This window comes from Aulonocara stuartgranti (assembly GCF_965226115.1).
Source record: "Aulonocara stuartgranti genome assembly, chromosome: 18".
Taxonomy (NCBI): Eukaryota; Metazoa; Chordata; class Actinopteri; order Cichliformes; family Cichlidae; genus Aulonocara; species Aulonocara stuartgranti.
Window position 1 is genome coordinate 27,506,081 of NC_138954.1, and position 62,414 is coordinate 27,568,494.

At 42.1% G+C, this 62,414-nt stretch overlaps 2 protein-coding genes across 8 annotated transcripts; both read left to right on the forward strand.

Annotated features, from left to right (window-relative positions):
* The first annotated feature begins 4,154 nt into the window (after nt 1–4,154).
* LOC309693182 (kidney mitochondrial carrier protein 1) lies at nt 4,155–9,807 on the forward strand. Its single transcript, XM_082512196.1, has 9 exons — nt 4,155–4,425; nt 4,522–4,669; nt 4,960–5,054; nt 5,340–5,425; nt 6,199–6,294; nt 6,384–6,508; nt 7,042–7,165; nt 8,051–8,131; nt 8,590–9,807. Exons 1-9 carry the CDS (start codon nt 4,362–4,364, stop codon nt 8,629–8,631), a joined length of 861 nt encoding a protein of 286 aa, XP_082368322.1. The 5' UTR covers nt 4,155–4,361; the 3' UTR covers nt 8,632–9,807.
* Nucleotides 9,808–43,101: 33,294 nt separating this feature from the next.
* Nucleotides 43,102–52,648, forward strand: LOC309694154 (endothelin receptor type B-like). 7 transcript variants are annotated; one of them, XM_082513969.1, is made up of 10 exons: nt 43,102–43,223; nt 43,323–43,412; nt 43,592–43,734; nt 44,196–44,672; nt 45,453–45,565; nt 46,389–46,593; nt 47,202–47,351; nt 47,661–47,794; nt 47,893–48,001; nt 50,307–52,648. In XM_082513969.1, exons 4-10 carry the CDS (start codon nt 44,259–44,261, stop codon nt 50,439–50,441), a joined length of 1,260 nt encoding a protein of 419 aa, XP_082370095.1. In that variant the 5' UTR covers nt 43,102–43,223; nt 43,323–43,412; nt 43,592–43,734; nt 44,196–44,258; the 3' UTR covers nt 50,442–52,648. The 7 variants fall into 7 exon arrangements, 6 of the variants coding, with proteins under 6 accessions (XP_082370095.1, XP_082370098.1, XP_082370099.1 ...); XM_082513972.1 differs by having other exon boundaries at nt 43,639–43,734; XM_082513973.1 differs by having other exon boundaries at nt 43,701–43,734.
* The last annotated feature ends 9,766 nt before the right edge of the window (nt 52,649–62,414 follow it).

Consider the following 62,414-nt stretch of genomic DNA (forward strand, 5'->3'; position numbering starts at 1 on the left):
GAGCCTTGACCTGACTTTTAAAAAATAATTGGAAAAAAGCACTATGCTGCTAAAAGATGAAAAACAGATATTTGCAAAATTCTGCCTAAATATGTATTTTACCAGGTTAATGTGTGTGGCGGGGCATCGTCTGCAGCACCGCTGCAGGGGAGGCGACGCACCTGAGCGGCACCCGCAATCACGCCTCGCCGCGTTTACGCCTGTGCTACCTATGCTGTTGTTGGTATGTGTCGGGCTGTGAGCTGAAAAGCTACAGCCGGCTGTATGCGTACAGCAACCATGTGTGAAAAGTGGTCAATAAAGAGATGCTGAAAAGCGTGTTCATGGAAACATCGTCGGGTCTGCCTTAATATGTTTACAATGGGACTTCTGGTCCCGAACCTCTGCGCACAGCGTCTGCAAATCGGGGTTTTTATCTTTACGCAGGACTGTAAGCTGTCATCTGTGAGGCGTGAGCGGTGTTTGTTTTTAACATAGTTCACGGTGGAGAATAGCTGCTGACAATGTGGATCCGAAGTCTCGATAAATGCACGGCGTTTCGGCAGATATACAGGCTTCCGTGAGTGTGACTCTTATTTTGAGCGATGAAAAAATAATAGAATATAATTTTATTTTTATATTTCTAAAACTACAAGTTAAAAAAGAACTAACATAAATAAAATACACTTCAGCTAAATACTTCTAATTTATTTTCCCAAACCACCCGGAGCCACACTTTAAGGACTAAAGAGCCTCATGCGGCTCTGGAGCCACAGGTTGCCAACCCCTGGTTTAACCAAAAGGCATTTCCAGGGGAAAGTGGCCGACATATCCTCAGCATAACCATGTATAATATCAACAAAACTTAAAAAGAGGTTATACACACACAATACCGTAATACTATATTGAAGCACAGTACGTATCACTCCATGAGGCGCCTGCCTACGATAGCCGTAATGCTCCGACAATCCATCAAGCAGGTTCGTAGCTTAGCAAAGTCGTACTAAAACATTTGACAGATTTTCGAGCGCTGTGTACCACATAAAATCGTTTCGAGGTCAGTAAACACAACCAGAATTCAAACATAAAGCACACGGGATTATAAGAGGCACTGTCGATTTTCAAATCAAAGGATTGATTTTAAGTGTGCCGTATCTTCCAAAAAACACAGTAATAACAACGGCCCGCTAGCATGCTCTACCAAAAATAGTGCTTTGTTGAGTAAAAGCCAAACCAGTTCCACACCACTGAAGTTGCAGCATTTTTACAAACCAATTCTGGTTCATCCGTTTCATTCAACGATCCGCTTTCGCCCTTCTCATTCTCCGTCGCCGCCATGCTTTTTCCGCCATGTGTGTATGAAAACAAAGGCACTGCACATGCGCGTTTTACCCATATTCTATCGCGATATTTCATTTTCTTATCGTTGCCCAACATTATACCGGTATTACCGTGAACGGTATGATATGGCCCAGCCCTACTTACCACCACATATTTTAAATACAACAAGGGTTTCTACAGACAAAACATGGATGTGGAAAGATCACTCTATCGAGGATGCCAATGTTCACATTTTGGACAGAATGGGACAGGATGGTTTGAAAGAGGAGTGAAAGAAGTCATCTACGCCCACTGTGAATGACCATCCTTGAACAGAGCGGGTGGCTATGATCCAGTTTTGAGACACGTTAACACCCACTCATATCTTGGGCCTTCTGACCTCAGTAAGTCACATGATAGGGTGGGGCTATGTTTCACAATGGGTTCACCCAAAACCTTGGCTGATAGTGACCAACACCTGTTTTCACACCTTGGCTTGTGTGAATAGGCAGAGGATCAATAGGGGGTCCATGACCCTCTTGGGGACACTCCCAAAAGGTCTTAAAAATCTGTGACTCTCCACCATTTTCTCTTAGAACTGAAGAAGCCTATTGGATTAGAGGTGAAACGTCTTCAAGAAACACAACAGAGTCCCGATGCTTTTCTTTCCAAGCTGCTTAGATTGGTAACTGAAGAAAAAAGCATTCTCACTGTCTTCACTGAGGTTTTGGATGAATTAATAAATGAATGAAAATCTGGAATATTTTTGTGTATACTGTGACACTATGAGGGGAGTGTTGAAGATGTTTTTGAACATTTGAAAAATAATATTATTCTTATTTCTGAAGCATCAAGAAAAAATGTCTTGATGCATGCTTAATCATCAACCAAAAGATTGATTTTGTTCATTTGGATGTAACGTTTTCAGTGGGAGAAACATTTGCTGCAATCACTGCGTTGTAAGATAGTGAAAGATGTACCAAACACTGGTTTGAGCGGGGTGGTGGTGGTCTTTGATCAGTGGTTGTTGATGACAGTTTGATCAAGGAACTGACTTCAGAACAATGTCAGTAATTTCTGTAATTCAGCTTAATTTGGGTTTATGACCATTAATATCTTTTAAATGTATTTATTTTTTTATTCCATCCTCTTTGTTTAATCCAATATCTTCTGTAACAACTAATAATTTTAACTTATTTTTGCCTTTAGACACAGAATAAAACATTAGCTCCAGATGTTCTGAATGGGTAAAATAAATGTAATATTCTCTCAGTGAGATCAGATGTCACATTAACCTGTAGCAGCATAGAGTGCATGGAAGAGTTAGTTAGTTCACCTGTAGACACATATGTTTGAGTATGAATATGTTTGTCCTTTCATCAAGAATATGTCAAAGCGTTTAGTCATCTTAAGCTCACGCAATATGTCAGGAAGTAGTCTTTGTTTCTGCATTGATACTAAAAATTAAGTGTTGCAGATAAAGAACAACACAAATTTAGTGAACTTTGAGTTTGACAGTGAACATTTGTTGATATGTGGTGTGTATAGCAGCGTATATAACAGCCACTTGAAGCTTTTGCCAAAAGTGAATCAGTTCCTGTAGAGTCACATGTTAATATAACGAACTTCAGATATGAAATTAACATGTTTCATGCCTGGTAAAAACAAAAAACAATTGTGTTGGTTTCTATGGTTATTTTCCCACCAATTCATTTTTTGTACCAACTGTACAAAAGACCTTACCTGTGTGCTGCTATACACACTGGGTTTTCACACTGTGTTGGACAGGTCCATGTTTCAGATAAAAACTCAGATGTTTACAGTAGATGAAAGCCCTGTGGTGCTTTCCAGGGTTTTCTCACTGCTGATTTTGTCTGTCCTGTGTTTCGGTGTTTACTATAAACATGAGTTTCCTTCTGCCCTCTGTACCCATGATGAATACATGCGGGACATGATGGACATTAACACTGGCACCAATACATACACACTACACACAACCAACTGCAAACAACCATAACAACAACAACAAACAACCATTTACTTTTACCAAGTACTAAATTCTTTGTGCAAATCTCTAAAAGAAAAAAGAAAAAAAGAATTGTATGTCAGTTTTTGTGTGTTATCCTTACATAAAGTCCAATCATCTCTACAGTGGCCCAGATGGACATCACTAATTGCATTTTATGTATGTGGCAAGAAACCAACCACATAATTACTAAGCCAAAGGTAAGGTAGAAAAGAAATCCTGCTTCATGTTTATGTTTCAGACAGATGACAATTGGCTGGCTAAACAATGACAACAGCAAACAGCAGCAAAAACAACAGAAAACTTCAGGATATTCTCAACAACTTAGCTAAGTATAGATGCATCAAACAGAAGTGAACTTCTGACTCATCAACTTGTATCTGACTCCTTTTAAAAGTGCATCTTAAACCCTCTGTGCTGTTATATCTCTCTGGTATGGCTAGCATATGTTCCTAACTTGCAGGAACTCTTGCCAGGTTCCATGTTCTGCCATTGCTGTAAAACCAACCAAAAAAACCCCCAGTACAGTACAGTCTTCAATTTTTAACTATGGGTTTCATTAAAATAAAAATACAAATAATAATATTAAATAAATCTCCTTGTACACAGAAACTAAATATAATTTAATTACAGTGTGAGAAATTAGAGACCAGTTTTATTATATTTGAAAATTATCTTTATCCAGTCAAATTAAATTGTTTTAGAGTGTGAGTGACTGCAAAAGAAGCAACAGTGTCGGCTACTTTAAAGCCTCTGGGCATCTTTCTGCAATTGGACACGGTTGCCTAGCAGCAAGCATTTAGGCGGGGACAGTGGAGGCAGTGAGCAGAGTAGGAAAGAGGGGGCGGGGCTCCTTTCCAACTCAGCAGGGGAGGAGGGCTGTTGGGCTGGGCTCCCCAGACTGAAACGCGGCTTTCAAGTTGGTGGTAGTAACCCCACTGTTAGCATTGCTGCCCCTTCCAACCCATCTACCTTCCTCTCTAATCAGCGGCTAGTCGGTGGTTTTTAACAGTGCACTCGGTACTAGCGTGGGAAGATGTCTAACGTCAACTGGAAGCCCTTTGTTTTCGGCGGGTTGGCTTCAGTGACGGCGGAATGTGGTGAGTGATGCAGCTAGGCCGAGCAGCGTGACTTCCTGTTGATTATTAATTATTTACAGTGTCGCGTGAGTGTTAATACAATGCTCTGTGTTACAGGAACATTTCCAATCGACCTAGCCAAGACGCGCCTTCAGGTACAAGGTCAGGTGGGCGATAGCAAGTACCGAGAGATCCGCTACCGAGGCATGCTGCACGCTATAATGAGAATCGGAAGAGAGGAGGGGCTCCGAGCTCTGTATTCAGGGTCAGTAGGACGGACTCGCATGCTAGTGTTGTACGTGGGGTCTCCATAGCCTCGGCTCCCAAACGTAACTGCATTAAGATCTGACAAAGCTTTTCAACAAATTCCTTGTGTGTTTCTGTATGTTCAGAAATTTTTACACTTCCTCTCTTTCGGTACACTTCCTTTTTTGCTGACAGCCACATCAAAACCTCTTCCTCTTCTCTCGAAAGAGAAGCTCTGTTTTAGATTAGCCAAAAACCTTCAGAGATACTGCTGAACTGGGTAATGAAAGTAAACTTCCTTTGTTGCAGGATTGCTCCTGCCATGCTACGGCAGGCCTCCTACGGGACCATAAAAATTGGCACATACCAGAGCTTTAAGAGGCTACTGGTTGAAAGGCCAGAGGGTGAGTCTCAGTTTCTCTTTCTCTGTCTGAAACAAACACACACACAACCACACACTCAGCCTGCTGTTTATGGCAACATGTGCACATTCCTCTTGAAGGTCACAGATGAGGCACAGATGTGCACGTGTGTGACCTACTTAAACATGTATCCTCACTTTTCCTCATCTGAGAGCTCTTTGTAACAGTCAGCGCCTGCAGTGAAACACTGAAAACTGACTGCTGCCCAATATCAAACGCAGCTTGTTCACAGTTACAGCCTGCCTCCCACTCGCTCTTCTCTTTCAGACGAGACGCTGTTGACTAATGTGTTGTGTGGCATTCTCTCCGGTGTCATCTCCTCCTCCATCGCCAACCCTACTGATGTGCTTAAGGTAACTATTTACACACATGAGGGTCGTTTCGGATCTTGTGTTCTCTTTATCAGATGGCAGTAGGACACGTCTGACAGGTTTTTGGAACTGTGGTGAGGCCTGGAGCCATTTTTTTTTGCAGATACAGACTGCAGCTTTTTCACTTTTGTTCTGTTGTATAAGGAGTTGTAGTCTTGAGGAAGCAATGTCTTCTTTTTTTCCCCAAGTCTTAACTTTTGTTAAGTGGAATGAAGGGCACCGAGGTGTCCCTGTGACCTCAATTATGTGTTATTTATAGAGTGAAACCTCACAGTTTTAGCATAGTGTTCTGTAAATGATATGCGTGCAGGACTGCCAGTGCTTGTCTGTGCTCAGACTGTGTCCTGGCTAGGCGTGGCTTTTTTTTAAACTCCTTGTAAGCCACATGACCTTCTGTCTGCAGTCTATTAAGGGTTAACAGGGTAATACACGGGCCTGGTGTTGGGGAACATTATGTTTTGATCACATTGTGTACTAGCTGCGCATGCCAAGCCTTTCACTGAGCCAAGAAATAAACCAGGCCTGATTTGCTAACGAGTCAAGGATGGGCTGGAGGGTTCTTGGAAGTGGGGATTGGGAAAATACTTTTGAGTACTGAGCTTGCCAAAAACAATTCCAGCAAACTTTTAAATTCCAATAGAAGCCAAAGAAATACACACTCCCCTAAGTTGGCTTTGCAGCGTTACACATCGTTTGTGCGCTCTTGCCCTTTTCAAGTTCAACTTCGTAACATTCACCTCTTTCTGTCCTCCCAGATCCGCATGCAAGCTCAGGGAAATGTGATCCAGGGCAGTATGATGGGCAATTTCATTAATATCTACCAGGAGGAGGGGACCAGAGGACTGTGGAAGGTGCAGAGAAGCTTCAAAAATGACAGCAGTATATACAGCATTGAGATAGTACAGGCACCCAACTTTAACCTTTTCTCTCTCCGCATCAGGGTGTCTCTCTAACAGCTCAGAGGGCAGCTATCGTGGTCGGGGTGGAGCTTCCAGTCTACGACCTCACCAAGAAGCATCTCATCCTGTCAGGTTACATGGGGGACACCGTGTACACACACTTCTTGTGAGTTTGAACTGGCTCCTCTTTGGCTATCGTGTCATGTGGTGCAATAACATTCAGGAAATTGCTTGCAAGTGGGGCGTATTCTAATACATTCAGGTGGACTCGAGCCAGAAAAACAGATCAAATACAGATTTTGGCTCATTGTTTGAAAGGAAGGGTTTTTTTGTTGTTGTTTTTTTGTTTTGTTTTTTCATAAAAATCCTTAAAATAAAAAGGTCTTCCTGAGAATATCTGTTATACAGACAGGTATTGTGCTGTATTGTAGAGATTACTCAGCACTCCCAGCGGAAACCATTTCACAGTATTCCTCTTAGTTATTTCAGGATGTCTGCTCAGAGCTGCAGTGATGCCAAGTTTGTACCTGCCAGAGACTTCAGTGATTGTATTTATAGCAGCAAATGCCATGTGGGTACTTGGACGAGGCTGAGAATATTTTCTGTTTGTACTGGTGGTGTACACACTACCATAAAGACTGTTTTTAGTACCAGCAACATAGCTAAGGGACATAATGCATTTACCCTTATGGTCAACAGGTCCAGCTTTGTGTGCGGCTTGGCGGGGGCTCTGGCATCAAATCCAGTGGACGTGGTCCGGACACGCATGATGAACCAGAGAGGAGGAGCGCTGTACCAGGGAACATTAGACTGTCTGCTGCAGGTCAGTCAGAACCCCTGAAACGTGCTTAGATTCTGTTGCCCTCTAGGTAAAGAGTTACTCCATCGATTTTTGAATCAAGTCTTCTCATCATGTAAACACAGTCTTGAAAAAGAAGGCACTTGGACTGCTTTAAGCTTGTGAAGATATTTCAGCTCTCATCCAAGATGCTTCTTCAGCCCTAAAAACAAATGTAATCGATGTTTCAAAGGAAGATTGATATTTCCGTCTGCAGTAATAATACGGTGCTGACCTTCTCGCCCTTTCATTCATGCACATATATGGAAATTCAGAATCAGCATGAAGGCTAATTCTGAGTAGGGTACAAAGTGGCTTGCAGATGTGCAGCAACTGCGGATAAGGTGAAGCAGCTTAAATGCTGTACTTTATATTTGATTTGTCATTAGAATGTGTAGGAGAGCATCGACAGGGCTGTCAGCTGGAGTGGATCGAGAATTAGGCTGAACGTCACTTTGTGACTGGCCTGAACTAATTTTGTGCTCTATTTGTATCACATGTAAAATGTGAGAAAATGATCCCTGATGAAAATTAGTGCAGGGGAGACAGTTAAGCAAAAAGAGAGGAGCATTCTGGGAAGTACAGGATCTAGTGGTTTGGTTTTTCATGCAAAAGCCCATCTTTATTGAGCTGTGGAATAATTTTTAAAATGCAGACATCTTCATGACTTTCAGCAGCTGTGAAGTTTAGACATTTCCATTAGTTGGTCATGTATGATTTTTTTTTTTTCTTGATGGTACATAATTACTGTCATAGCAAAGTTGAATATCCAGATCAGACCTTAATTTCACTCGTTCTTCAGTTCCTGTAAATAGATGCGCAGAGTGGGTGATCATCAGAGAGTAAAGAGTGTTTGTTTTCTTCTTTCAGACGTGGCGCTCTGAAGGCTTCATGGCCCTCTACAAGGGTTTCTTCCCCAACTGGCTGCGCCTAGGACCATGGAACATCATTGTATCCTTTCCAACTCCACACAGATGTTGTGATCTGTATATATAGATAGATATCCTCTGTGGTGCGACACCTTCTAAACTGTAGGAAATTCTCTTATGTATTTGCTGCCTTTGTTTCACTGAGGAAGGCTTTGTTAAACGCTCGCTAACTCTTTTATTAACTCTGTGAAACTACTGGTACTGATTAGAGGCAAATAGCTGCATGTGATGGAAATAGGGAAAGGTGTGGAGAGTGAACATTATCAAAGGCTAAGACTGGATTAAAGGTGATTGAACAGGGAAATAAAGGCTGGCAGATACTCACTGTGCTCCAACCAGGCCTGAAAGATCTAATGAGATTAGTTCTTTTTGGAGCAGAAATTAAAGTAACAAGAGAGACTCGGTGGTGCCACTCATTCTGACCAAAAAAAACAAAGTCCACTCCTCTTTTTTCTTAAGTTCCTTTACTCCAATTTTCAGTTCTTCCTCACCTATGAACAGCTGAAGCAGATCAGCGTGTGATCAGCAGAACAACATGGCGGAGATGAGTGTGAGCGCACGCTCCAAGAGGAGCTGAGAGGACCAAGATTGGGAAAGCGAGCTTGATGGAACCAGCAAGGGGAAAGGGGAACGCACATGTAGACCTGCTTGAAGGGTCAGAATGTGAATTTGCCAGATTCGTGTCTGGAGTGTCTCCTGAAGCCTATGGTGAATGTGGACACAGCACACACACAGATCCATGTATTTCATACTTTTTCTCATCTAAATGCTACGTCAGGCTAAGCAACTTTACATTTGCTATACAATTCCCTCAGATTCACGTGGCCTGATTTACTGACTGGGAACCAACAGTCCCAGGAACTTTGCTTAAAGGTGGCTCTAAAGTCACAGGGAAAACACGAGGCTTCTACACTTTTTAAGTGCTCTATAACCGAGTGCCTTAGTTTGAGATGCGGGGCTGTCTGAGCTCTACGCTGCATAAGGACAGCAGCTGACAATCGCCATAATCACTCCCTTTATGAATAGATTGAAAAGATGTTTAGTGTGCACGAGGTGACAAACTTAAATGTGAATGTTGTATTTGGGTTTTTTTGTTTAGTTTTTTTTATTAATTTATGTGTTTCTAAATTTAAAGAGACGGGTGTGTGAAAAGGTAAAATTATTTCAAAGAGTTTTCCCTGAGGTGTTTAGCAAAGAGCTGGGAATAATCCTGGCGTGCTGTAATAAATGAGTTTCATAAACAGCTCCTTGTCCATATGTGGTGATTAGTGGTCTCTCATGCCAGCAAGTGGAGACGGTGAGTGTGACCTCAGGCAGCTGAGGGTTGACTGTGCTCCCCGTTATGTTATCATTTGGTCTGCTGGAGGAAAAAAAAGTTACATAAACCTACGTATTATATCAGCTCCAGGTTCAGCCCGCTAAGCTGGCTGCCGTGGCGTTGTTTATGCTTTAAGGCGCCCAAACTGCTGCACGCGAGCCGCAATTAACGCCAAATGTATTTCTATATACTGCATTTGCTGTAAATGTGAGCTTTTATTGTGAGGAATGAATATGCCGCTGGCTGTTATGTGTGCATGCGTGTGTGTGAGCTATTGCTGCTGCCAAAGTATAAGCCAGTGTAACTTTTGTTATACCTTGTTGATGTAAATGCCCCATGTATATTTGAAATGATTAAAAATAAAGGACATGGATTTTTCACAGTATTGTCCTTTCCTGGTACCACAGTGTGGCACTGTGGAGCTACACACTCACCTCAGCATAACTGAATACACCAGTATCTGTTTATTATGAGTTTTTGTTGTTTTAATTCCCAAACCTCAGCTTTGAGGCCACAAATCTAGCACAGTCGTGTTTCTCGGGGATCGCCTGGTTCCTTTCAAACGTGTTCAAGCGGCATCCCACGAACGTTATGAATTTTTCAGGGGGAATATAAGATGTAATTGTTTTATTTCTGTGGGTAAATTCCCCAGTTTTCCCTCATCAGAGCTGTTTGAGGAGCTCAGGGGAGTGGAAGGCGCCGCAGCGAACGCGCAGGTCTCTGCGTGGATCTGTGCCTCGCTGTGTTATTTAGGGAGCGCCACCGCGGGACTTATTACTTGTGTGAGAACTGATACTGTTGGGTCTGCTTCATCTCAGCCACTGAGTCTCAGCGCAGCGTTTGCTGTTGGCGTCCTGAGCGTGGCTGGGTGGAATAGCTCGATTCAAAAACAGTGCAGCAGAGTGTGGCAGGAGGACAGGTTTTAACACTTGGGTACGATCCACCCACAGCACAATTAGACCTCTAGGGCTCGAATCCGTGTCAAATTGAGGTAGAACAAGAATCCATGAGGCGAGGTGTAAAACAGAAATGAGAATAACATGTGGCTTGATGCCAGGATTCGGCATCTGTAAGTTGGCAATTTAGCCATCTCTGGCACAGTCCTGGACAAGTATGACCACGGGGGATTCCAGCAGTCACAGACATGCTACATTATGGGTATTATTTGATGCCTGGCCCAAATGTGCGGGGGGGGTACCGGCTCTATTGTGTTCCAGGGATCAGAGTGAGCTTTTGTATCTAAGGGATAAGGCTGCTCCAAAACACCCTGCCCTTTTTTTTTTTCATTTATTTTTTTCTCTGCCTATTTTTTTTGTTCTTTCAGCCGTTTCTCTAATGAAAATGCTGCAACCCACAGATGGACGAGTGGATGGAAATGCAGACAAGGAGACAAATCTATCGTAGTCTGAGGATCCATTCAGAGCAAGAACTCTGGCGCTCATAAGCCCCACTGTGCTGACAAAGACAGAAATCACAGGCCTATTGCCATTTCTTTTTTACTCACACTTATTTTCAGATATGGGACAAATCTCTTTTTTTTTTCCCTTGTATTGTCTTGATGCTTATATTTGAGGGGAAAGAAATGAATGACTTCCATCCTGAAAGCACATTGTTTGCAGGTCACGGATTTGGCATAACATCAAAATACTGTGCTTAGAGAGACGTCTGAAACATCTCCCCCCTGAAGGGGGGGAAAAAGTGCAGCCTTCTGTAATTTGAAATCGTGGCTGTGGTAAATATTTTGATAAATTGCACAGCCATACACTGCCCGCGAAGAACAAGCTGACAAAGTGAGGCTTTGGAAGTGAGGAACACAATAGATCGTGCAAAGATGTCAGCTTATTCTTCAGGAATTCTTCCCTGCAAAACCACAAAGATAATTTCGGAGTACATTTCAGAAAAGAAAAATTACAGCAAACCGCTGCAGGATAAGAGAATAAAAAAGAAAACAAAAACTGACATTTTGGGAAATACACTTATTTGCTTTCTTGCTGGAAATTAGATGACAAATATCACTCTGTCTGTAAATATGGGGCTGAAGCCAGCATTTGGTTAGCTCAGTACAAAGCTTTCAAAGTATTTGTGCATAGTATTGCACAAAAGTCTTGAGTTACCCCTGATTGCTTTAGATTTTGCTTCCAAGGAGATGGACTTGTGGTCTTTAGCAAAACGTTGTTGAAAGTTTTCTTTGGACCTTGGCTGCTTTTTCACTCATTTTCAGTCCATTTACTGTACCTGACCATTTACAGAGGAATGTTAATGTGAGCCACTTAACTGACCTTATGAATCATTCAAGCAAGGAAAAGGCAATAACAAGTGATGAACCAGTCTACTGTGTACACATAGCAGAAAGCTTAGCAAAGAATTTATTTTAAATTGTATCTTTAAGCACTTCTCACAAAAACACACAATTTGTTCCCATTTCTTTGTTTGCATCTATGGAAAAAATCTCAAAGATAACACACCGTGACAGGCATGAAATGGTATTTAGCAGTCTCTGAAAAAGAACTACAACAGATGAACTGAAAGTATCTGAATGTCAAAAAGGAAGAAAAATCCAGCAAAGACCTGAGACCAGGATCTGAGAGCTGCTTTCTTTAGAAAGGAAAACAGGGAGAAAAGGCTGAACTGGACTGAAAGCCAGTGGCAATAGGTCTTATGGAGTGACGAATCAGAATTTGGTCGGGAGAGAGGTCAAGACTAATAGAATTATAAACACTGCCAATGCAGTAAAAGTACATCTAGATAGAAGAACATACATTAAAACACTATCAGTCATGGATCGGCCTCCCCAGAGCCCGGATATCAACATTGCTGAAGCAGCGTGGGATCATCTAAAGGCAGCCAACAGCCAAAGAAGAGCTTTGAATGTCCTTCAAGAAGCCTGGAGAAGTATTCCTGAAGAATACCTATAATCATTAAGTATGAATGAAACATGGATGTTGTTTTGTCTAGTTTAAACTTTGGTTGTACTGAAAGAAACTTTGTAAGGGGCAGCCGTTCACTACCTACTCGCCAGTGTTGTCATCCTTTTAAATACAGATTCTTTCCTTCTTTGACTTGATCATCAAAAGGACAATTCGAGAACGGCGCCTCCTTTTTCTGTTACTTTTATAAAAATCTTCAAGTGCCTGACTCAACCGTCCATATTGACTGAAACTCCTTTTCCAAACAAACAACAGGCTCGCTAGATCACAGCGCGGTCGACCTACATTCACACACCACTGGAAGGGGACTGGAACCCCAGGGAGACAGGATCACAAGGATGAGCCGCTGGTAATGCTGCTCCATTGTTCCATTAAGATGAGAACGGGCCAACAGAGTGAATGTTAAAGGAGATAAAGCGTGGGGAGATTTGTTCCGCATGCTGACTTCTTTCACTCTAAGGCTTCAAGAGTCAGGGGAAGTTAAGTCATGTCACTTGTGAAGCTTCTTGATGTCTTTATAAAAGTTAAATGACCTGTTAGTGTGTTCTGCTATTTTCAAAAGAACAGTTTGACATTTTGGGGACTATACAAATTCCCTTTCTTGCAGAGAGTTAGACGAGAAAATTCATCACACCTGAGCCCATGTGCAAATAGCCTGTTCAAAGCCTATTGATGTCATGGGGCTGAATCGAGCTGAAAAGCTTTAAACGATTATTTACACCTTCTGTTTTTTAAAGCATTATATGATTGATTATAGGCCAGAACTGAAATCAAACATGATCTTTCCTTTTTTTAAAAACAAACAAAAAGAAACAAAAAATACAGCATCAGATTCGGGATACAGATCATTAGTGGATGATTTTGTGGTGGTCTGGGAGGAATCTTTTGCTGCTGAATGTGAATAAGAGCAGAGATGGTGATCGTCTTCAGGAGGAGGATGACAACTGTGTTGCTACGTGTCTATCCTGGAACAGCATGCCAAGTACCTGGGCATCCACGTCCACAACAGGCTGAACCAGAAGACCAAAAAAAAAAGACACAAGCAGGCTCGGGTTCTTAAGGAAGCCAAGTGCGTTCAGTGTATGATGGAGGTTTTCTGTGACTGAGTTGTGGTAAGCCCAATGTACTTTACTGTGGTGTACTACGGAAGCACTGCTTTGCAATTTTTCCTCGTAAATAAAGCAATTTATTGCTTTCCTGCTATCTAAATTTAGACAGTTTACAAAATATGACTGGATTGATGTGGCTCCGCCCCCCCCCCTCCCCGTGACCCTGATAAGGACAAATGGAGGAGAATGGATGGACGGACTGGACTGAACAGAGCCATCACAGAGCTCTTGTCAGACTCGTTCTGCTTTGTGTAATTCCCAAGCATAAACACTAGGCAGAGCTCATGCACTTTCTTCCCACTAAGACACAGGAGCTGAGGTGTAAACACACCATCTGCCTGTCCCCAACAGCTAGACTCTGTCTCCCCCTCCGTAACCCGCTCAGTCACAGCTCCCTCATTAATATCCCAGTTTCTGATAAGGAATAAATATTCAAATATGCAGCGGTATCAGTTTCCTTGGACGCCTGATTTAAAATTCCCTGCCCTCAGGCGCACAGGCACAGCATGCCCACAGAGTACACACAATCCATACAAAAAAAAACCCACTACACACACACACACACACACACACACACACACACACACACACACACACACACACACACACACACACACAGGGGCCTCTGATGTATCCCAGTGGCCTTAGTGGGATTGCTAGCTGACTCCAGAGCCCTCCCACATACTGTGTGAAGCTGCTGTTCTCCACTTCTGTTTATCTCTGGCATTTTTTTTTTAAAGAGGCAGAGGCAATGGGGGGTAAAGTGAGAAGAGTTGGGAAAGACAGGTGAAAGACTTAGGTGGGGAATGGGAATAAAAATGAACTGATGGAATGAGATGTTAGATGGAGTCAACGGGGGAGATATGGGAGGGGGGAACTTTATTGGAACTCAGCTGGCATGGAAGCCGGGGGTGAGCCTGGGTAGAAAGAGAATAGAAGATGACAAGAGGAGAAGGGATCGGTAGGAGAGAGGAGAGGATGCAACACATGTCCTGATTCTCTGCTGCGCTCCAATTAGCATCTATATGAAGCCCGCTTGTCAAGCCGCTGTGCCGAGGACTCGAGACACAAATGCGCCACAAGACGAAGGCTTATTGGTCCTGACATTATTTGACTTGAGAGTGGTGTGAGAAAATGGGTAAAACTGGAAAGATTGGGGTTTTCTGGTGGTGCCTGATGCCTGCAAATATCAGCAGGTGGAATATTTACTCTCAATCTGAATGTGAAAAGAAGGAAAATCAATGTAAGCAACAGGAAGAATACTGCCTTAGAAGGATGCCTTATTTTCAATCATTAAGGTGCTTGTTAAATTGAGGAGACTAAAAGGAGAACCTGAATCACAAGTAGATCCAAACAGTACAGCCAAAGATTTTATCACTCATTAACTAATTATGTGTTATTTTGGAAAATCTAGAGAAAACGAGGTGGAAATTCAACTGAATTTTGCTCAGAAAGGTGAGTTAATTTATTGTAAGACGAAGCGCACAATCAGTGTGTTTGTTTCCCCTGGGTGGGTGATTTCAGGAGACTCTACACCACTTTCCACACCTGTACTGATGACACAGGTCTTATTGATGCTCTTTCCCCAAACTTCGAATAGCTCAGTCGGCATGAAACTATAATCTAATTTAGATGTTCAAAGGGTTGGAGAGCCACACATTTTAATTCTCTGGAACTTACCCGGAGCCAGCAGGCACGTAGAAATCAGTGACGTCTGTGGATCTCCCCAAATCTGCTTTTAATCATTAGAAGAAAAAAAAAAGTAGTTAAAGCAGAGTCACATTTTGATCTTCACAGAGATTCATGCTTTTATATCCAACAGGCCAGACTATTGTAATGCTCTCCTATCTTGTCGACCCAAAGAAGTCATAAATCAGTTACAACTGATTTCAGCCTCCGACGCCTGAGGGCTGACAAAGAGGAGAACATATAACTCCTTTTTAAAGTCCTGACACTCGTTGCCTGTCAGACTCTGGATCTGTTTTAAAACTGCTTTAGTTTTCATGAACAAGTTTTTATTTCTTGTTTTTTAGTTATTGCGACGTTGGATTTTGTTTATTGGTTTCATTATTACCTTCTTTAACATCTTTAGTCCCTCCTGTGTGTGTCTCAGACTGTTTTACTGCTCATATTTGATATTTGTTAGCGGCTTGTCAGTCATCTAAAATCCCAGACAATAGGTAACATATATGTATTTTCTCTGGGATGTATTTCATTGTGCTTTGTACATATTCATTTAGTTGTCTTTGTTCTTTGTAACTGTAGTTCATAGTACAGTAAAAACAACTGTTTTTTTAGGTGCAGCAAAATAATGGATAAGAAGTTTGAATTGTAAACAACTGTGCATGAATAACTTTACCGTATGTTTCAATTTTATACTACAATATATTTCTAACTAACCAGGCAGCTCATTATTTTTCTCATTTACAAGATACTTTCTATATAGATGTAATGATTTGGGGTCAAGCTGAAAGAAAGGCAAGATTTTAAATGTATAAGTGAGGTCAGAGGTCAAATGTGACATGATATTTGGGTGCAAACTATAATGTGATATTTAGAATCCCCATACACAGGATCATTTCCTAAATGTTGCCAGTACAAACAAAGGCAGCAGTATTTTAAGCAAAGATTTAAAGATAATAGACATTTTTTTAATTTTATGACATCCATGAAAGTTTGACCTTATTTGACCTTAAGGAAGAGGTCAGAAGTCCAAAGTAACGTGCTATTTGGAACGCCCATAAATCATTCCCTATATGCCTCTAGCTTGTCAGTACAAACAATGGCAGTGAGAAACATAATTCTATTTAGCATTTTTATCACTTTCACCTTCTGATCCGTTTATTGACTTTGAAGAAGAGTTCAAAGGTCAAAGGTGACATGATATTTGAAATCTTTTTATGGTACTTTCTTTATGTTAACAATGCACACCATACTTGTAAGAATCATAGTTTCTAAGGCTTTTTTTTTAAGTTAATTTTCGACCAATGAATCATTACGTTGTTCTTGAAGACTTTGGTGGATGTGAGTCAATTTGTAATGGGTTGCTAACAACACTCTACACCTCTACAAAGTTTTGTGAAAAGTAAAAGTTTCTGATCTGTTGTGTTCGCACAATGGAAAAACAAAAGCACGGCCTCTTGGGCAGAGATAATAAAATAAGCAGTACTATGTACTGTAGCTTTTCAGATGCTCTTGGCGTCACTTCCACAGAAATGCATCTGTAATTGGAGATGGATTATTGCGATGACCTGACTTTGTTTGCGAGATCCCCCAAGTAATGATTCCAAAATGTAAAAAGTATGTTATCCATAGCAAAGTCACATCATGCATCAAACACCTAAGCTGAATTGTTACTGAAGTGAGAGCTCGGCTGGCTTGATCGCCATCGAGCTATGTTCACAGCTCCTCCAATAGCGTTGTGGGATATTTATGCTGCTGTAGTGTCCAGGAAACACATACTACCCCGATATTCCCCCTTAAATAGTCTGTATCTAGCACACTGCGGTTTCATATTATTTAAGATTTAGTGAAGATAGTGAAGATTCTCATCAAGAGAGTTTTCGTTAGTTGGCACGAAACAGCATCTTTTGACATGCGGGCTGATCAAATGTTCTAGTTTTGGGGTATTAAACAATTTGAATCACGAGCGCTTCCCTTCATGGCTGCCAGATCTCAATCCAAGTCAGCAACTGAGATTTGGCAACAGTGTGCTGGCCACATCACCAAAAACACCAGATGAGGGAATAGTGTTTTTACCTCCAGCAGGCTTTTAGGATACTTAAATGAACTCAGGTAGCCCAGCATAGACGGATGAGCTGAAGTATCTTCTGACTCATATTTGTGGCTGATTGCAAAGAGCCAAAGGTAAAGTCTTCATCGGTGTGCTAATGCTTGTACAGCCTTAATACCTGAAGTGAGTCAAATCTTGCACTGCTTAATGCGTTTAAGGATTTCAGTCTAAATCTGTCTGATGCCATTTGGGAGCAAAAAGAGAAAAAGAGAGAGAAAGCAAATGTGCAAACTCATCTCTGCTGTGTGGAGAAGCAGCCACCAAATGAATTAATATGGCTCTCAAGAAAAGGTGCATAAAGCAGAGCATACTCTCAAGAAACCATTTACTCTAGTTTTATTGCAAAAGTGGGAAAATTTGTGCCACTTTCACGCGTCTCCCTGCCTTCTCTGAGATATTTTTTAAAATGATTGACTTTGTATTGGTCTCATTGTGAGTTCCCCTCCCTGTGTCATATGAGTGAAGTAGGCCAGGCACTGTAGGGGATCACAGATCAATCATGGCACACACACACACACACACACACACACACACACACACACACACACACACACACACACACACACACACACAGGCAGTGAAGAAAAAAAAAGGAGGAGAATCAGGCATGTAACTCTTCTCCTATCTTAACCAAATAAGAGTCACATGTCTTCTGGAGGCATAAGGCTTCGCATCACACAGTAATCTGCTGAGGGAACAATCACGCCACTGTTGCCGCTGCAACTGTTTGACTGTTTGAGGTGAGAGGCCCATCACGCCCTCTCTTCCTCTCTCTTTCAGCTCCACAGGTGCAGTCTGACACAATGTCTGGCAGGAAGCTTGCGTTTCAAAGAACATGCCACAGTGTGATCTCGGGGAAGGGTTTTCTGATCGCATCCCTGATAACCTACTTATTGCGTTATGCGTTACGCTGGTGTAAAAAGGCAGCAGTCATGTGGCACTTAAAAAAAAAAAAAAAAAAAACCTGCAAAAAACATGAACAATCATGTGATAATCAAAGAAAAGATCTAATTTGTGTTGATTAACAAGAGGCGATAAGAACCAGTCGTTCTTATTGCCTTTGTAAAACAGTGGACTATAGAAAGGCAGACAGAAGACAGAAGGACACAAACTTACATCCTCAAGTACTGCACAGCTCTAAAAACCTCCATTCACAGACACAGACACACAGACACACACACACCGAGTGGATTTATTGAAACTGTTTGCCAATAAGGTCACAACACCAATTAAAGTCACACAAGGAGTGCATCTCGTTTGCAAGCTCAGTCGTCTGACCTCCGCTCACACAGAGGGGCCAGTGTATTATAAAGAGGTTGCGCGCTTGTTCTCTGTCTCTCTCTCTCTCACACACACACACACACACACACACACACACACACACACACACACACACACACACACACACACACACACGTATAAAGTTCCATCTGTCATGAATGGTGTGTGTGATGTGTTAACATTTAAGGGGTTGGGTGCTGAAGCCACATGAAGGACTGCTTCGGCTAGTTAGCGGGGTTTGTGAGTGTATTTCTGCACAAGATTTTTTTTCTTTCTTTTGGTGCATAAAAATCATCCATAGGCCCTCCTTCAATAAATCTCACTAAACTGACATTTCTATTTTAGCAACTTGACCACATGTCAGCAAGCAATTGTGTATTTCTGGCCGTCTCATAAATCTAAACCCAATACCGCTTCTTCTTGTAGCTTTAGTTTTTGGCGGTTAACAATTTGGAGGTGGTGGAGGGGTGTTTTGGGGGGCATCTGGATATTAAGCAGCTAATTGCTTTACTGTGTTTGCCAGCTCGGAGCGTCTATGCTATAATACATAAACAGGTCCTTAAAGCTGTCTGCTACTGCTGGTAAGGATGCTATTAAGAACAGGGAGGTTAAAACAAGGCTGGGTGATTCACATTAATATTTCATCATTTAATCCTAAGCATGCTTGGAAATGATCTTGTACTTTTTCAATCTATATGAACCCCCTGGATTGATATAATGCGTCTCCACGTTCACATGCCCCAAAAACGTCATTAAGAAAAGAGACTTCATTAAAAAAAAACAAAAAAACAACCACAACAACAACAACAGTGCTTTAAGGCATGTAACTGTATGATAATGGGCGGCTTTTATCCTATTTTCCCCCTTTCTACTCTTGCTTTGTATTCAGCACACACAGCTAAAAACCCATCTATGTTTTTACAGTTGATGATCTTCTTGTTAATTTGCAGTAAAGCTCAACCCCCTTCCACCACCACACGTACACACAAGTGTGTACCATAACTTTAGAGGACATTACGATACTCCCCATCCATAATCACTACTCGCTAAATGTCTTTACCTTAAAGTGAGGCTGTTTATAAAAGTAGAAATGCTTTTAACCCTCGTAAGGAAGATACAGTGTGTCCCCGTACTGTGACAGCATTAACAGAATTAGGTCCCAACAACATGAATCATACCTGAGGCACACACACAGACACGCAAGCACGCACTTCCATGGTGGATTTTTTTCTCCTCACACAGACGAGCTGTAATAGGAGGCATGCATCACTAATCTCGGTATTAAGATGCCATTCCAGAGTTCAAAGTGGGGTTTTTTCTCTCCCACTTTCATTTCCAGTTCTCTTACAGTTTTTTACAGAGGCTAGGACACATTTCTCAATACTTAGGTCACTTTTGCAAAACTCCTCACACAGTGAGCACAACAGAAGTCTATGTGGGCTAAACTGAGGATCAGTTATCATTGTTTTGGCACAAAATGCATTCAATGACTACATCTCTCAAATTTCATGAATTATTTTCTCACTCAGACACAACAACTGCCAAAAATCTTTGTACGTACAGGACATTTTGCATGTACTTACATACTGTTTTCAAAACTGTTAAACTTATGGTCAAAACAATAACATAATGCAAAACTGAATAAGACAGCAAAATCCAACAGCAATATTTTATTGAAACATATTTTAAATCTAAAAATGCAGTTTAACCAGCCACAGCTGATTCTCATTGTAGATGAACATCTACACAGGTGTTACTCCTTCAATGTCATTACAAAACACACACAAAGACAACTTTTACAAATTTACTACTGTAACAGCTTATGTTGCCTTGTGGATTTATGTTAGAGAGTCATGGAGATTGAAGGCAGGCAAACACACCACATTTTCATCTTTGTGGATGAGGCAGGTTTCAACTTGGCCAAAGCACGGCGACGAGGGAGCAATGTGATTGGGAAGAGAGCCACAGTGAATGTCCCGGGCCAGAGGGGTGCCAACATCACAATGTGCGCAGCAATATCCACTGATGGACTGCTGTTACACAGACCACTGATTGGGCCATACAACACTGAACGGCTCCTTGCGTTCCTGCATGATCTCTATGGAAGGGTTGTGCTAGGTGAGGAAAGGGATGCGGAGAGAAGGAATCAGCCAACATTTATAACTGTATGGGACAATGTGGCATTTCATCACTCCCGTGCAGTCACCGAGTGGTTTGCAGCCCATCCCAGAATGGAGTCTCTTTTCCTCCCACCTTACTCTCCATTCCTCAACCCCACAGAGGAATGGCGGTGGAAGGTTTACGACCATCATCCACATGATCAAATGTCCCTCCTGGATGCAATGAATGCTGGATGCCTGGAGATATCAGCAGAAGATTGCCAGGGATGGATCAGGCATGCCAGAAGATTCTTTCCTAGGTGTATTGCCCTAGATGACATAAGATGTGATGTGGATGAGAACCTGTGGCCAAATGGAGAAGACTGAGTAGATTAGCATTACTATTGTATGTGTATCAGTGGATGGTGTGTATACAAATTCTTGTATTCTGGGATTTCTTAGTGCAAAAAAATAAAAATACATAAACAAATATTAACGAATTCTGCATGATGTCTGATTCATTCCAGCAACATATATTGAAATTATAAACAGAGATGTGTCCTTGTTTTACACAAGAAAACACTGTAATGCTACATGTTGCTAGTGTTTTTTAGGTCATTGTTTTGTGGGTGACAAAGTGTGTTTGTCGGCTGTCAACCTTTGCTAGTGTTCTGGAAGAATGAGTTTATTTGAGACCTGAATAAAGTGTTTTGGTAGTTGTAGTGCATTTTGAATGTGAAATGAACTGCTTTGCCAAGCTGACGGTCAGTTAGGAGGATTGTGTGAAGAGTTTTGCAAAAGTGACCGAAGTATTGAGAAATGTGTCCTAGTGGCTGTAAAAAACTGTAACATGCAAAAGACAGAATCCACAGACATGCAGTCAAAGACACACTAAAAATAAAAAAAAATTGCCTGTGTTGGTATTAACTTGGCAGTCTGCAATAATAATTCATAATTCATCTTATTTTCTTTTTTTTTTTTTTTTTTTCCAAATGACATCAGAAACAGCAGTATGCGACATTACGTGATGGCAGAGCTTCAGGTCATCCTTTGTCATTTTTTTTTTTTTTTTTTTAAATAAATAGGACAGGGGGAATGAATGAGAGAAAGAGGGGGAGAGAAAGAAAGAAAACCAAAGGGGAGAAGAGACGGTGAGAAGGGGGGGGAAGAGAGAGAAAAAAAAAAGAACTCCTGGGTCACCTGTATGGAGAAAAAAAAAAAACAAACAAAAAAAAACAAACAGAGGAGACAGCAAACAACAAAGAGCAACATAATAATAGAGAAAACAAAGCACCATCACAATAAACTAGCTAGTCATAGATATCAATATTTACTAAATAATAAACGATATTGTGCAGCACGTAAGATAGACAGCGCACAGTGTGCTTTGAGGCAGCAGCCAAGAAAGCTTTAGTCCGCGTCTGTGAATACCCATGTGTGCATACCTGTGTGGATCAGCATGCTTGCATTCCAAAGGTTTCTCCATGTAATGATCTGCTAGGGAGTGTGGGGGGGCCACAGCCCCGTCCTCCAGGGTGTGAAGCGGGTATGGAGGAGATCAAAACTCCAGACATCCAGAGGCCCCAGAACACAAGAGACCATGGAAGACCAACAGAGGGGCAGCCGCGCCACTGTTCCAGTAAGAGCTGAGGAGAGTCCCAGATGAGGGCTCGCCCAGCAGCCGCGGAGCAGAAGTCAGGGGGAGTTGCAGTGACGCGCCCGTGAGCTCCGCCGGCCCCCAGCTGTGCCTGAGTGACCGAGCCCCAGGTCGAGAGGCCGGGGGCACCCCACCTCCAAAGGGGCCCGAGCGAGCCCCAGGCCCCAGGCCCCGACAAGCGGCCGCCAAGGAGTGAGCCGGTGTGTACCCGGACGCCCACCCCCAGACACAAAGAACCACCAACACACCGACACCTGAGGGAGTCCGCCACCGGCAGGGGAAGTGGTGGTGGGTGGAGATAGGCCTCCAAACCTTGGAGGGCCTGAGGTGTCCCCAGAGAGGTGGCGTCTGATACCCAACCTGACATATAGACACAGACATACAGGCACACACAGACACAAACATCCATTCCCACCCTCATGCTCTCATATGCACTCACTCCACACTCAACCAACGTGGAGACAGACATAAAGAGACGCTGTACACACAATCACACTCCCCAAGCGTACTCTACAAACCGGGTCTAGGTACCCTTGCCCCTGGAGGGGGGAATTGCACCCAGACCCAGGTGGTGTTTCCCTTTTCCCTGCGGTGGGGAGAGGCAGACCACCCCGACTCCGCAGCAGCAGGGAGGCCCCACACCCCAGACCGCAGTCGGACGGCCAACTCCTCCTACTAGCCCTCCCCGCTCCAGCAGGCCGCAGAGAATGGGGGTGGGAGAAGACTCCAAACCTCCCTCCACCCGCTCATTGTAGTGTTGATGCATATGTGTTCTAAGGTGCAATTAAAACCCAGGAGGGCATGGAGCTACCTGCCAAGGAGCAGCAGGTAAGCGCATAGTCCCTCCTGCTAGCCCTCAATGACTAAATGTATTTAAAATTGAGAGGTGGGCAACGACGTCAGGGGTGAGGTATACACCCTGATGGTAATTTGGACTCCGTGATTGTGCCCACCCCCAAGATCCTATATGTATGTGTAATGAGAGTGTGAATAATGTGAATGTCTAAGTTGTGGGATAAAATTGAGGCAGAGGCAGCCAGAAGGGGACGGGGGGGGGGGGGGGGGGGGGGGGGTAGCCTCCTCTGCACCCTGGTGACATACCCCCACTCCAAGGCCCTGCATGTGTGGGTGGTTGTGGAGGAGCGGGAAGAGGGAGGCAGCTGGAGATGGGGAGGGAAGGCAGGGAGGGGCAGGTAACCCCTCCCTGGGGCCAGCTCCCCCGCTGACCCCAGTAGGCACTCCCACCCTCCGCGACCCGCCAGGGAAGGGGGGCCCAGGCCCATCAGACCGGGGCCCAGTGCAGTAGCACCCTCCGGCTCCACAGAGCCCTGGACAGTCCACCCAACCCCACCACAGAGAAAACTGCACCCACCCCACCATCCACACATCTTCCAGACTACATAAGACGGTAAACGCCCAGGCTGAGATCTTCCTCCACCTCTCCTGCATCTCCCCCTCCTGCAGAGAGTTCCTGAAGAGAAGAAAGCTCCTGCAAGATGTGACCATCCCCCCCACCAGTTGAAGAGCCCCCCAGGCGGCTCGACGCACCGGCGGCACCCTGCTCCAGGGCCGGGCCCCCATGCACCCACCCGCCCACAACCCCGGCAACACACCAACCAGGACCCAAGCCCCCGAGGCCCGGCCCGGGCCCCAGCCCAGAGACGGAGCGCCCCCAGAACCTCACGCCCATCCCGGACCCACCCAGGGGCAGCCAGGTTCATCTTATTTTCAGAAAAGCAGGATGTGCTTTGTGACCATGTATCAAAAGATGGTGGTAACCTACAGACATAAATAAAAAATACATAAAAACAAGTGATCAGCTAATAAGACATCATATGTGGTTAAATGATATCCAGTGTGTAGCAAGATTTAAATCAAAACCAGTCATCACCTAATACTGTCCTCCAGTTTGTACGAGTAACTTATTACACCATGGTGAGGTTTAAGGTGATGAACTCAGGGAGCCAGAAAGTAGCAGCCTGGAGGACGCTAGGGTGGATCGTCGAGTCAACAAAACACTGGACTGTAGCAATGGGAGCTATTTCCAGCATCAAACTGATAACCTCTCTTTTAACCATGACCATTCCCAAGCTTTCACTGATATTTCTGTTTACTTGCCTGCTCTAGTTGCTTTTTGAGGAAATGTAGTCAAAAATCAACTGACCAATTATGGGCATCTCACAAAGTTTTACCCTCCTTAAAACTCTTTCTCTCTCTCTGTCAGGCTCAGGAGGGACTCGGAGGCAGACCGTCACTTAAGTTCGTGATTTATTTACACACACAGACACCAGATGCGAATATATACAGGTGAGGGGGCACAGGAAGAGGGTCTCCGGGAAGCACAGGCACGGGAAGAAGAGGGCTATGTACAAAATCCACTGAAGCTCAGGTAGCTCGGACTCCGGCTTTAGCTCACCAACGGCGGTCCTCAGGCTGGTGAGAATCCTGGCACAGAGAGGAAAGGCAGGTAAGTAGTGGCACGACAGAAACTCGAAAAACGGCTCAGATAGGTGATGACACTGACGAGTGTTACACAATAATCCAGCGAGGAAGCACTCTCAGCAGCCGCCTTAAGAAGTGAGTGAGATGATTGCTTGCAGGTGTCCGAGCCAGGGGCTGGAGCCGTCATGACTCCGCCCCGGTAGAGCGCAGTGCAGGGGAGAGAGAGAGATGCAGCACAACAAAAACACTTGTAGCCATACAGAGTCAGCCGAGAAGGCACAGGGTCATGACAGTACCCCCCCCTCAACGGGAGCCCCTCGGCGACCCACCCGGCTTACCCGGATGCCGCCGGTGAAACTCGCAGAGCAGACCAGGAGCCAGAACCGCCGACCGGGGCACCCAGGAACGTTCCTCTGGCCCGTAGCCCTCCCAGTCCACCAGGTACTGGACGCCCCGCCCCCGCCGCCGAGAGTCCATAATGCGGGTGATGTTAAACACTTCCTGCCCATCCACGAGCCGGGCGGGCGGAGGGGGCCCGGAAGGAGGGCACAACGGGCTGGAGAGCACGGGCTTGACCTGGGAGACATGGAAAACATTATGGATACGCATATTGCGAGGCAGCTTCAGACGGACGGATACCGGATTGACCAGGGCCTCAATCTCGAACGGACCGATGAAAGCCGGGGAAAGTTTCTTCGACTCTGCACGAAGGGGAACAAAGCGTGAGGAGAGCCATACCTGTTGCCCAACTGTATAGGCAGGCGCAGGGATCCGGTGGCGGTCAGCGATCTCTTTATTGCGCTCCGCCGTCCGCAGCAGAGCGGCTCGGGTGGACCGCCAGGCCCGGCGGCACCTGCGGAAATGATGTTGTACCGATGGGACGGCATGCCCTGTTCCCTCCACGGCCGGGAACAGGGGTGGTTGGTAGCCCAATGAGGCTTCGAACGGCGACAGTCCAGTGGCTGAAGAGGTCAGGCAGTTGTGGGCGTACTCAATCCAGGGGAGCTGCTCGCTCCAAGTGGCCTGGTTGAGAGAGACGACACAGCGGAGTGCCGCTTCGAGCTCTTGGTTGGTACGCTCGGCCTGTCCATTGCTCTGAGGGTGGAAGCCCGAAGAGAGACTGACCGCGGCGCCGATCTGCATGCAGAACTCCTTCCAAACCCGAGAGGTAAATTGGGGTCCCCGGTCGGAAACGATGTCCATCGGAATGCCATGAAGCCGGAAGACGTGGGTGGTGAGCAGCTGGGCGGTCTCCAGGGCTGTAGGGAGCTTGGGGAGGGCTATGAAATGAGCCGACTTAGAAAAACGGTCAACAATAGTGAGGATGGTGGTGTTACCGGATGACGGTGGGAGCCCCGTAACGAAGTCCAGCGCTATGTGAGACCATGGCCGTCCTGGCGTGGGGAGTGGTTGAAGAAGCCCGGCGGTTGATTAATCGATCCTCTATAAAAGCATTCAGATGTGTGTTAACACAATGCCAAGAAGGAGTGATATTAGCAATGATCTTAGAGAAGCAGCTGTTGGGAAGCATTATAGGGCCATTTTCAAACAATTTGAAGTCCATCATTCTACAATGACAAAGATTATTCACAAATTGAAAACATTCAAGACAGTCGCAGGAGTGGATGTCACAGCAATCTTACCCCAGATCCAGACCAGAAAAGATCCAGAAAGAGACTTAACAGGTATAGCTTGTTTGTGATTGCCCCTTCTCACTAAAGTGAACATGTCAGCACAGTTTAGGCTTGGAAAGCTTCATCTAAGCTAAGCAAAAGGCTTTTTAAACAATGCCCTGCGGACAGACAACACCAAAGTGGACATGTTTGACCAATAATGCACAGTGCCAGGTTTAGAGAAAACCAAACACAGAATATCAGCACAAATGCCTCACACTAGTCGTCAAGCACGGAGGTAGAGGGGTTATAATTTGGACTTGTTTTGCAGCCACAGAAGCTGGATACCTTGCTTTTGCACAGCGTCAAATATGACGCCTCCTGTCTGGCAGCTAAAATCAGGGTGAATGGGACTATAATCCCAAGAACAGCAGAAAATATACAAAGAGAAAATAATCAAGGTCCTACAATTGCCTCTTCCAGTTTTAGGCTTTATAAAAGATGTGCGTAAATGTACCCCAAACCTCAATGAACTGAAGTTGTAAAGAAATCTGGACTGACCAGATTATTTTTTTAATCTGTCCTGCTTTATTAAACCTTAGACCTTAGCATACTTATATTTTGTGATCACTACTAAACACAAAATAGAGCTAAGAGTGGAGGGAATACAATTAGTTTTAAAGTAATCTGGTCAGATTTGAAAGTTCTGGACAGATCCACGATTGATGTGATGATAGCAGTGAATGAATTGTTTAAGCATTGTTACAATATATCCTGAGGGGGAATGTGTATGAAATTTAATTCAAATATACTAAGTTGTTCTTGCTATATGTCAGTTGGATCCAAAACATTAGGAAAGTGTAACAATATAGGTCACAGCAAGCCAGCTAACACTGCACACCAAGAATGAAGGCTGGCCTGGCTTATGTACAACAACTCCTGACCTTGCAAAGGTCTCCGCAGTGAGCAAAAGCCAGTCCAAGATCCACAAACGTGTAGCCTCCCCATGGCCACTCTCCCCGCTCTCTGCCTCCAGCTTTCATCATAAATATCCTCCTGAATCTCTTTTTTTACTCGTTCCAAATCTCTCAGCTAGGTAACAAAAACATGACCAAGAAGTAGGGCCAAAGCACAATCTGAATTTAAAAGACTGGTTTTAAAATGAATTGTACTACGACACCGCTCATGCATAATTATAAATTCTTACATACTTTCTCATTTTTTCTTGATTGTCAGCAGTGTGGGCAATGAACAGAGTCCAACACAGGTCGAAATACAAACAATGCTATACTGACAATAATGCAGAGACAAGCTAATTAGCTAATTCTTGGGAAAGCAGTTGCTGCTGAGTCCCCCTACATATCAGTTATTTTAACAAAATATTCAATGTTATGAGATACACACGCTTGACTGATTAGATCACCCAAGTTCATCTTTTGTTCTAATTTCTCTTTTTAAATCTAAACCTGCCCCAAAGGACGAGATGCTAAAATAAAGAGAACAACACTGGTCAAAAACAGATTTTTAAACCGCAGACTGCTGGTTTTGCACAGGAAAATCAATATCAGAAGGCTGTTCCTGATACTTTATGCATTCGGCATAATAAACTCTCCCAGAAGGAATGCAGAAAATGTACGAACATTTGGTTTGTATTTCTTTGGTCCCATAAGATTACCATCTGTGAGGCTGTCTCAGTCTCACCATCTCTCCTCTTCATCCAGGCGTGAAGTTGAATCCTGAGGAGTGTCAGGACAGCACCGACAGATATGTGGAGGAATACAGTATATATTTCTGCCTGCAGCGTATTCTTCTTCTTTTTTGCCATGTCAGTGTCGCTCCATTGTTGAGAATTAACAGACTAAGAACTAGCCAGCTGAACGTGAACACTATTAGGGATGCAATGTGTAAGAATAACACTGACAAATGATATAAAACTGAGAACAGACAGGGCTGGCACAGTGGTTGCAATGTTTAGCACCGTGGGTTCACAACAAGAAGATTCAGGCTTTGAATCCTTGAGCCAGAGGGAGAGGCCCTTCTGTGTGGAATCGCACGTTCTCTCTGTACCTCTGTGACTGCTCTCCAGATACTCATCCGCAGTCCAAAAACATGCTTGCTGGTTTAACTGGTGAATCTAAATTGGCTGTGGGTGTGAAAGATTGTCTATCTCTCTGAGTTAGCCCTGTATGGGCTTCCTCCAAAAGCTCTTTGGGTCCTCCTCCCATTCTAAACTCCTCCTTGATAGCCGGTCAAGATAAGACTGATCAATTGGTAACGTGTGATCTTAAGAGCTCAAAACAAGGAAGGCGAAAAAAAGGAACATGTAAAGACATTTTAGTTCTCATCCAAGTTCTTCTTCAGTTCTGCAAAGAAAAAGTGATGAATCCCAGGTAAGTCTACCATGACCTGGATGAATGAGAGACTATGCAGGCATACTGTAACGTATAAGGCAGCGGTCTCCAACCTTTTTTGCGCCACGGACCGGTTTATGCCCGACAATATTTTCACGGACCGGCCTTTAAGGTGTCGCGGATAAATACAACAAAATAAAACTAGTACCGGTACCGAAAAAAAGAAAATTTATTCATAACACACGTGAAAAGACTCAGGAAAACAGAGTAAACGATAAAAACGATAACAAAATAACGCTGAAAACCGATAAAAACCCTGAAAACCATACATTTCACACCTGAGCCTCAACTCTCGCGGCCCGGTACCAAACGACTCACGGACTGGCACCGGTCCGAGGCCCGGGGGTTGGGGACCGCTGGTATAAGGTACAGTTTAAGTTAAAGCTTACTCAAGCCAGTGTTGCCAACTTAGCGACTTTGTCGCTATATTTAGCGAGTTTTCAGACACCTTAGCGACTTTTTTTCTGAAAAAAGCGACTTTTTTAAAAAAAAAAAGACGTGAAAGCGCGTATCGCTTTTACTCTCAACAAGCAGCGGGTGCTGTAACGCAGTCAGTTCTTCTTTTACTCTTTTACTCTTATGCTGTTTTGTGGATCACAAGGTTTAAAACTACTTATAAACACACACACAAAGTAACTCCACCAGAGTGCCTATTTCGGGTCACTTGCCGGTGTTGTGCCAAAAAGTGATTGTCTGCCAAAAACTGATTTCCAGTGTTTCTGTGTATTTTTTATGTGTAATATCTTTACGTATGTTCGTAAATAGACTTCGGTGAACAGGGGATACAAAGGGGTTACATAAAGAATTAAAAAATTATCTGTTTTTTAAGTATCTTACAACTTGTACTTACATTATAACCAATCCGGTCCTTTATCCCCACTTAAAATATTTTTACAGAACTACTGTAATATTTGCTGACATTTCTGCTGTCCTGTTGGGCAACTTACTCTTACAAAATACATTTTTAATGTTAATGAGATTTTTTTTACTGCATAAATAAAGGTTATATAAAAGTCGCTGCCAAAAACTGATTGCGGCTTGTATCTTGCTACACTAATGTTGTTTGTGGCTCAAGATGACTTTATGTCATCCATAAGGGATGCATTTGACATATGTTTAACATATTATAGCCCAACAAGTTACTTATAGCAGTTTAAATATGAGCAATCGCTTTTTGGCAAATACCGGAAATCAGTTTTTGGCAGACAATCACTTTTTGGCACAACACCGGTCCAAGCCCGGGTAAAGGAGCAGGGTTGGAATTGTGACATTAAAAAAAACAATAATTGCTAAAATAAATTCAATTTGTAGTTCTTTTTTTTTTTTTTTTTTTTTTTCTTAAATGACATCAGAAACAGCAGTATGCGACATTACGTGATGGCAGAGCTTCAGTTCATCCTTTGTCTTTTTTTTTTTTTTTTTTTTTAATAAATAGGACAGGGGGAATGAATGAGAGAAAGAGGGGGAGAGAAAGAAAGAAAACCAAAGGGGAGAAGAGACGGTGAGAAGGGGGGGGGAAGAGAGAGAAAAAAAAAAAGAACTCCTGGGTCACCTGTATGGAGAAAAAAAAAAAAAAAAAACAGAGGAGACAGCAAACAACAAAGAGCAACATAATAATAGAGAAAACAAAGCACCATCACAATAAACTAGCTAGTCATAGATATCAATATTTACTAAATAATAAACGATATTGTGCAGCACGCAAGATAGACAGCGCACAGTGTGCTTTGAGGCAGCAGCCAAGAAAGCTTTAGTCCGCGTCTGTGAATACCCATGTGTGCATACCTGTGTGGATCAGCATGCTTGCATTCCAAAGGTTTCTCCATGTAATGATCTGCTAGGGAGTGTGGGGGGGCCACAGCCCCGTCCTCCAGGGTGTGAAGTGGGTATGGAGGAGATCAAAACTCCAGACATCCAGAGGCCCCCAGAACACAAGAGACCAAGGAAGACCAACAGAGGGGCAGCCGCGCCACTGTTCCAGTAAGAGCTGAGGAGAGTCCCAGATGAGGGCTCGCCCAGCAGCCGCGGAGCAGAAGTCAGGGGGAGTTGCAGTGACGCGCCCGTGAGCTCCGCCGGCCCCCAGCTGTGCCTGAGTGACCGAGCCCCAGGCCGAGAAGCCGGGGGCACCCCACCTCCAAAGGGGCCCGAGCGAGCCCCAGGCCCCAGGCCCCGACAAGCGGCCGCCAAGGAGTGAGCCGGTGTTCAATTTGTAGTTCTAAATAAACTCTAAATGCATTTAGGACGTTTTTTACTCACTTTATGTCTCTTCCACGATGTTATTTCTCTCTCCAACAAGGTAGGTTACAATTAGATTAGCATGACCAATTATGCAAATTAGGCAATGACGTCATTTAGCGACTTCTAGCGACTTTTAGGACAACCAATAGCGATTTTCCTTACTGAGGAGTTGGCAACACTGAATCAAGCTCAATTAATCACTATAGCCTTGCTCAGTTATTAGCAAGACAAGGGGTCAGAGTGTGTTGTCAACAGTTATGCAAGATGGTTTTCTTTCTTCAAACCTAGCTAACTGATGTAGCCTTTAGACTACATCAGTTAGCATGTCAACAAACAACTAACTAGTACTGTAATAATTATTCTTAAACTGGTTTAACTGCTGTGAGGGCACGAGACAGAGTGAGATGGAGGATCTACTGAGTCACGTTCTCTCACAGTGAATCCTTTGTACCTAACCCGCTGTAAGGTCCACATGTGTTAATTCACTTCTTTATCACTCTCTGACACACGATACGTTATTGTCTTTTGCAGGGCTCTGGCTGCAACTGTGTTTCTATCGAAGGTGAAAGTCCAAACAGACTGAAACACTCGAGCTGCTGCTGCTGTGTACAGATAAGTCTGACGCCACACGTCAAATAAACACAGCAGCTTTCCCAGGAGGTGAATGGGAAAGCTGAAAGAATGGAGAGCAGCAGAGATGGTGAAGATTAATCTTTTTTTTTTTACATAAAAAAGGGAATGGAAAACAAGATATACACCTAAGGAAGGCAGGTGGTGTGATGTCTTCATGGTGAAAATCCCCAGAGGGTGGCTCTAGAAACATATAAAGTGCGGGAGTTCATGTGTGGAGGAGAGATGCAAGTGGGGAAAGAAGGAGCACCGCTGTGGAAAGAATAAGTCTTCCAGACAGCATAAATCAATGCAGACGTAGATATTTAACATCTGTTAAATGTTATCCAAAGCGCACGCAGATACACACGAGTACAATGCACATATGTGAAAGCGGAGGGCGTGTTTTCTATCGTAGACCATGTTCTGTTTTTATTCGAAGCCTTAATTCTTGTGTTTTTCTGCTTTTGTGCCGTGTGTTCACTCACAGCAGCCGTGGATGTCAACCAGCAGCACCCTTTCATATGCAATATGTGGAATATTCCTGCTTGGCACCTTAATATCAGCTGGAGAAAATCTGTCATATTTCCAAGAACAGCAGCAGAACAACAGAAACTTGTTATTCCATCAGAGAGGTTTTTCAGCAGCATGCCATTCAGTGAGCCCTCTGTTCTTCTCTGTGTGTGGTGCTTGTAGAAAACTAGCGGGTTTTCTCTCTGTTAGTGGCGTGTTCTACTGCTCATGCTTCAGACCTTTAGACAACAGACACATACATAAGAGATTGTGCTGACCTCTAAGAGGATCATTAAAAAGGGAAAGGCAGAGAGGAAGATGGCCTTAAGGAGACTAAACACGCACACATGCAGATACAATAGCACAGATACACAGATGTGCAAATGCACTGCATCCTGGCTAGCCTGAGGGCAGCGGTTTAGTCATTTCACTGGTGCCTAGTTGATGTGAGGAGTGTTAGAGGGGCACAGTGTCTCCTTTTTGTTTCAGTACAGAGGGGAAAATCAAACCCTGGAGATGGTTAGAGGGCGTGAAGCACAGAGAAAAAGCCTGGAGAGAAGACAGAGCAGTGAGAGAGAGAAAAGATGCATCAGATAAAATACAAGCAGGACAAAGAGAGAAAGGAAACATGGGAGACATTTTGTAACAGGCGATTCTCTAATGAGAGATATAACTGTGCTGAGTCCTATCAATGTGGGACAGCCTTCAAATTGCAATATATGTGCTGGCCTTTTCAAGCCGGATCCCTCTGAGAGACAAGGAGGGTGTTGTAACTGTAACAAAAACAAACAAACAGTGATGTGCTTTTTTAGTGAAAATTACAAAATATGCCAAAAAGTTGATTAAAAATTCCTGTGGAAGCCTAGCCGTAAAGGTATACAGGTGCTCCAGCTAAAGTGCATGGCTGCTTTTATGCTCACTGGTATGCGCTGCTATTTTGGTGTTGCTTCAGCCAGTTATACACCTCTTGATTTCTGCAACCTGATGTGTTGCGCTGCTGCCACAGCTGTGTTGGAGTCACAGGTGTACAATCGTGATTTTATTGTCATTTTAACAATATGCCAGTGCAGGAGCTCCAAGTCACAGATTATACATTGGGAGATGGTGAAACATTAGATTTTGTGGAAAAACTAAGCGGCCAGCGCATAGGGTGTACTGGTGCCTTTACAGTGGCCAAAAAAGCAGGACAAGGAGGCTGGCAAAATGAACAAAAGGAGCAGAGCCTTTACTTGGCTGTTGCAAAACTCCAATAAACAAAGTCTGAAAGGAAACATAACACAGGAATGCACAAAGCACAAAAAGACAGTCTGACAAAGAACAAATGGAAAGACAATACATAGACACAGGGATGATTATGCAATGTAGTTCAGGTAGGAAGAGGCCATCAAGAGGGGGCAAATATTCACAAGGAAGGAAGCCAAAAACCGTATAAGCACATGAGCACTTTCTGATAGCAGGATTGGGATAGAAGCAAACATTTTGGACTTTGCTATCTGGTACTGATGCAAATGTTCAGGTCATAAATCACCAGAGTTTAACTCAGTCATCAGCTGGGTACCCTATAACAAACTGATCTTTCATTCATCTTTCATTTCTAACTGCACTTTTTGCTTGATGCAATGATGCACCTAATAATCTTCTGAGGCTGTGGCAGAGACAGCACTACTCTGCATTTTCTCAAAGGGGTGGCAGAGATTGGATGGGAAGATAAAGCTCTGTGAGGTGTGGCTCTGAAGAAAATGAAGGACAAGCTAGTTTCTAGGGATGACACAGACTCATCCCTTCAAGCTGGGCTCAGACTCAGATCAAAATGGTTCCCAGTTCCCAGTATGCCATGTAGCAAGCTCCCAGCTTCCGCTTCCTGGCGAAGCAGGCTGGGAGTAACTTCACCAGAAAGTAAACACATTCCACCTGGAACATCAGACCAACCCAATTCAGATCAGCAGAGGAATGCATTCAGATGCAAAGTAGCAGCAAAGAAGACATACTGGTGAGTGGAAGGCCCTGAGTGAAAGTGGTTATCCCAGCTGGGCATTTGTCAAAGCTGGGAAGGCACCTAAAGTGCCAGCTGATCGAGGAGAGAAGGACAACCGCTGCCTAAGCAAAAACCTGTAGTGATCCCATATGTGTCAGAAGTATCGGAACAGTTGAGACGCATTTTTTTAAACACCGGGTCTCTGTGGCTTTTAAACCCCAAAACACGCTGCACCAAAAACTAGTCCACCCCAAGGATCAGGTCCCCCGACACAAACAGAGTAACATAGTGTACGCTGTTAAGTGCCAGGCGGATTGCCAGGATTTGTACATCGGGGAAACCAAACAACCTCTGGCGAAGCGGATGGCACAACACAGAAGAGCTACCTCGTCAGGCCAGGACTCTGCAGTCTATTTACACCTACAGGCCAGTGGACACTCTTTCAATGATGAGGATGTACACATCCTGGACAGGGAGGAACGCTGGTTTGAGCGCGGAGTCAAGGAGGCCATTTACGTGAAAAGGGAAAGACCATCTCTGAATCGAGGAGGGGGCCTAAGGGTACATCTTTCGCCATCTTACAATGCTGTGATTGCAGCCATTCCCCAACTCTCTGTGAATGGGACTCATGGCCATTAATCAGTGGGCTTTGATCAGTGGTTGCTAATCAATGGTCATGACAGTTTGCATATTAATGATCAAGGAACTGACCTCACAGCCCATTGTTCATCCATCCCCTAGACTACTGATTCCTGCAAAGCTAAGAAACCATAGTGCTACAGAGTTCGACTGATTATGGGCAAAGTTTTCTAGATTCAAATCTCATGTCATGGATAAAAATCTCACTTGAAAGCCTTCCAATTCCACTACATGCATTAGCTTTGAATGGAAAAATAACTTCCTTTACCAAACCCATCCATCTTATCCTGTCTAACCAATATGAAAACATATGTATTTGTTTCGGAAGCGTCACAGATAGTTCTAGGTCACCTATGGCTCATAAAACATAACTCTGATACTGATTGGGTAAAGGGAATATAACTGGTTGGAGTACACTTTGTCACACACACCTATGTTCCCCTAAAAAAATTGCAATCTAGCCAAGATTTTGCATAAAGACTGAGGTCTCTTCTTGCCACCACATCAACCTATGACTGTGCATGATCCCACAATCCACATTTCCCATAAGTTGCTCTAACCTGTCATGTCCTGAATGTGAGGTGATGTATAAATATATCTCAGAATCGTCTGTGAAGGTTCTCAGTCATCCAGGTCATCATAGTATAAGCAGCCTGGAAAGAAAAGCGTCTGGACTTCTTTAAGTTTCTTGAAGACTGAAGAAGCTTCTCGGATGAGAGGTGAAACATCTTCAAGAAACTTAAAGGAGTCCAGACGCTTTTCTTTCCAAGCTCCTTAGAATATCATTCATTTAGAATCATTCGGCCATCTTTTCCCAGGGTTTTTTTTTTTTTTTTTTTAAAAGAAAGACAAGACACTGTACCCATACATTGACTACCATGAGTTAAATAGCATCACTGTCAAAAGTAAATCCCCTTTGCTTGCCATTAATTCTGCTTCTGAACCTGCGCAGGATGCCACTGTCTTCCCCAAGTTGAATCTGCACAATGCCTGGTAGGAATCAGAGAGAACAACAAATAGAAAAATTCCATCAACAAATCATTCAGACACTTTGATTATCTGGTAATTCCCTTCGGATTAACTAATGCACCTTGCTGTGTTTCTGTTGTCAGTTCTCCGTGATGGCTAAGCTGGTTTGTTTTTGTATATCTGGACAGATATAGCTGACATCCTGTTTTTTTCTGTAAAACAGGCAACACGGAAACTTTTAAAGCACAAATTATTTGTAAAAGCAGAGAAGTGCGAGTTTCATGTGTCTTTGTGAGCTTAATGGGTTATATCATCAAGAGTGGGCAGGTAAAAGATGACTAAGGGAAGGTGAAAGCAGCTGTTAAGTGGCTGCAGCACGCCAGTTAAGAACATCTCAGTTTTGGGAGTACGCTCAATTCTACCTCAGGAATCTCAGGAATTACACTGTTAACTCTAGTAACTTCTGTCAGAATTTATTCCACTGTCAAAAAAAAAAAATTCAGTTCAGATCCAATCCTTGTTCATCCTAACCGTACTGGTCCAGTCATTGTTAATCTCAGAATTGTTGATTATTGTTAATCACTATCCAGAGTGGATAACAAAAAATGGATCCATGAACCTTATAAGCCTTTTTCTGTCACAGTCTCTCCCCAGTGAATCCTCTATTCATCTATATGTGTGTGGTGCTTGTAGAAAACGAGTGGGGTTTCTCTCTGTTAGCGGTGTGTTCTGCTGCTCATGATTAAGACCTTTAGACAACAGACACATACATAGGTGCTGATGTCTAAGAGGATCATTAAAGAGAGAAAGGCAGAGAGGAAGATGGCCTTAAGGAGACTAAATACGCACACATGCAGATGCAATAACATAAATATACAGATGTGCAAATGTACTGCGTCCTGGCTAGCCTGAGGGCAGCGGTTTAGTCATTTCACTGGTGCCTAGTTGATGTGAGGAGTGTTAGAGGGGCACAGTGCCTCCTTTATGTTTCAGAACAGAGGGGAAAATCAAACCCTGGAGATGGTTAGAGGGCGTGAAGCACAGAGAAAAAGCCTGGAGAGAAGACGGAGCAGTGAGAGAGAGAAAAGATGCATCAGATAAAATACAAGCAGGACAAAGAGAGAAAGGAAACATGGGAGACATTTTGTAACAGGCGATTCTCTAATGAGAGATATAACTGTGCTGAGTCCTATCAATGTGGGACAGCCTTCAAATTGCAATATATGTGCAGGCCTTTTCAAGCTGGATCCCTCTGAGAGACAGGGAGGGTTTTGTAACTGATGTATTTTTTAGTATACGTGATAAAATGTGCCAAACATTGGGTGACAGTTCCTATGACAGCTTAGCCATAAAATGTGTTTGTATGCTCCAACTAAAGTGAACTGTCAGCATAGAGAGGAGGACATAAAAGCAGGACATGGAGGCTGACAAAAAACGAACAAAAACAGAGATCCTTTTTTGGGCTGTTTCAAAAGTCCAGTAAAAGAAACAAAGAAAGCACAAAACAGGGATCTGAAACAAGCAAGACGAGTGAACCAGAAAATATGAGCACGGTTAATGGACAAAGGAGAAACGGTAAATGGCAAATGCACTAGCGTCGAAAAGCGCTTTCCTACTCAACTGAGCACTAAAAGTGCTTTCTTACTAGAAGTCTCATTCACTCATGCACAAAAACCTTCATACAGACCCATGCCTAAGCATTTTCTAATATTCACATGCACACTAATACTGGAGTGGTTGCATCGGAGGCAACTCTGGGCAACTCAACTCCACTGTATCCATGGACCAAGGAGATACTTTATCATGTGGTCCACAGGAGCTGGGGATCAATCTACTGAACATCCCGCTTTACTATTTGAGCAACAGCCAGGAATACATATAGGGTAGACACAGGGAATTAAGAAGTGAACAAACCCAAGTAAAAGTCCAATAGAGCCACAAGAAAAAGTGATTATCAAAATAAAACAGGAAGTGAAACCAACACAAAAACAAGACAGAGGTATGGACTTGTAGGGAAACACTGAGGATAATATCATCATAAGCATTACAAATGCATGTTAAATGGTCAAGTAGTGTCTTAAAACCCTAACCCTATACCTAATAGCTGTATTAGGAATACACAAAAAAATCTGCAACTTCCTGTTTAATACTCAGTCTTGAGTCTGGTCTTGAGTTCCCACTGTATTTTTGTCTTTATATTTGCCACTATTTTGTTTGTCCAATTGAGTACCACTTCATGAATGTGTCCAAGAATAGACTGTGTGAAAATGTGCACCATTGCACAAGCATGTAGAATTTACTAGGAATGGTGAGGACATGTCCAAATCAATAACTAGTATTACATCTGGTGGTAAGAAGTTGACAATCTCTGTTAACTAGATGATTTGCCAATGTTCTTAAATTTCTTTAACTTAAAAACCACACTGGAAAAAGTTGTGTATTTATTTTCTCAAGACTTGTCTCTTCTGAAATACAGAAAGGTCACTCTATAGAATCCAATGACAGTCCATAAGAATACCAATAGGCTTGTTTGCAGATTTAGCAGAGGGCACCTAATCACCCCAATTGGTTCATTCATTCCTGTAAGTTTTAGAAATGATTTTAGGATTCTGCTGAATATTTTTAAAGCATATTTGGGTCTGGCCCCGAGCTACATAGCAGAAATGTGGAACCCATATGAGCACATTTGCAGCCTCAGTTCCTCAGCTGGAATCCTTTTGGCTTTTAGAAATTCATTGCCTAATTTTAAAGGTGATCGTGCTTTTGCCATCAGAGCCCGCAAGCCAGAAAGAAACTGGCTGAGCAGATCAGGCTCACTGAAGTTTGTTTTCTCTTTATTATCTTTGAGTTGTCCGGTATGTTAGCTTTGTTATCTCCTCTAATGCGACAAATCGAAATCTAGAGTGTGGAACCAAAAAGTGGCATGACTATGGCCACGAAAATTAAAAAAACATACTGGATTTAATTTTGAACAACGTCACGTCCTTGTTGAACTCTTAACAGCTTCCAGTGAAGCTCCTAATTTTAAAGCATTCCCTTGTAAACGTTTCAAATGTTTATACACCACTATATTTAATCATTAGTTATTATTAATCACTGTTTCTCTTACACAGAGCATCTTTTTATATGAATAGATGAGGTCAAGAGAGTATGAAGTAACCCAAATAATGCAGTGCAGGTAAAACACGTCCAACATCGCAGCTTCTGCATTAGTGCATATTCAATACAAACAAACAATTGGTGGATGAATCGAACTTGAAATATAGCTCTAATAAAGTAGCAAATAATTACTCTTTATAAACCCATCACACCCTCTTGGATAAGGACACACTGAGACACATACAAACATATTTCAGCTGGTAATCAGTTGGTCCTGCATCTAACAGAGCATGCTCAGAGGTCGTGTTGTGTTCTCAGTGAGCTGGCCTCACGTTGACACTGAATCTTTGCTTGTTCAAAAACAACCCGGCCCTTTGTCCTCACAGGACCTGAGGATAAATAAAGACACCCACTTTGGAAGATGAGAGGAGTTCTCCACACACTAACCAGCACATGCCGAACGCTCTCGTAAAAAAAAACGGACAATGCTGAAAGGAAGGATTCAGATGCTCTTTGCTTTAAATTGTAAATCTTTTTATTGGGACATGAGTCACAGTTAGACAAGGAGGGTGAGAACCTCTTACTAATAGCCTATAAGAGACAATAAAACATGAGCTTGAGGGTAAAAGCCTATAAAGAAGTATTTATGTAGTGTTACATCCCCCAGGAGGATGTCTCTTCTCCCTATTAACCCTTTGTTTTGTCCAGGCTCCACCTCCTCTGTCCTGATTGGATGCTGTGCAGAGTCCGGCTGATTGGTAATCAGCAGAGCACTATTTAAGGCCTGTGGAGCTGTGCTTCTGGGCCCTCCGGCCATTTTGGTTGCCATACTGGTGCAGGCTTGCATGCCTTTGTATTTTGTGTGAGCATTATTGTTTCATGTTCAGACTGCTTGTAGGGGAGAGCTGCCTTTTGTTTTGACACCCTGTTTTCTCCTGTTTATGTGTTGTTAGGTAGGTTATGGTTATAGGTTGTATATTTTGTTTCTTTGGAGTTAAGTTTCTTTTATTTCTACGTCAGGGATGTTTTGTTTGTTATGTTGGCCTTGGCTCTCCCTGACGTTACACCTCGGTCTGAACCCACGTCCCATCACCAGTATTAAATAAACCTTTTAAATTTACCATCTTGGCTCCTCCTTCTCTATCCACATTTATGTTCGTCCCTTCAACCCCCTAGACTAGCCAGGGGACGTAACAGTAGACTACTTAAAATAAGAGGCAGTTGAGTTGGAGTTTTAGGGCTATTTTTTTAAAGACTCTTGAAAAAAAATCTCAAAAATACAGCTATGACTCTTTATTTCACATTACTTGAAATATCTGTAAAAGAAAAAAATTGTGGGCTTGACAAAATAGCATCGAATTTGCATATTTAAACTAATAACCAGGATAATTGAAAGCACTTTAAATAATATTAATCAATAGGAAAGTTTTCTGATGTTACCTATCAAACCTTTGTTTTTTGTTTTTTTTAAACCGCTAAATTATTTTTACAAAAGTACAAATGTATGGAGTGCAGAGAGATCTGTTTATGCAGCACTTACAGCCTGACTTGTAAGAATATGAAAACAACTGTGCAGAAAATGTACTATTTTCATCTACTTATGGTGATCTCTGTTTGTTTGTTTTTATCCTGTTTACTTGTTGCATCCCCTGATTTATGCAATATTTTTCACTTGACATTATTTATAATTTATAAAGCGCTTTGAGTGCTCAGAGTAGAAAAGCGCTATATAAGAACCAGTCCATTTACCATCACTTGTGAGATTGTGATATTACTTAAACAAGTAATTTCATTGTTTCCCTAATTATTCAAAGGTAGAGTTAACAAGTCATGCCACTTATCATTTAATTTATTATCACCACCCAAGCTCTGCCACCTCCTAACTGTCAGTTCCTTCCCTCAACCTCAATCTGTGTGAGTCCTGGTAGTGGTACCGTGGGGTAAACTGTGAAAGCAAGCCAAGTAAGCACAACATTCATCTAAGTCAATTTGGAAATGAGCAGGAGTGTGTTCTTTGTGGTATCTAACCAACTGTGATCAGGGGACTGCATATGCGAAAACCCTCCTCACATGCCCATTAGAAAATAAGCTGGCAACCTCCTGACAGCAAGAACAAGAACTCCTTTATTTATTGTGTTTGGCTCAACATGAGAAGGTCACAAAGAAACAAAACGGAGTGTTCAATGACTTAAAAGTGATAAAACCTAACATGTGTGATACAGTGTAGAAATATTCCCTTTGTATATGTTTCTCCTGTAATGGGTTTAAATTGTATTTTATGGTTCATTGTTTTTTAATGGCTAATTTAACTTCGGCCCAAGAGCTGGGAAAGGAAGGGAAGTCTAAAGTCCAGTCACGGTAAAAAAAAAAAAAAAACAAACAAATGATTTTTTTTCTGCCAGTTTGAACAAAAACTAAGCCAAAATGCAACATTAGTGTGTAAAAAACACAATTCATGAGTCTTTTTCAGTCATTCCGTTCTAGATTTACAGCTGTTTTCAAACTCATTTAACTGTGGCAAGACCAAAATTGGGCTAAGCTTTGGCTGTTAAACAGACGGCCTCACATTTGACCCTAGAACACTTTGGTATACCGAGCAGTTCATGGTCGACTCAGTGACTGCAAGATGTCCAAGTTCTGTAGCTGCAAGAGAAACCCAAATCATCAGCCCTCCACCACCGTGCTTGACAGATGGTATGAGGTGCTTGTGCTGATATGCTATGTTTGGTTTTCACAAAACATGCCACTGTGCATTGTGGCCAAATATCCACTTTGGCCTCGTCTGTCCAAAGTAAATTGTTCTACAAGTTTTGTGTTTTTATTCAAATGTAACACTTTTTTAGAGGCTTTCTCTCTGCAACCTTTCCAAACAAGAATTTTGTCATGAACTTTAACATTCAGCATACCAACTAAGGATATGTGAAAGTGAGTGTATTTTCTATTTACCATGGTCCCTCTAACATCTTAAAAATTGAGACTTATCCAATAATTGTCAGTTACCGTGTTCACTTCACACAGGGTATCACTCAATCAATATTTAACCAGATCGGGGGTTTTTTGGTTGTTTTTTTTTAGAAATTAATAAAGAAGTGGAGGAGTGACATAACATGTTTATCCTTGTTAAAGAGAAAAAGCAAAAACAGCCGGTGCAAATGGGCTGATATCAGCATAGGATGGAGGGTTTGGGTGGGAGCGACACACAGATGCACATAACTGATAAGTAGCTACTTAAACAGACAAATTTAAAAAATAATAGGTTCAACCACTAAAACTGGAGCACAAGCTTCTCACACGGTCTGTGCCTTACAGCAAGTCACATTACTTACCATATAATTACATGTAATTACATGAAAATGCTCCGAAAGCCACAAACACCATAAACAAGGTCAAGAAGTCATGTTGAGTGACTCGTGTAAGTGGAAGTAAGGCCTAGTATGTCTATCAACAAAAACATGTCAATCAAAGCAGCCACACCTTCAACTTTATCCTTTAACAAAATCCAAACGGCTGAGCCACAAAAAATTATGAAAGGGGTACAATATCAGAACTAAATACTTTTTGTACATTTGTACATGTCAATGTGGAACAACTTGCTTTAGGTCTCATGTGGCCACTCCAGGAACTCTGGGAATTTTTCACAGATGGAAGTTGGCCCATGGTGGCAATATCAAGACTGGTATCAAAAGGTGTCATACAGACAGTGGTTTTATAAGACTACTAGCAACATCTTTATCTCATCTTTACCCTCAACCCATCAGGATGGTGTTTAAATGTGACAAAATTTAACTTAAAACATAGAACTACTGATCTTAAAGTTCAAACTGATATTAAAATACTTTGTTTTGGACACTAAATTACTTTATTATGTGTAAACGTGTGTGGCAGTTCTCAACAAATTTCACTGGTGAAAGTTTGAGACTCGTGGAACCATTTTTTGGAGTTTGTGTGCAGACTCTTAGCTGTCTGATAGTATGACAGGAATATAACTGTTGGGGACATATATTAAATGAAATACCTTCATGTCAGATATTGATAACTTGCACAGTTAGAGGAGAAATCGTTTAAACAGGCCAGATAAAACTGTGATGGTGAACCTCTGTAGGAATCCTAATGAATGTATTTTTTATTGTGAGACATAAACTACCACAAAACCACAGCGTGAACAGTTCACTCCTGTGAACTGATTTTACCACGTTTCTTTCATTAATGCTGGTGCACTTTGATGAATAACGTGAACATCCTGCCTATCTTCCCTCACTCCCTCCTCTAAATAAAAAGAGGAGGGGTTGGGGGTTGCGGGGTGTGGAGGAGTGGGGCAGGGATCAACCCTGCAGACTCTTGAGTGTACACCCAGACTCAGCGCAGTACTGGAGAGGAGAGCACAAGTAGAACTGCTGACTGGAGCCACTGAGTCACACAACTGTAAGTTTTTTCATTAACTTTGGCCCCAGTGACAGAGAGGACTGCTGCTGTTGGAGATGACTGAACTGTCACTGTTGGAACAATATTCCTCTGCTTTAGGAAATGTTCTCTGTTCTGAGAGCCTGAGAGTTACTGAGGAACTTTAAACTAAGAGACGCAGATATCGGAGAATTCCCACTTCAGAGTTTGGTAAGTAAGAACTTTAACAAGAGCAACTGGAGAGCATTAACTGACTCATTTAGGGACTGTGTTAAATTAACTGTTTAATCGATAAAAAGGGGGAAACCTACAGCCTTAGTGTATTTATGTCTTCTTTCACTCATCCGTTGTTAATTGAATAATCTAACAGTTGTATTTTCCTTGTTCAGGGTAGGAATTCTAAAAACAGCCTTGTAATTTACCCCTGAACATTTAGTACAATGATGCACAAACATCCACGAGAAGTGAAACTAACCAAAAGGCATTTTTGAATCTAAGGGGACGTTGACATCCTTCTACATTAGATACAAAGGTAAGCTGAAATAAAAACTCTCTCTCTCTCTCTCTCTCTCTCGCTCTCTCTGTCTCTCTCTGTCTGTCTGTCTGTCTGTCTCTCTCTCTCTCTCTCTCTCTCTCTCTCTCTCTCTCTCAAAAAAAAAAAAAAATGGAAATAAAAATGATCCTTTAGCCAAAGTTAAAATGTGGTGTGGCCCCACTGGTAGGGTGCAGAGCCCCTGAAGTTGGGGTGCCAGATGAAAAATATGAAGTAAAAATGATTTGAATTATTAATTCATTAAGGGGGTTTTTTTTAGGGGGAATTTAAAAAAAACCACACACACACAAATTTTTTAAAATTAATTTCTGATCAAAGAAAAACTTGAGGGGTGTGGAGTGCAAACTGTTTTCAGCTTCTGAATGCCAAAAAAAAGTCTAAGAACTGCTGCTGTAGTTCAACACCAGGCCTGTTCACAGTGTTTCTAATCTGTGTTCCAGGAGCTCTAAAGAAGATCAGCTGCAGGCTGTTTCTTGAATAAAATCCACAGTCAAAATCAAAGGATGAGGACTCATCTCCTCTGCTTGGAGCTACTCGCTTTGGCAGTCCACATACTTGTGGCCAGTGGACAGCTGGAGCCAAAGAAACAAGTGCCCCAGGAGCCTCTCACCGTTACCCAGAAACAAGGGCTCGTGGAACGAGATGTGCAGGGTGCGGTGCGGCCCAACAGCACCATGCCCCGCCGCCGCCTGCCACCCATGTGCACCGGACCCACAGAAATCCGAGACACTTTCAAGTACATCAACACAGTGGTGTCCTGCCTGGTTTTCGTTGTCGGTATTATTGGGAATTCCACTCTTCTGAGGATCATCTATAAGAATAAGTGTATGCATAACGGGCCAAATATACTGATCGGCAGCCTGGCACTTGGAGACCTGCTACATATCATCATCGCCATTCCCATTAATGTTTATAAGGTGAGAAAAACTGCAGAATAGCATAGGAACAGTACTTAAGTCATAGGAAAGCATGAGCTGCTTAACATTATTTTTACTTAACTGTAACTTTGTGAGGTCATGCACAAATATTTAGCTACATCCCAGACAAGTACTCAAATATTCCTATTAAACTCGTGAGCACACATACACACACATGCTTGTAAAAGCAGGCTTCCACATAATTTTCAAAATGTTATTACCTTACTGGATTCTGAGCCCCTCCATATCCCCTTATGTCTCTGGTATGTTTTAATCTGTTGGGCTCCTTTTGTGTGAGTGAGTGAGTGAGTGAGTGAGAGAGACAGAACCAAGAGCGTCTGTATATTTGGGTAAGGGGGCAAGCATGTTAAAACAACTGGTCACAGCCGCATACCATAGCAATGACAGGACAGACGGGGTGGTACGGAGAGAAACATGTTCACATCTGATTTTAATAGGTTTTCAATCACATTCCAGACACCCATCCAAAGACAGCATGAAAGGTTCCATATCTTTCATGCTTAGCAGAGTTTTCTTCTTCTCTGCGAGTGTTCTCACTAGGTCACATTGCCTGGAGTTTAAACCGAGGCAAACAGGACTCGTGGTTTTAAGGAAAAGACCAAAATGTTAAACCTGGCAAGAAAAGAACGATAAGTTCAGGTTCACACATGCCTGGCCTGCACTGGATGCCTGAGGCTGAGTAAAAATGGGGGATAGTAAATTTGCTTCCTTTCCTACCATGGTTTAAGTCTGTCATCAACTCTTTCTCTCTCTATACAGCTCCTGGCGGAGGATTGGCCATTCGGGGTGACTCTGTGCAAGCTGGTGCCATTTGTGCAGAAATCCTCAGTGGGGATTACAGTGCTGAGTCTGTGTGCGTTGAGTATTGACAGGTAAGCATGAAGCCATGGCAAATGAACAACAATCTTTGCTTTTTTGTTTTTTGTTTTTTCAATGCTGCAACTGCAATTAAAAAGCAGTGACTTTTTATCCTCACTTTTTCTCTTGTTCCCACTGGCTGCTGTCTACTTTGATGCATTAGTAAACTGACATTTTGTTAATGCCATTATTGAACGGTGAACATAAAAAGGGCTCAAATAAACCAAAACAAAAAAAAAAGTGTATGAAAGACACCTTGGTGATAAATCCACAATTTTTCTTTTAAATTGCAAAAACAAAGGAATTAAAACAGTAACTTATGTCACACTGTATCGCAGTCACCATGGCGATGGTTTCTGGACTACTGTTTGGAAGCCTCAGGTTTAGCATTTTTGCCATTACAAGTAAGCAAGTTCATGTGAGCAAGCTGCAAACATATTTGTGTGTCATACAGATACAGACAGTGCTAAGCACAGACCTAATGGGTAGTCACTTAACTACACAGGAAGCCACTGTGTTTCTGTTAAAAATGCCAACACTAAAAATGTGGTTGAAAGACCCAGTTTAGTGGTGGACCTACCTGAGATAAGGCTAACAGGTAGCAAGTGGCTCTAGCTGCATGAGTCATGCACTTCTAATGCAAAACTTTAAGAATAAATACATTTTAAACAGATGAGTTTTTATAATTGCTTTATTGTACAATGTAGTCACCATGTAAATATACCAGTGATAGCCATCTTATGAGCTGCCTCTCAATAAAAATACAACTAAGTACATTTCCCGAGCCATCAAACTCTTCCTTTAACTAACTGACTCCACATGTCACACATCTTCCAGGTATCGTGCCGTGGCCTCATGGAGCCGTATCAAAGGGATCGGAGTTCCAAAATGGATGGCTATCGAGATAGCGCTCATCTGGATAATATCCATCATCCTGGCTGTGCCAGAGGCGATAGCCTTCGACATGATCACCATGAACTACAAAGGAGAACATTTGAGGATCTGCTTGCTGCACCCCGTGCAGAAAACCGAATTCATGAGGGTGAGCTGTAACACACCGACTTTTAAAGGCCTGTGGTTCGCTGTGCAGAAAAATAGTACGTGTTGACATAGCTGTATGTCGTATAACACATACTTATATGGACAGAGACGCAGAGGTGAATGTGTACATGTGTGTGCATACGCTTATACGTACACTTAAAACCACAAGCACTCGTAATCAGACTGTGACAGCTTCCCCGCTAGATCGGGGTTAGGAAGAGTTCCCAGAAATGAAACACTGTCAAAAAGAAAAAAAGTCATGGATCATAAGAATTAGAACATCCCCCACTTGGGTGACAGAAAACACTACAGCGGTTGATTATGTGTAGCGTAATAGCTAATGGATTAATATAATGTATTTGCCATTACATTCGTCTATCTTCATGTAAAAAGAATAATACATTTATTCCCACTGGGGCCTTATGATAAATTGATTTGTAAAACCATGTCAACAGCAACTTGAAACACACCCTAGAGTCAACCCGGTCAGACCGTGGTTACACACCATTAAAATCCATCTGTTTCTGACATACTTCACCTTTAACTAAAGATTTCCAGCACAGATGTTTGTGCCTAATCCAGTGCAGTCCTGCTATGTTCTCTGTGCAGTTTTATAAATCAGCAAAGGACTGGTGGCTGTTCAGTGTGTATTTCTGCCTGCCGTTGGCCTGCACTGCCATTTTCTACACCCTGATGACCTGTGAGATGCTGAGGAAGAAGAATGGCATGCAGATTGCGCTCAGCGACCACTTAAAACAGGTAAGATGGTGAAAACTCACTTTATTAGGCCTGTTTGTTGACGACATATTTAGTTGAGTTAAAGTGATATTTTTCCTAATGTAATAGGACGATAAACAGACAATGCTATTAAAGTAATGTTCTGCACTGTTTTCGGCCTAATTTGCAACTCCCATTTCCTACTGAATTCAATTTGATTCCTGATAACAAATGTTTTACATTTTGAGGGGAAAACATGTTTCCAATGATGCCTAATTCCTTTAAGGCTTAAGTTTCACCACAGCTACTTCGGTGCCAAACTGTAATTTATGTGTTTTTGTGTGTGTTCAGCGGAGGGAGGTGGCGAAGACAGTGTTTTGTCTGGTTTTAGTCTTTGCTCTGTGCTGGCTGCCTCTCCACCTCAGCCGTATCCTGAAGCTCACCATCTATGATGAAAAGGATCCAAACCGGTGTGAATTGCTCAGGTATGGAGGGGAAGTCATGATAATTTAGTAGATAAAAAAAACTTGCCTCGAAGACAGTGTGAAGTGGAAGACTAATATACCACTGTGATATATTTTAGTTTCTTTTTGGTGTTGGACTACATTGGCATCAACATGGCATCTGTCAACTCCTGTATCAACCCCATCGCCCTCTACATGGTCAGCAAGCGCTTCAAGAACTGCTTCAGGGTAAAGTGTAACTCACTCAAAAAAGGCTTTACTTTTTGGTTATTGTGCTAATGTATTTTGTTTATTGGTGTTAAACTGCACCCACACAGGAAGTGATTCACATTGACTTCCGAAATGTGAAGTGACTAAAGGCAAAAAAGATTCTGGTACCTCAAAGTAGGCAGGTCCCGAAATAAAATATTCTCAACATAGAGACAAGCAACTGAAGCAACTACCAATGAGTGTGCAGAGCCCCTTTTCCAGTAGTACCTACTCAGATGGACTCAACTTGGAACACCTGGTTTTCCATTACAATCTAGTACCATGGTCATCATTATAGCAACGCGGCCGAGCCTCCCATAACACGAACGCTACAACAAAGGCGGACACCGAGGCAACAATATACCTGCTGCTCGATCTGTGGCTTTTCGTCAGACTCGTGGGAGTTGCTTTCTGTAACCAATTCCCTCGATGTCGGATATCAAAAATGGCAGTTTTGATTTCTGTGAACGAGACTCTCTCAGAACTGACCAGCCATTCGGTGGCATGCAGTCTGACAATGTCACATTTTAGTACATGGTCAGATTGCTTTGAACTCCATCTGAGCAGGTACCATTTTAGTACCTGATACCAGGTACTATCACTTAATGGAAAACCCTGAAAAAACCTGATCTGAGTAGGTACAAATGGAAAAGGAGCTTAGGATACCAGTGATCACTACATCCTAGCCAATCGACCATCAGCTCGAAAGCAATGCACAATGAACTAATCGCTCCCCGTGTGGACACAGATTTTTGTCTTTACAACACAAAATTAAGCCATCTGTTAGGCTACGTTCACACTGCAGGCAAAAGCGCATCAAATCCAATTTTTTTTGACCCTATATCCATATCCGATCATGGTATGACAGTGTGAACGGCACAAATCCGATATTTTCAAATCCGACCTGGGTCACTTTCGTATGTGGTACTGAACCCGATACATATCCAATGTTTTAGAAAACGACTGCTGTTTGAATGGTCAAGTCGCATTAAATCCGTCTTTTACGTCACTGACACGAGACAGACGCCAATTATCAGCTCCCGAGAAGCACCCGATAAGACATCGCAAACGCTTCCTGGCCATCCAGCGTAGATGTTAGTGAAACTGTTGGGAAGAAAACGTTGGAGAAACGTGAATATTTTATTTATACTGTATAATCTGCAGATTCTGACAGAAATCTGCAACTATCCTTTGAAGCACCGCTCCTCTCTAAAACAACAATAAGGATAATTATTAGGTTATTTTTACATTATTATGTAAATAACAAAAAAACTTAAAGCAAAAATTGGGAAACGTAAAGTCCGAAGTCTTTATATTAAGGGCCATCAGTCAAACAATACTGTTTGGTCTGGGTCTAAACAGAGCGCGTTGTGTGTGACGTCTTCTTTTGCACATGTGGGCCGCTTTGAGGGTTCACACCAGAGCGCGTTTGCTGTCGCATTTTATTTGTAGTGTGAAAAAGCAAACAAAAAATCGGATTTGATCAAAAAATCGGAATTGAGCATTAAGACCTGCAGTGTGAACGTAGCCTTAGTTAAGTGATGACATATCACTCATAGTCATTTTTGGCCTCTTCTTACTGCTATATGATGCTGTTTGTCTCAGCCCACCAGATATCCTCAGTATGAACTTTTACTGAAAATAGTTTAATCCTCATGCTACATCTTTACAGTAGTATTGTATTTATTTTAGCTTAACCATAGCTCTAAGGCTAGCCACCAGATAGCACACTATTATATATCAACTAACCCAACTTCACAAACCCTCTGAATGATGTTCATGTTTATTTTTCTGCTTTTGTTTACTTCCAATGTTATACAGGTGTGTGTTTTAATTTTTTGTTTTTTCAGAAAAAAATTCATTCAGAAAATGTTATTTCATATTTAAGTGGAAACCTGCTCTGCCTAACCTTCCACTAGAAGGATGGCTACACTGATCATTTTATTGGAGATGAAAGAGCATTTAGTGATTTTAACTCTCAGTGACGCCTCAGTGTTTGGTCCCAGAAATTTTTCTTAATTTTTACTAACTTGGACTATTTCTAGACAAGGCTTACATTTCTGTGCCAAGCTAACTAGCTGCTGGCTTTAGCTCTACCATAAAGAAAGTAGTAGTGATACAACAAAAAGAGAATAAGCTTATTTCTTACAGTGATGAAATATTTCTAAGGCTGCAACAAAAAAAGGCTGTAAGAATCAGTCACTATTTTGTCAAAGTGCGAACAGTGTTCACACTCTTCCTCTTTTCTCGCAGCCTAAGCCTCACAGTTTCTTTTCTTCTTTAGTCCTGTCTGTGCTCCTGGTGCGTAACGACAGAGATGTTAATGGACGAAAAGCAGTCGTGCATGAAGCTTAAAGTCAGCGACCGAGGCTCCGAACAGAGCAACTCTCGCATGACCAACAAGTCCTCGACAGCCTGAGGAGAGGCCCAGAAGTGAGAAACAACCAAAAAACATCGAAGTATGCCTGCGTAAATGAGGACAGGGACCCATTTGTTTTTATCTACAGCATAATATGAAATGTCCTTAAACTCTTAAGATCTATTACATACCGCCGGAAATCAGCTCTCACTGCAACTCAATCTAACCTGAAACTTTTAGCACTTATCATGGAGTGCCACACTCATTCTGTCCAAGAATGAAGTGTCAGCACACCTCCAAAGCTGCACTCTTGGATAGGAAGTATCAAATTTATACAGGCATGAATAACATTAAAAATGGAGAACTGAACAGGAGCAAAGTTCAACTATGTTGTGTAAAATTGGGGGTTAAGGGTTGATAAGCTAAGACAGCTTGCCAGGCTTGCAGCCTGGATAGTGTATGCATTGTAGTGTATTTGTTACATACTTCAGCATCTTGTAAAACAGCCATTAGAGCAGGGCGATATGGCCAAAAATATTTATCACGATATATATTTGAAAATTTGCGATAACGATATAACCGACGATATAATTGATGCGAGACAAAATACAACTCCACAACATTACTAGTGCAAAAAGACAACCTTCCATTTATTTTCACTTAAACAAGAAGCTGGTTTTTATGTACATTAAAGCTTTATAAAAATGTAACAGTGCAAATGCAAATTCCTTGCTGAAAGTTTAACCAAAAGGCATTTCCAGTAGAAATGGGCTGACATATCCTGAGCATAACCATGTATAATATCCACTGAAGTTAAAAAGAGGTGCTTTGCAACATTAAACTGCAGTGTGCAGTACACATTTTTCGGACCATAAGGTGCACGGGATTATAAGGCACATTAAGCGAAACAAAGCAGTCAGATAAATCAAACTTTATTAAACTCATTCTTCTTGCTTCCTCCACTTCTGTAACATTGATTCATTAATGTTGAATTCTCTGCAGCTGCTCTATTCCCATGTTGTTGCAGTATATTAATAACTAACCTCGTATTGTGGATGGATTATCTCAGTTGTTCTCCTGACTGAAGTTTGGTCCGTTTACAGCATCCTGCCATGCGATTGCATTTGTCTCTAACCATGAAGAACCTTCACATTAACTTTTATAAGTGGAAAAGTGTTAGTGTTTGTCCTCCAGCTTCACTGCTTATGTTATGCTAACATAGCTGTGTCGCTAGCGATCACGTAGCACATCATTATATACCAGCTAGCCCAACTTCAGTAACCCTACAAACGTCACTGCTGTTTAGTTTCCTGTCTTCATTTATGTTGGAAGTGATAGCAGAGCTGTACGTTTGATTTTTTTTCAGAAATCTCTCAGTCAGAACATGCTATATCATGCTTAGGTAACTAGCGAAACTAGCGAGCTAACTTCCGCTAGCTTCCTGCTAACTTCTAACTCCGTTAAATGTAATAACTTTTGTTTTCATGGATGCCTGGAAGTTAAACTTTATAGTTACACCTGGTAAAGCAGCAATGCTGATCGTTTTATTAAAGATGAAAGAATTTAGACAGTTTTTAACTCTAAGTGATGCTGCAGTGTTGTTTGACATGAAGCATACGGAGTTTAGGACCCAGATTACTCCCAGATTTAAGAGCATCTTAGTCCGACAAATACGACAATAACGATGGCCGCTTGCATGTTCTGCAAAAAAATGTGCTTTGCTGTGTATCTGACGGACAAACACCAAACCAGTTCCACATCACTGAAGTTGCACCATTTTTACAAACCAATTCTGGTTCATCTGTTTCACTCAACGACCGGCCATGTGCGTATGAAAACAAAGGCACTGCGCATGCGCGTTTTACTCCCATTCTATCGCGATATTTCATTTTCCTATCGTTGCCTAACATTATACCGGTATTATCGTGAACGGTATAATATGGCCCAGCCCTAACAGCCATTTGGGGATTTTGCATGTTTTTTCTGTAAAAAAAATGAATGTACATGAGCATTTTACATGCTTTTGCATACTTGTTAATGCTTTGAAATTTATTTTCTTTGTGTATTCTCACTAGCAACAAAACTACTGACGCTGTGTGACTTCAGCTGTGATACCGTCAGCTATTGTATCATATTGTTCCATACTTGGCCTGTTCCTGAGGCTTTATGCATTTTGTCATTATATTAGTGCCTGATTATCTTAATTTGACTCCTTACCTTTGATGTAGGGTTTCTTTTTTCAATAAATATAACACATAAAATCATGACTATATTACAAAAAGAAAACAGTAAATTATTTTTATATTAATTTTTAAAGATTTCTTTTTAGGTCTGTCTGCTGTTGGCTTAAGTGTATGGTGTATTCTGTGTTTGTGGGAGTGTGTGTGTGTTAGTGTATGTGGGAGGGTGTTTGAGCATGTGGCCTCGATTTAAGTGTGACAGCAGGCAGCATCATGTGATGGCGAGTGCCAACACAGAACATTACTGTGATCTCTCTGTTTTTCTCCCCACTTCTTTGCCCCAAACACACACATACAAACACACACACACATTTCTGACCTGGGAATGTTGCTTGAGGCTAAACCAGTGTCACGCATGTCACATTAGCTGTCAAAGAAGCTCTCTGTCCTCTGATCTCTCACCACCCTTCCTTGTTTCATTTCTTTATCCACTCTCCTTGCCATCACTGTCTTTTTTATGTCTGTTTTTCTCATCTTTTTTACTACTTCTTTGTCCTCTCCCTTACTTTTTACTTCCTTATCTCTGCACATTCCTGTTTCGTCTCTCTGCCATAACCTTTCTGCCTTTGTTCCTCCAGCAAGTCTTCAAACAATCCAGTGTGGTTTGACATCAAATCAAACCCACCACTCCTGTAACTAGCCCTAACTGAACATAATCACATTCAGTACATTCCTCTCTGAATTACTTTTTCATCTGTTTCAAACAGAGGGTAAACTGATTTATCTGGTTTTGGATAATGCTGGCCCTCTTACTGGTGTGATTGATCACCTCCTAGATCAGTGCTACATAAAAAAATAAATAATTAAATAATCTGCTACACAACTTGGATAACAGAGCGAATTTTGTTCAGTGAGCTACTTATCCAATATTCTATAATCAAACCACAAAAGTACTGTTTAAAACTCATTTATTGACCCAGGCAAGTTTATTTTGGTAGTTCAAGAAGCTGTAAGAAAAGCTGTAAATGTAGATTTATGTGTCAAATTAGAAGTAGTCTGGTACTGCCCAGTGGTAAAAGAATCCTTTCCAAACATTTTTTTTACATTTGTACAAAAAGGGTTCTAAAAGGGTGTAGCTTTACAAAAGCCTATATGAATATCCCCTGGTGAGCTATAGCTTAATGTAATGTATTGCTTTTCTTTTTTAGCTGGTTGGCTTTTTACAAATTCTTCCAGCTTCTGGGGGTGGATGGGGGAATGAAGCTACTAAGTGCCGTAAATATAGTTCCAATACTCCTTACCTTGTACCATAATGTCGTGTGTGTGTGTGTGTGTGTGTGTGTGTGTGTGTGTGTGTGTGTGTGTGTCTATATATATATATATATATATATATACATGTATATTACAGATGGGTAAATTTTTTAACTGGAGCCCTAAGTTATATGTAATCTAAGACCTGGCTATTTTAAAGGACTAACAGGTATAACGTTTTATAAGTTTTCCAAAATAACACACTAAGGAGTTGGCCATTTAGTTTTTTAACTTTCTCCAGTAATTTACCCAGAAACTTTTTGATTTAAGCCTGTTGTGCTCTAACCAAAATTAGCATTTTATTTAAAATACCTCGCTAACCAAGCTGCTAGCCACCAATAGAATTAGTTGATCATTTCCCACCATTTGCTCATCCAAATAAACATCAAGGAGGGGACAGTCAAAATAACAAACCTGACATACTCTACAACCAATCCAGTCTTTAAGTGATGACGTATGAACTCTGCTTCCAGGTCCAAACTACTCTACCTTTATTAAGGTGTTGTGTTTTTAACATGTTGTATTGTATCTTGTTCTATTTAATCTGAACACGCTCCTAAAAAAAGGCAGTGATCACTGTCAGCTCTTTCAGTTTTTATTATCACTATTCATTTTAAAGCTCAGTTTTAAAACCTTACGATGTAATTACAGTCCAGCCCATGCAGCAGTAAATTAATGACTAACCTTGTATTGTGGATGGTTTATCTCAGTTCTTATCCTGACTGAAGTTTGATCTGTTTACAGCATCCTAAAATGCAATTACATTTGTCCCTAACCCTCATGTTAACTTTTATCGAGTGGAAAAAAGCGTTCATCCTCCAGCTTCACTGTGCTAATGTGTTTTATTATGCTAACCATAGCTGTGTAGCTAGCCACCACATAGCACATCATCATAGCCCAACATCAGTAACCCCACAAATGTCACTGCTATTTAGTTTCCTGTCTTTATTTATGTTGGAAGTGATAGCAGAGCTGTACGTTTTAAATTTTTCAGAAATCCCTCAGTCAGAACATGGTATATCATGTTTAGGTAGAAACTATCGAGCTGTTTTCATGGATGCCTGAAAACTTAATTGTTACACCTGGTAGAGCAGCAACGCTGATCATTTTATTAATGATAAAATAATTTAGACAGTTTGTAGCTCTCAGTGATGCCACAGTGTTCGTTTGACTTTGGGACCTGAAGCGAAGTTTGGACCCGGAAACGGCTAATGACCTCAGACTTAAAGATGACATCATTAGCTGTAGATAGATGATGTCACAGGGACTACATCATAAACAGTGGCTTTAAGGTGTATCAGGATTTATCATGTTCTTCACTCTAAATGTGTGCATAATTTGCAATAAGAATTGCTACTGTACATTGTAAGATAAAGCCCTTACAAATTAAAACAAGCTATTGAGTCCATCACCCAATAGCTTGAAGAAGGATTCTGGGAAGTAGCTAGCCGGTCGTCACGGCAAAGCTACGAGAGCGTCTCTCAGCATGGGCCCGAAAAAAGTTCTGTCAGCCGAGGAAGGAGACGATATTAAGAAGTCGCTGGAGTTTATGACAGAGGAGATTTCTACTGTCAAACTGCAGCAGAAAGCCATCCTGGACCTGGTCGAGGAAGTTAAGGCTCTCCGCATCCAGAACGCCGAGAAGGATCGGCGGCTGGCGTACCTGGAGAACAGAGTGGCGGATTTGGAGCAGTACACCCGGATGAACGATGTTATCATCACGGGGTTTCGCATCAAACCCCGGTCATACGCCCGGGCGGTCGCCACTGACAATGTAGGAGGGCCAGGAGAGGAAGATGTCAACTCCACGGAGCATCAAGTGGTTACCTTTCTACGGTCCAAAGGTGTGGAAGTGGATTATAACAACATTGAGGCTTGCCACCCTCTACCCCGAAAAAATGACAGTAACAAACCAGCCATCATTGTGAGATTTGCAAACAGAAAACAGAAAACAGCACTGTTAAAACAAGGAAGGAAACTGAAAGGATCCGATGTCTTCATGAACGAACATCTGATAAAAAGAAATGCGGACATTGCCAGGAAAGCACGTTACTTGAGGAAACAGGGAAAAATTCAAAATACATGAACCACCAACTGCAAAGTATTCATTAAACTCAATGGAACACCGGAACAAGCCAAAGTGTTGGTCATCAGAAATATGGAGGAGCTGGACAAATACTGAGGTCAACTTACTCTGGAGGTATGAATACACATGTGACGTGACACACAACACAACACATGGCACAGTCCAAAAGAACTTCATCTGCATCCGGCAACAATATCAACATGACTCATTGGAATTCTCTTTATGATAATCTGGAACTGAGAACATTTCGATACACAGACCATAATGTTCTAGACTTAGAAAAGGATATAGACCCGGAAAATAATTTCTTCTACAACATCAGCTGTAACTGCTGCTACTTCACTGATGAACAGTTTAAGCACACCATCAACACGGAAAATAAATTATCAATAATCCATTTTAATAGCAGAAGTCTGTATGCCAACTTCAACAATATAAAGGAATATCTAAATGAGTTGACAAATCCATTTGGAATTATTGCCATTTCTGAAACATGGATCAATGCGGAGAAAGGAATGGACTTTGGACTGGAGGGATATGAAGTGAATTTTGTAAATAGAAGGAACAAGAGTGGAGGGGGAGTAGCTGTGTATGTGGATAAAAACCTAAACTACAAGGTGGTAGAAAGTATGACAACTGTAATTGATAATTTACTAGAATGTATAACAATTGAAATTTATAAGGAAAAAGAAAAAAATGTAATAATTAGCTGTATATATAGAACACCTGGCTCTAGTATTCAAGTATTTAATGACTTCATAGAGGAAATATTCTCTAAAACAAATCAAAAAGTTATGTTTATCTGTGGTGATTTTAATATTGACCTGTTGAATCCAAAAAAGCATAAAATGACCGACGAATTCCTAAACACTATGTACAGTTTGAGTTTACATCCTAAAATAACCAGGCCTAGCAGAATTACACCACATTGTGCCACCTTACTTGACAATATTTTCACTAACAATATGGAAAACAACATTGTGAGCGGAATATTAATTAATGACATCAGTGATCACCTACCAGTTTTTGCAGTTTATGACACTAATTATAAGAAAAATCAGCATGAAGAACAACTGAGATACAGACGTGTAAGGACAGAAGAAACTATGACTGCATTTAAGAACGATCTATTAAATCAGGACTGGGACAAGGTGTACAAAGAAGCTGATATTGATATTGCATATGGCATATTTTTAAGAATATTCATGGAGTTGTACGATAAAAACTGTCCAACAATAAAATACAACAGAAAGCACAAATATTCAGATAGACCATGGCTCACTAAGGGTTTACAAAATGCATGTAAAAAGAAAAATACACTCTATAGGGAATACCTAAAACAAAGAACAAAAGAAGCTGAAAATAAATATAAAAAATACAAAAATAAGTTGACCAATATTATACGTGTATGTAGAAAGGAGTATTATAGTAAAATATTGAACAACAATAAACATAATATGAAAGGAATATGGGATGTTTTAAACGGTATCATTAAAAATAATTCTGGACAACAAAGTTATCCACAATACTTTATCGATAATGGCAATATTATGGAAAACACTGCTGATAAGGTCAACAGCTTTAATCATTATTTTGTAAATATTGGACCAAAACTGGCAGAACAAATTCCTGAGTCACTGCCATCAGTAGAATGTAGTGAAAACCTGATTGATAGGAACCCTAACTCAATGTTCCTCACATCAGTGGAGGAAAAAGAAATAATTGACATTGTACACATGTGTAAATATAAAACATCCACTGATTGTAATGATATTGACATGAAAATCGTCAAGAAGGTCATTGAAGGAATTGTAGGACCTCTAACATATATTTGCAACTTATCATTTCAGACGGGAAAAGTGCCAAACAAAATGAAAATAGCTAAAGTTGTGCCGCTGTATAAAACCGGGGATAGACGCCACTTCACAAATTACAGGCCTGTTTCTTTACTACCACAATTCTCCAAAATCCTAGAAAACCTGTTTAATAAACGATTAGACAAATTCTTAGATAAATATAAATTACTCTCTGACAGTCAATATGGATTCAGATCAAAAAGATCAACATCTCTGGCATTAATCGAATCAATTGAGGAGATTACGAATGCTATAGATCAGAAACAGTATGCAGCTGGAGTATTTCTGGATCTCAAGAAAGCATTCGACACAATCAATCATGACATATTAATTAATAAACTGGAACGGTATGGGATTAGGGGGGTTGTACTGCAATGGGTGAAAAATTATTTAAGTGACCGGAAACAATTTGTGAAGCTGGGTGTCCATTCCTCATCATGCTTGGACATTGCTTGTGGTGTTCCACAAGGCTCTGTACTGGGTCCAAAATTATTTATTATTTATATAAATGATATTTGTAAGGCATCTGATATATTAAAATTAGTATTATTTGCAGATGACACAAATATTTTTTGTTCTGGGGGGAATCTAAAGGAGCTGCTGGATACAATTACTTCAGAAATGTGCAAAATATATGTGCTGTTCAAGATTCATCTGGGAACACATTATATGAACCGATACAAATAAACAACATTTTCAGGGATTTCTATAAAACGTTGTATTCACCACAAATAAACCCATCTAAAAAAGAAATTGATCAGTTTTTGGACAACATAACTCTTCCAAAATTATTGGACACTCAAGCAATGGCACTGGATTCACCACTGACACCAGGTGAACTCCAGGAAGCCCTGATAAGTATGCACAATAATAAGGCTCCAGGTCCAGATGGCTTTCCTGCAGAATTCTACAAAGAATTCTGGTCGATTCTAGCACCAGTTTTCTACAGAACGTTGTTGGAAATTAAAGAAAAGGGCAGACTTCCATCAAATATGAATTCTGCAAACATTAATCTCCTGCTAAAACCAGGCAAAGACCCTGTATATCCCTCAAGCTATCGTCCAATATCCCTTATAAATGTAGACCTTAAAATAATCTGCAAAGCTCTCTCAAAGAGACTGGAGAAAATAACCCCCCTCTTAATTCATCCTGACCAAACTGGTTTCATAAAAGGTAGGCACTCATCAACAAATACACGTAGATTACTTAATTTGATAGACTACTCATACAGTAAAAACCTAGAAACTACAATATTCTCTTTAGACGCAGAAAAAGCATTTGACAGAGTTAACTGGAAATTTCTATTTGCAACTTTACACAAATTTGGTTTTGGATCCTCTTTCATAAACTGGTTAAAAATATTATATAATTCCCCAACAGCTTGTGTTAGAACAAATGACCAGACATCCTCCAGCTTCTGTCTCTTGAGGGGCACCAGGCAGGGATGCCCACTCTCCCCTTCACTATTTGCAATTTTTATTGAACCACTAGCAGCAGCAATTAGACAGAATTCAGTAATTAAGGGCATAAAATGCAAGAACGTGGAACATAAAATCAGCCTTTATGCGGATGATGTGTTACTATTTCTCCAAAATTCACAAACCAATAACTCTGGGGTGATTGAATTGATAAACTCTTTTGCAAGAATATCAGATTACTCAATTAACTGGTCAAAATCTACAGTCCTACCGATTAATTGCTCCTTCCATAATTCCTCTTCTACACCACTGCAATCGGGAAATATAAAATATTTAGGTATTAATGTTTCTCCCAAGCTTGCAGATCTAACTAAATTAAACCATATCCCACTTTTAAAGAAGGTAGAAGATGATCTGGCTAGATGGAAATGTCTACCCATATCACTCATGGGAAGGGTTGCCGCTATAAAAATGATGGTCTTACCAAAAATAAATTATTTATTCTCAATGATCCCAACTAAACCGCCACAAGATTGGTTCAGATCTCTAGATTCATGTATGTCCAAATTCCTTTGGAAAAATAAACCCCCACGTATAAGCTTAAAAACACTACAAAAGACCAAGGATAAAGGAGGACTAGAACTGCCTAACTTTCAGCACTACTTCTTAGCCAACAGGCTTCAGTTTATCTCAGGATGGCTAAAACACACCCTCTTAGATGAACCTTGGCTAGATGTAGAACAAGCACTCTGCAATAATCTAGAGATCTCAGACCTACCATTTATCAGCTCAAACATCCAATGACATGAATGCTTTAAAAGCATCAACATCAGCTCTTCTCTGACAGCATGGTGGGAGTTTCTAAAATTGACGGCGTCTTCATTAATCCCATGCAAACGTACACCTATCTGGAACAACCCTGACATATTACAAAACAATAATATGATAAACTTTTCAGATTGGAGTGATAAAGGAATCAAATATTTAGAACATATACTAGAAGGAACAGGATTTATTTCATTTGACGGACTAGTTACACAATATGGGATCAACAAGAAAAGATTTTTAGAATATCAACAAATTAAATCCATAGTAAAAAAGAAATTTAAACCGGGTCAAGTTGAACTACAAACACCACCAAGTGTGGTTCAATTTCTTACTCTTAAACCCCCCAAATTACTATCCAAAATATACAGAATGCTTTCTAAAACAGATGAATCAATATCACTTCCTATTGCAAAATGGGAAGCGGATTTATCAGTTAACTTAGACCTAAACTTCTGGTCTCAGATTTGCTTAAAAACCTTTCATCTAATTAGAAATCCCAGTCTTCAATTAATTCAATACAAAATATTACATAGAGTACACTATACAGGTCATCGGATGTTCAAGATGGGCTTTACGTCTACCAACAACTGCTCACACTGCCAAACCAATTCACCGGACAATTATATCCACGCTCTTTGGTTCTGTCCACCAGTTCAGAAGTTTTGGCGCGAGATATGTGAAGACTTATCGAAGTGTCTGAAATGTAACATTCCAACTTCCCCCTTAGTGTGTTTGTTGGGCAGCTTAGATAATGTCACTTCAGAAAAGAATATCGCCCATATGGTTTTCACTGCCCTATGCATAGCCAAGAAAACAGTCCTCATGAACTGGAAAAATAAAAATAATCTTAATTCTAACCAATATAGAAATTATCTATTAGATTACATTAGTCTTGATACAGCCTCTGCCACCACATCAGATCAATTGCTCTGGGCTCCTTTGATCAGCTCCATCACCTAGTGGGGGGTCATAGTTTGGTCCCGCCTTCACTGTTGTGATTGGTGTGGGGGTAGGGACAGGCTTAGGGCGTCGGGGGGTTCCCCGGAGGCATCTTCCTTGGGGGGCTCAACCCGGGGTAGCGGTCATGTCCGGTTAGGGGCTCTGTTGGCTCTCCGGTGACTGTTTCCTCGCGGCTGCCTGCAGCGGGGCTAGGGGAGGGTCTGTGCTGACGGACGTGGGTTACTGACCTGGTAGCCTGGCTGGCCCTGGGTGGGTCCGGGATGGGCGTGAGGTTCTGGGGGCGCTCCGTCTCTGGGCTGGGACCCGGACTGGGCCTCGGGGGCTTGGGTCCTGGTTGGTGTGTTGCCGGGGTTGTGGGCGGGTGGGTGCATGGGGGCCCAGCCCTGGAGCAGGGTGCCGCCGGTGCGTCGAGCCACCTGGGGGGCTCTTCAACTGGTGGGGGAGATTGTCACATCTTGCAGGAGCTTTCCTCTCCTCAGGAGCTCCCTCTGCAGGAGGGGGAGATACAGGAGAGGTGGAGGAAGATCTCAGCCTGGGTGTTTATTGTCTTATGTAGTCTGGAAGATGAGTGGATGGTGGGGTGGGTGCAGTTTTCTCTGTGGTGGGGTTGGGTGGACTGTCCCGGGCTCTGTGGGGCCGGGCGGCGCTGCTGCACTGGGCCCGGTCTGGATGGGCCTGGGCCCCCTTTCCCTGGCGGGTCGCGGAGTATGGGGGTGCCTACTGGGGTCAGCGGGGGAGCTGGCCCCAGGGAGGGGTCACTTGCCCCTCCCTTCCTTCCCTCCCCATCTCCAGCTGCCTCCCTCTTCCCGCTCCACCACAACCACCCACACATGCAGGGCCTTGGAGTAGGGGTATGTCACCAGGGTGCAGAGGAGGCTACCCCCCCTCTGTCCCCTTCTGGCTGCCTCTGCCTCAATTTTATCCCACAACTTAGACATTCACATTACTCACACTCTCATTACACATACATATAGGATCTTGGGGGTGGGCACGATACACGGAGTCCAAAGTACCATCAGGGTGTACACCCCACCCCTGGCATCGTTGCCCACCTCTCAATTTTAAATACACGTAGACATTGAGGGCTAGCAGGAGGGACCATGCGCTTACCTGCTGCTCTCTGGCAGGTAGCTCCATGCCCTCCTGGGTTTTAAATGCACCTTAGAACACACATGCATCAACATTACAATGAGCGGGTGGAGGGAGGTTTGGAGTCTTCTCTCACCCCCGTTCTCTGCGACCTGCTGGAGCAGGGGGGCTAGGAGGAGGAGTTGGCCGTCCGACTGCGGTCTGGAGTGTGGAGCCTTCCTGCTGCTGCGGAGTCGGGGCGGTCTGCCTCCCCCCACCGCAGGGAAAAGGGAAACACCACCTGGGTCTGGGTGCAGTTCCCCCCT

Bases quoted from the DNA above. Each gene is read 5' to 3' on its own strand.
- LOC309693182 (XM_082512196.1), top strand. From the start codon at position 4,362: ATGTCTAACGTCAACTGGAAGCCCTTTGTTTTCGGCGGGTTGGCTTCA. The intron at 6,509-7,041 runs GTGAGTTTGAAC...TATGGTCAACAG, and splicing joins ACCGTGTACACACACTTCTT to GTCCAGCTTTGTGTGCGGCT. The intron at 7,166-8,050 runs GTCAGTCAGAAC...TTCTTCTTTCAG, and splicing joins CATTAGACTGTCTGCTGCAG to ACGTGGCGCTCTGAAGGCTT.
- LOC309694154 (XM_082513969.1), top strand. From the start codon at position 44,259: ATGAGGACTCATCTCCTCTGCTTGGAGCTACTCGCTTTGGCAGTCCAC. The intron at 44,673-45,452 runs GTGAGAAAAACT...CTCTCTATACAG, and splicing joins TTCCCATTAATGTTTATAAG to CTCCTGGCGGAGGATTGGCC. The intron at 45,566-46,388 runs GTAAGCATGAAG...CACATCTTCCAG, and splicing joins TGTGCGTTGAGTATTGACAG to GTATCGTGCCGTGGCCTCAT.